The sequence below is a fragment of the Choloepus didactylus genome, chromosome 2 (genome assembly GCF_015220235.1).
Source record: "Choloepus didactylus isolate mChoDid1 chromosome 2, mChoDid1.pri, whole genome shotgun sequence".
In the NCBI taxonomy this organism is placed as follows: Eukaryota; Metazoa; Chordata; class Mammalia; order Pilosa; family Megalonychidae; genus Choloepus; species Choloepus didactylus.
The window spans coordinates 158,066,397-158,127,344 of record NC_051308.1 but is presented as its reverse complement, the minus strand read 5'-3'; the positions used below and the strand labels follow the sequence as shown (position 1 = coordinate 158,127,344).

Here is a 60,948-nt window from a genome sequence, read left to right as displayed (position 1 = left end):
AGAGTGTAGCTCCCATGCAACCTTTCTGGAGGAAAAAAAAGAATATACTTCTGCAAACAAAGAAACAAACAAACAAAAAACTAATTCAGGAAAGAATGGGATCCAAGAAAAAGTGGAACTAACACATGAGTTCAAAGAAAATACATCCCAGGGTGACAGCAAAAATCACTTTACCTGAATTTGATAAATTTTGTTAAGAAGCATAAGCTGATATGAGGGTTATAGTAAGAAGATATTTGTCTTCTATCAAAAAAAAAAAACAAAGGCAAGGATATACTTCAGAACTCTTAGAATGAGAGCTGAAAGTACTCTGAACAAATTGGTAATTCAATAGTATTATTAAAAGAAGCTTAAAATGATCTCAGGGTTAGAGGATTATAGTGAAGAAAGCATTTTTCTTCTGGCAAAAAAAAAAAAAAGCAATTACATACTCCAGGAAAAATTAAAATCTGCAAAAGCCATGGTCCAATTACGAAGCAAATAACACAAGATATGATTTTGAGAATTTGATGGCTATATAAGAATCAATTTGACCTTTATGCTTGGAATATTTTGCTGAAGTAGGCATAGATTTAAGGATATAAGACTGGATATTTAGAAGGAGTTTTAAATCACCTGGTTTACCTGTGGATACTGTTACCTAATCTAGCATGACTGCTAGTTTTTCTAAAAATCAATATATAAAGGAATAACACAAGTCAATTATAGTTTTCTCAAATAATATACATTTATAAATGTTGATTATATAAAACGATAGTATAACATACGTAAGTTAGGAGGTCAAGGGCAGTAATGAGTTGAAAGGGAAGTACAGGTACAATCATTTCCTCAATGGTAGCAAGTCAAGACATACTGTTAAAAATCGATGGGCCAAGAGCTCAAGGTTATTGAAGTTATAAAGGAAATCAAAAGAACTAAAAACATAACTAACAACAATGGGGAGAAAGAGAGATTAGCTGCTTATCACTTAGAATGGACAATGTACAGACACTGCTTAAGTGATAAAGCAAGAAACAGCAGGAATAAATATATTAGAGTGATGATATAACAAAAGTTACCTTTGAGAAGTGGAATCTGTGTGGATGACAGGGAGAAGTACTTTTACTTTTTATTTTCTATTCATCTGAATTATTTAAAATTGTTATTCAGGTACATGAATTAAAATTAAAAATTATTTTTAATCCTAAAAAACATCAGTGCTGGCAAGCTCAGAAGGGAATGACAGTTGGTAGTCTAACAGTGTAGGAAGGTTCCAGTAAATTATACAAAGCAGGTATTAAAAAAACCTCAAAAAAGATTTGCAGTAAAAAGCCAAGTAAATGGAGTAATGCAAATGCTCTAAAATTGATTTTGGTGATGCACAACTATGTGATGATACTATGAGCCACTGACTGTATGCTTTGGATGGACTGCATGGTGTATGAATATATCTCAATAAAATTGCACTAAAAAAGAAAAAAAAAGGCCAAGTAAATTCACTCAAACTCATTTAGAACTACTGACTATATAGCAGAGTCAATAAAAAGAGGTTCACAGTTAATGACTTGGTGATTTATACAACAAAAGTGTTTAGTACCCTCTATTTGAGATGACAGAGATTATCTTTAAAACTATTACCATCCAAAATATTTTAACAAAATAAGTGTGGCCCTTAAAGTATTTCAGATTCTGGAAAATTCAATTTTGGACAAATAAATGTTATTACATATATTTACAAATAATACATGATAGCCTAATACTTTAACACCATTGTTTAAAAGAATAATACTAACATAAGTGATCCTTAAAGTCAGTATGATAAATTAATAGCAAGACAACAAGGTTATAATATTTTAATAAAAATTTTTACACTTTTGGATCAACTTACTCAATTTATACAATATACCTGATATAGCAAACAAAATGAAGAAAACTGAGACAGTCTTCTTACAAACCATTTAAAAGTAACATTTCTTTGAGTGTTTACTCAATACATATACTTGTCACATATTCTTTTGGTATTCTGAATCATTATACACAAAGCTTTAAAAAAGGAAAATATCTTAAAAAAATAGTTTTTCATCTGTTTTTAAACACTAGGGCTTTCAAATTAAAAACAAGGTGTTCTGTTTACCAATGAATATTGCATAGAATATACAGTTTAATATTTAGAAAAACATCAAGAAATCAGTATTTCAAAGGCTATACTTCTAAGTTGGTAACTCAAATTTCATTTATAATTTTAAAATTACAAAATTCATAGGTATAAAAGTTTAATAAAATACTTTCTGATTTAATTTAAAAAGACTTCTAAATATACATTTCCAAACACTGATGTGATTGCTATAATGACTACTTTCTACATATACTTAGCCAAAATAAGTTAATTTTCAAAAATCAATAATGTGGTATTAATGGCAAGATTTCTTTAGAAACAAATGAGAGTAATTATAAAGTCAATGTTATAAATGTACTATTGCAAATATGCAGAATGTAAAAATGAACAGAATAGGTAAAGATGATTTTTTTAAATTGAAGTCATCATTGCTGAAATCTGGGTACTTAATCCCTTAAGAACTTAGTAGGGGGTTTTAATTTTTAACTTTAAGATGAGATTTCATGAGGATATTGAGATTTTCTGTCTATTCCCATTCTGATGCTTCTAGAGTGATAATTTCTTTTTTTGCTCAACTGTTGCTATATAGCTCCTCCTTTAACTTAAATGTTCTTTCCCTGAAAAAGACATTTCTAAGCTAATGATTTTGGCTTTGTGACATACATATATATTTTAAAGATACATGTGATTCTATAGTTACCCCTCACCATTATAATACCTCGACATATAAGCACTTATAAATATATACATATTTTCAGGATTATAAAAATATTTAATTTTTTATAAACTTAAATAATTACTGAATGTTAATAAAGAATACATTAATATTTGTATAGTTTTACTTTTATTTACAAAAGGTTTTTTATAGCAGCATTTACATTGCAAATGAAATGGGACCAAATGATGTTACAGTATACATTGACTCTTGCTGCAAATCTGACTGAGAAGTTATATTTCTCTAAAAGGAACATCTGCCTCAGCTGCAGAAGAGCAGTTCCTATAAGATACAAAAATCTTGAGGGGCCAGCCAAAAAGTTATCTGAACCTTATAAGTGCATTTAAACGTTATATCCATACAATTGGCAAGATTTATTAAAATATCCAAAAGAAATTCAAGTTATCTTTATCCCAAGGAAATTTCTAATGGGATAAGCAAAAATTAGATTAATGAATAGTTTGTAATTGTATCATATGAAATTATTAGAAATAAACTGAAGGTTTCAAGAGTAAATAAATGAAAACATCACTGTGGGAGGAATAAGAAAGTGAGAAAGAGTGATTTGAAACTGTAAGACATTATGATAAAAACAAATAAAAATAATCAATCTCAAACACTAATATTAAGCTTATTTTTGTTGAGCTCACGTTCCAGATTTCCAATCAAAGTATCAATACTTTCTTGTAGGTCTTTGAGATTGACTTTTTGATCCACTGTAGATTCAATTGTTTGCATTGTCAAATATGTCTGAAATGTGCACTCTTTAGACATGGGGATTGGCTGTTCAAGCATTATATCTGGTCCATCCATTTTTCTATAATCTTCTCCATTTTCTCTATCTTCTGAAGGGACATCACCATAATCCACATTATTCATATTTTCTTTTGTATTTAAAAAGTAGCTTTCTCCACAGCTGCTCCAGTCACCTGCATAACGATTGCTGAGTGGGCTGTCTAACCTGGTTTGCCTCGGCCTAAGTACTCCTGATGTCTCAATATCACTCAAATTTAACATATATGGCCGTTCTTTCTTCCTCCTCAAATAATTCAGGGAAGATTTCTGCTCTGGGGACAAATTTTCTGTTGATTCTTTGATGGTTAAATGTTGCACTGGAAAAGAACAATAAATTTGCTTTAGTGACAGTGATCTAGCTGGCCTTAGAAAAACAGAGCTAAAGATAAACCATTTAATAATCAACTACAAACATGCATTAAAACATGCACACTATAAAAAGAAAGCATTCCATAATTATTTTTTCTATTACCAGACATGATCAAGATTCCAGATAGAAGCTAGTAGAATGTTTAGTGGTGCTGATTCATGCTCTATCATAACGTCCCGAAACAAATCAAACTTCAAATGTTGACTAACTTTCTGTGCAAGTTAATTATCATCTAGCAGTAATTCAAACAGTAGCTAAGCTGGTAGCTTCTTCTAAATTAAAAGCTACAGCAAAAAAGCAGGCATGGCATGTTGGTGTACAAACAAAACAAAACAAAACAAAACAAAAAGGTCCTTTGTCCACAAACATCTAAATGAGCCGAAAGCATCTCAAGTGACTACTCTAAAACTTCTGACTTTTTTTTTTTTTGCAATTCTATTAGCAGCAGCAGTGTCATAATTTACTTCACTATGCAGCCCAAATTTCACTTTGATAAAATACATGAATACTAAATTTGACTGTTTGTTACCTGAGTTTGATTATACAGCATTAGTTACTAATAGTCTTCATTTATTCCCTGAAAATAGCACAAATATTTTATTTTCCCATTCTACTTAAGAATCTAACAAGGAAATAACATTCCTCATATTAAGACTCATTTCTTCTGAAAGTATGCATTGTGCTGGCCATATAGACTATTACCACAGAGACACACATTGCCTTATAATAAACAAGGTTTTACTGAATGCTCTTTAATGTATATTGAAGAAAACATGTGTCCAAGGCTCTTCTGCATACAAAACAAACTTAATTTAAAATGCAGAGACACAGCTATTAAAGATTGCCCATAATACCTTTCTCTTTCTGCTTGTTTATTCACCTTTAATAAGTGCCTCTCCATTTATATGTCTCTTCATTACCCTTCATTAAGATAAAGGGAATATTAATCAATGATAACACATCAACTTTATACCCTCTAATATACGATGAATACATGTTTGCTGTTGCACAAAATTAACGGAAATTAAAATACTATACAAACATGTATATGGTTCTAGTTTTCCAGACTTACAGTGACCTTAATAACATTTTTCAGAGACCACATTATTTTTCTACTTAGCTTTTATTAAAATACTTGATAACTGTTTTTATGTATGTTTTTACGTTTCTGTTTATCTGTAATGTTACCAGGGTTATTATATACCATTATTGATAGCTAAAAGTTATTGATCTAAAATTTTCAGAAAATAAAGGTCTGATATTTACTTTAAGTTGATCTCTGGAGTCAGTATTAATATAGAATTTCCCAAGCCATTACCTGACGTAATTAGGGAATGGATATCTAAGTTTTCCACTATTTAATTATTCATATTCCATTTTCTTCTCTGGGTGCTTTTCTCCACTAAGTCTCCTTCATTCTCCATGCTATTCCTGCTCTTAGTTCTTAACTGTCAGGCCTGTTGTTTTCACCAACCAATTACAGTAACTCAGCTGACCTTCAGGCCCGGTCTATGATCCAATCATACATCTTTGACTCTGTCTTAACCTTGTCATACTGTGCCTGCATTTTCTGGTATTCACCTGCAAAATCTAGATTCAATATGCTGCCAGTTGCTTCAAGTTGTTTATCCAAGATACTATTCAAACATTATTTTTTGTATATTTTCTTGGAAAATATTTGTAAAAAACAGTTAAACTGGTCTTTTCTTTTTATAATAAAATTTCAGTTTCTGAAAAATCAACTGCACTGACCTTTTAACTGCTGATAATGGAATAGTATCCTATTACATAAGCTGAGAAAATGGCCAATTTTAACCCCCAAAGAAAATATCCAGTTTTCACAACACTGTTGACCTTCAACAAATGGGGAAAAAATGCAATTTATGTTGATGAAAACATTTCAAAACATAATGACGAGGGCTGAGAAACACAATTTTTCCTTATCTTATTTTCCACCAATAGATTTATGTTTTCAATCACCAGTGTATTAGTCTTTTATAGTATAATTATCTTATTTAACACAATATATTGAGTGCCTAATTAGTGTCCAGTACTCTGCTAAAAGCTGGGAATATAGGGGGTGAGCAAAATACAGTCCCTGCCCTCACGATCTTTACAGCTGAGTGAGGAGAACAAAATAAAAAGGATAAGAGAAAAAACAACTTTCCCCCAAAAAACTGCCCCAAATCTACTCATCATGGAAAATGTGGCACAGCAAACAGCTGGACTAGGAGCCACAGTCCCTCTGTTTCCCAATCTGTAAAATGGAAGGGCGGCCTACCAGAAATTTTCAACGTTCTTAAAACAGCAAACCCATCCTAAAAAGCAAACTTTTTGTGAAAATCCTATACATAGAATAGATGAAAAAAACTGTTCTGGTCAAAAAAGAGGTTTGTTTCCAGTTTGTTCTACCACCTCTTACCAATCTGGCTCCACAGCCGCTTCCAAAGAACCCTGGGGCTCAGCAGAAAACAATCTGAAAAACTCTCGGCAAAATGATTTTTACACCTTCTGGTGCTGGTATGCTACGGTTCTAATTAATCACTTTGAAGACAAGATTTTTCAAATAGAAACCTCAAAGCAAATGATATTCTTGCTCAAAATTAAAAAACAAAAAAATCACACAAAACAAAAAGTTAATAGAGTAAAAAGGAAGAGGTGTGATAGGGAACACTTCTTTCTTTTACCTCTGGAGAGGGAAAATTTCCAAAAAGAAAAATAAGAAAGATATGCACCGCAAGGAGAGCCAGACTTCCTATTAACTGAATGAAGACTGGCATTCACCAAGCTAACATGCTATGGCCCACTCCTCACCACAACCTTACGCCACTACCAATTTTCTGAGGCCTAGTAGCATTTACTTGTTTTCTGCCTCTTCTTGAATCTAAGAGCAGGTAAGTGTTAGAAGACAAAACTATGTTGTTCACCATCATCCTTCTGCCCTGTTCTGTCCTTGGTCTGAGGCACTACAAGTAAAGAAAAATAACAGGTTATGGAAAAGGGGACAGTTATTCCTAAAACCAACAATAAAAATCTTCCCATTTGTTGAAGGTTGTCATTAAGATACAGTGAATATGAAGTTTGAATCTTCTTTTTCTATAACAGGATATAAACTGAGTTTTTGCTCTCAAACATACAACTAAGGTAGCTATTACAAGATAATGAACATTATCCTCTGATACAAAATTAATGACAAAGAACTCAGGTACTGATAGTAAACTAAATGATACATCCAGGGAAGCAAGTTTTCATTTGTAATTATAATATGAGATGGACCTTCTCCCAAATCCATGAAGTTTATTAGAATTAAAGCAGTTCTAGAAAATGCTAGGAATCACACAAAAAAAGAGAAAAATGAATTCCATTTCATTTAGGTTGAACTAAAGATGAAAAAAGTAAAGAAATTAATATTTCCTGCAGGCCTATTATATACCAAGAGCTGTACTCATCCCCTTAAATATATAATTTTTCACTTAATACTCATATAAGTTCTATAAATATATTTTTAAATCCATATGACAAAAGATGATACCAAGGCTCTAAGATGTTAAGAAACTTGTCCAAGGTCAGATTGCTAATAAGTGGCACAACCAGGACTCAAATCCAGATCTAACCAAATCCAAAATGTGTACATTTATCTTTATTTTTATAATATCATCAATGAAGGAGAAAATTTCAATGGAGAAATTTAAAGGACAGGTATCAATTCATGTCTATTTGAAAAAGCAAAATTTAGAAAATAATTTCTTCAATTACATGGGCATATTCAATAATTAGCTAATCCAAAAACCATTATCATTGAAACTGAAAAATACTTCTCTAGATACATTACCTGGCCAAAGTTGGAGTAAGTAATGAAGAACTTCAATATGTTTTTTAAAATCCAAAGCACTTGCAAGTTCTTCTGAATCAGTAAAGACTCTGTTGTTATGAGTGGAAGTCTCTTGTCTCTGACTTAATAATACTGGTCCAAAGCATACAGCCAAATTCTGGCAGGTCATCTTATTCACTTCGTGATAAGAAGTCACCAGTTTCAAATGATCCAACAACATCTTTAGGGTTGCCTAAATTAAATTAAATTGAATTTCACTTAATATAGTTTATAGGGGGGAATTCAAAGAAACAATTCATAGCAGAAAATACAGGTAGATAGCCTGTCACTTTTAAAAGAGTTGTTTCAAATGTTTGTTTACAAATCGGATGTCTGGCACTTGGAAAGCATTTTCTTATAGAAACATCACACAAGGTTCTTAGGTTCCAATAACATAATTCAATCTATTAAATGGTTAAAATATACACCCTTCATAAAGTGCCCATAAATGCATTCCGAACTTCATCTGGAGTCCCTCCAAAAATGCATCATCAACTCCCCTCTCTTCCTTTCCCTGATACAACAGCAAAGGCTGTGATGTAGAGGGGTTTAGGGCAGAGTCCATTTTTAAGTACATGTAAATCTTGCTATCTATCTAGAAAATAATTTCTTCAATTACATGGGCATATTCAATAATTAGCTAATCCAAAAACCATATCATTGAAACTGAATCATACTTTAATCAAGGAAGCTAACCATTTCAAAACATGGCCAGGTCTCTATCATGGCCCAGATTATGAATTACTTATTATTATAAGGCAAATGTGCCTCTTAATTAATACATATTTTAAGTAGATAAATCATGGAAAAGGGAAGAATAGTATAGTTAGAAATGAAAGAAAAATTTACTGAAGAAACTAATAAGGGGATTTGACTTGAGGTGGAATGGTTAATAGTATTTAGATTCTAGCAATTAAGAGAAGGAATGATGTTTTTGGTTTTTGAAAGTAGTGTCACACAATTAATCACTAAACAAATGAAATGTTTATTTTCTTCTTCATAACTGTAATGAAGAAATGAATGTCAAAAACTGTGAGTTTAAAATCATATAAAAAAGAAGAAATCAAAATGACCTATTAATTCTGGTTCCAAAGTGACAACTAGGTTTGGTGATTAGGAGGTCATTAGTAACCTTGGCAGGAATAGCTACAGAAAGATGAGACAGGCAGCCACGATACAATGGGTTGAATCCTAAAACAGTAGTTAAGGAAACATTCTTTCAGTGTTTGGCCATCAACAGAAGGAATGAAAAGAGAATGAAAGCTAGAAAAGGCAATAACTAGTATTCTGAAATCAAAACAAGCGAAATATGTGAATTATAAAACAATGTAAATAATAAATATTTGTTACCGTTTTTATTCACTATACATTTCCTAACACAAGTAGGACTCCACATACCTTAACCCCCTAAGGCTATTACCTACATATTATAACTGTGAACAATTCACACACACACACACACACACACACACACAACCAGTTAAATATATTAGGTTCAATCTTAATGGCAAAGAAATGCAATGTAAAATAAGATAACTTTTTTTTTGTCTACTAAGATGAGCCAAAAATGTAACTGCTGTATCCCTTTTGAAAGGTAATATGAAAGCATGTATTAAGAGTCTTAAAATAACCATTTTAATAAGCAGTTGTACTTCTAAGATTCTATCCTAAATAAATAATTGTAACTGAAAAAATATATCTAGGTACAAATATATACAAAGAGGTTCAGAACCTAAATACTACACAAAGGTAATCATCATAAATAATGCCAAATCCATCCAATGGAATATTACGCAGTCTTTTTAGAAAGGATGTTAATATCATGGGCTTTAGGGTCAGGAAGACCTAAATTCATATGGCAGACTACAATGCTCACAAGCTATATAACCTTGGGCAAGTGATCTAAACTGCATGACACTCATTTTCTATACCTGTAAAGTAGCACTTACAATTTCACCTAGTGTTGAAGAGGAAATATTTCCACCACTTCAATCTATCTTTCTGCTTCTGACCATCTCTTTGTAGCTATTCCTCTCCCCCCAACCAAAAGAGGAAAAAATGCTAACCTAACTGGACAGAGTCCAAGACATTCAGGTGACCACAGCAAACTAGTGGACAAAGTTGTTCGGCTTACTTAAAGTTTCTACCCACTCACTCTTGTACTTTCTGTCCCCATGCAGTAAACAAATCTATTCAGAGTCTGCTTCATCTGGGTAAGCCCAGCCATATCTCCTTTATTTTCCTTTTTGTTCTAAGGGACAACAGCTAAAATTAGGCAAAGGCTTATTCTGTAGACCCAACTGTACTTCTGAATCTCCTGCAGGCATACCTGAGGATGCCAGTCCCAAGATTTAGATCCTGGGGAGGAGGCAAATAGGAAGAGGCAAGGAGGTAGGAAATAGTCTGGGGAAAGCGGGTACTGCTTAAGTCTTGAGGCTAAGGCATGTGCACCAACACAGTTTTGCAACTTAGAATACTTATAACACCATGTTTTAAAAGCCAACTCCCCAAATGATTACCAAACTGTATATAAAAACTATTCACAACCATGTCATAAAATACGAAAAGAAATACATCAAAATATCAATTACAGTTGCTTTTAGGTTACAAAATTGTATATAAAAAATGTTCACAATCATATCATAAAATACTAAAAGGGAATACATCAAAATATCAATTACAGTTGCTTTTATATATTGATAATTGTTAATTCCCACTCTGTCTATATTTTTCTAACTCTTTTATAATAGTATATATTATTTTAATAAGAAGAAAAATACTCTTTAAAAATTTACAGGGAGTATTCATGCGTACGTTAAAATCATATACAGAAAAGATAAATATTATTTTCTAGATTTATTCAGTTTAAGAAGCAGTTTATGTTGATTAAGAAACAGCAAAGGTAAAATAAAAATAAATCCATGAATACCACAAATGTCAAATACCTAAAAAATTATTTGTAGCTCTGAAGCAAAGTATAATGCATTAGCTGCTTTCAGGAAAAATGTGTACCAATTATACTTACCTTCTCAACATCAGACAGACAATCCAGCAGGTCAACTGTGTACTTAGAGTCAATTGGATCATTCTCACAACAATTTGATGAGATTTTCAAAGGATTTTTTGTCATTGCATCTAATACAGCCTCATAAAGCTGCTTTGTTATCAGAGCAGAAGGAAGTTCTCTTAAATAATCCTTAAGAACGCCTTTAGAAAACAAGCAAACAAACCAGAGACAGTTGTTGATTGGTCTTCAGAGTGAAATAAAGAATTATGGTGAATTTTTAAAATGTAGGTAACATTATGGTCAGCTGTTTTAATATTCTGAAAACAATCAAAGCAACAACATAAAAAGAAAGTACAATAAAACATTAGCATTTTGTCTTCTGTTTTGAAAGCATGCTAAAAATATATACACATAATGAAAACTAATGTCAATCAAGAATTTTATATGGGGCAAGACTGTCTTTTAAAAATGAGGGAGAGATTAAGACATTCCCAGACAAACAAAAGTTGAGTAAGTTTGTACCACCAGACTTGCCCTAAAAGCAAAGCCAATGGAAGTTCTTCAGACTAAAAGGAAAGGACGCTAGACGGTGGATCAAAGTGGCATAAAGAAATAAAGACATCTGGTAAAGGTATCCAGTAATAATAAATGCTAGAACAATTGTATTTTATTTTTTTGATGTGTGTTTTCGGTATATTTTTGGTAAGCAACTCCACTTTTTTTTACTTCTTACAAGTTCTAAAATGTAACTGCAAAAAAAGTAATGATAAATCTATAGTTTGGGACATACAAAGTATAAAGATATAATTTGTAACAAGTACAACAAAAAAGTGGGGGCCAAGGGATATAGTAGCAATATATGTGTATGCTATTGAATTTAATTGGTATCAAATAAAAAATCATTGTTACATATTTAGGATGTTAAATTTAAGTCCCATGGTAATCACAGACAGTATCTGAAAAATATGTACAGAAATAAATTAGAAGGGACTCAAAATGGTACAATACAAAAAATCAAATATGAGAGTAGGCATTAACAGAAAAATTAAAGGACCAAAAAGGTATAAGACCTACAAAGACAAAAGAGCAAAATGGCAGAACACCACCTGCATGATCAGTAATTACTTTAAATGTAAATGGATTAAACTCTATAGTCAAAAAGCAGAGATTGGCAGAATGGATAAAAAAGCACACTCAACTAAATGCTATTTACATATCTGTGTTTATGTTTGTGTCCTTAAATTCAAAGACACAAGTAGTTTGAACATGAAATGATGGAAGAAATTTACCATGCAAATAGTAACCAAAAGAGAGCTAGGATAAAACAGATACCAGATGTATCAAATAAAACAGACACAGAGTGAAAAACTGTTATAAGGGACAAGGGTAATTATCTACTGATAAAAGAGTCAGTTCAACAAGAACATATAAAAATTATAAATATATATGCACCTAATAACAGAACCCCAAATATATGAAGCAAACAATGACAGACTTGAAAGGAGAAATAGATCTACATTAAAGGTTGGAAACTGCAATATACCTCTTTCGAGATAATGCTATCCATCTAGGCAGAAGATCAGTAAGGAAACAGAAGACTTGAAAAATACTGTAAACCAACTAGATCAATCAGACATATATAAAATACTTCACCTAACAGCTGCAGAAAACACATTCTTCCCTAGTGCACATGGGTCTTTCTCCAGGATAATGTTAGGTCACAAAACGAGTCTCAATAAATTCAAAAATACTGAAATCATGCAGTGTATTTCCTCTGACCATAATGGAATGATTTCTAGCTCTGACCATAACGGAACGAAGCTAGAAATCAATACTGGAAGGCACACTGGAAGATCTGCAAATATGTAAAAACTAAATGACACACTCTTAAAAAACCAATGGGTAGAAGAAGAAATCACAAGGGAAATTAGGAACTATCTTGAGGCAAATGAAAATGAAAACATAACATAGCGAAACTTATGGGATACAGCAAAGGCAGTGCTGAGAGGAAAATTTATAGCTCTAAATACTTTCATTAAAAAAGAAGACCTCAAATCAGAGTTCTAACTTTACAACTGGAGAATCTAGAAAAAGAAGAGAAAACTAAACCCAAAGTGAGCAGAAAGAAGGAGATAACAAAGATTAGAGTGGAGATAAATGAAACAGAATAAAAAATAAACAGGGAAAATCAACAAAAGCAAAAGTTGGTTCTTTGAAAAGATCAATAAAATTGATAAACCTTTAGCTAGACTGACAAAAGAGACTGAAAAAATGGGCTAAAGACTTGAATAGACATTTCTCCAAAGAGGATATACAAAGGCCAAAAAGCAAATGAAATGATCAACATCATTAGCTATTAGGGAAATACAAATCAAAACTACTAGAGATACCATTTCACACCCACTAGAATTGCTATTATTAAAAAAAACAGAAAATTACAAGTGTTGGGGAGGATGTGGAGAAATAGGAAAACTCTTTGCTGTGGGATTGTAACATGGTGCAGTCACTGTGGAAGACAGTTTGGCAGTTCCTCAAGAAGCTAAATATAGAATTACCATATGACCCAGCAATCACACTCTGGGTATACACCCAAAAGAATTGAAAGCAGGGACTCAAAGAGATATTTGCCTGCTGATGTTCACAGCAGCATTATTCACAATTGGCAAAAGATGGCAGCAACCCAAGTGTCCATCAATTGATAAATAAAGTGTGGTGTATATATATACAAGGAAATATTGTTCAGATATAAAAAGGAATGAAGTTCTGATACATGTGACAGCATGAATGAAACCTGAAGACATCATATTGAATGAAATAGGCCAGACACAAAAGGACAAATATTCTATGATCTCACTGATATGAAATAATTAGAATAAGAAAATTCATAGTCAGAAACTAGAATATAGGTTACCAAGGACAGGGGTGGAGGTAGAGAATAGGGACTTAATGTTTAATTGGTACAGAGTTTCTGTTTGGGGTAATGGAAAAGTTATGGTGATGATGGTAGCAAAACATTGTGAATGTAATTAACACCACTGAATTATATATTTGAATTTGGTAAAAGGGGGGAAATTCTAGGCTGTATGTATGTTACTAGAATAAAAATTTTAAAAAACAAGCATAAGACTGTACAATACAGTGAACTCTAAGGTAAACTATGGACTATATTTAACTGCATAATTATACTATTATTTTTTTCATCATCTGTAACAAAGGTACCACACTAATGTAAAGTGTTAATAGGGAAAATTGTGTGAGGAGGGGATATACGGGAACTTTGTATTTTTGCATGATTTTTCTGTAAACCTACAACTTCTCTAATTAAAGAAATTATTGGAGAAAAAAAAAACTCCAGTTTTGATGTGGAAAAAATAAAACAAAACAAATAATTTTTCAATACTTACTCTTTAACGCTGTAACATTAGTGATTAATGAATAATTTTTAAAAGATCTTTTTACTAAAATACATAGGAATAAAAAAAATCAGCATAGAATTATAAACACTTGCCTCAAAGAGTTATAATATCACCATCTCCTTACCTTTCAGCTCTTCTAGCTACCTGTATGTCTCAATGTGGAAATGCTATTATACAACTAGTAAAAGGAAACTGTTATCCAACTTCATGGGGAAAAAAAAAGAAAAGAAGAAAAATATTAAAAAACCATATGGTCCTCATTCTCAGTTCTGGGTTCATCTGAGAGAGAATTCTAGCTATCTCTTGCCACTTCCTGTCTGGTAGTTTGCCCTTTAGCAAATACGACACAATCACGTAGTTTCTCACCTCCAAGTTTTGCTAATAGATTGCCCTTTTCCAATCCAGAACTGCAGAATAAAACCAAATTACGTTTAGTCTACAAAGTAGAATTTCCATTCTCTTTCCTGCATATGCAGTCTTTCCAGAATGAGTACATAAAATAAAAGCTATACATTACCTGTTATTACATTTATATCTGGGTACTGATTTTCACATAGATCAACAGCTTTGCTATCCCTCTCAAAAGCCTCTCGAAGTTCTTTCTTGACTGCTGCAGAGCCACATAATCGGTACAGGCCTACCACCTGGAAATAAAATTACAGCTATATTATAGTAAATTTAATAAAGAGAAAATATAATAGTACAAGCATAAATCACATGAACTTGGCAATCAAATATGTTCTGCTGGCATGGAACTAACTAAAATACCTCAAACAGCTTTTGAAATCTCACTAAAACTATATCAATTACTGTAATAAAAAACTCTTTCATTTAAAATCAAACAATATATTATGATTTCTATAATGCTGGTTATCTTATCTTAAGAAAAGATATAATCCCTTCTTTTTAGTTTTATATGCTCAACCAACATCTCCATGCCCTAAGAACAGTGCCCTTTCACATCTTTTCTTCTAGACTGAAGTAGGAAAGCACTGAGGTTAAACAGGAGTTTTGGAGTCTTAAAGCCCCACTCTACCACTCCCTGCTTGGTGAACTTGGGTGAGTTACTCAATCTCTATAAAACTCAGTTTTTTATTCATAAAATAAGTATATAGTTGAAGTAGGAGTCCAATGTGCTATTTATGTAAAGTTATCTTTTTAAAAAAATACATTCTCAGAAAAAAATAAAACTGACCTAGGTTGGTTTTCTTTAACTTATCAAATTAGTTGATTATAAAGTTATGGGAGAAAGTTAATATAAATAATATATTAAAGGTAAAATAAATCCATCAGTTCAAAATTTATTTAAGATGTATAGACCCTCCCCCAACCTACAATGAATAGATTCGTTTTTTATTCAGTGTTAGTTCCTACAGTTTCTAAAATACTAAGTCTTAAGAAGTTCACTATAAATTAATTGATGGGAAATCAACATGGTCTCTGTAAAGAGAAAGCATGCCTGATTAATAAATCAGAGTTCTTTGAAAGATTAAACCTTCAAGAAAATTAAGGAGAATATGTCACCAATAACTTCTATATCAAAGTCTATTTAGGAAGTTCAATCATCTTAAATTGAAGAAAAAGTTATGGATAAAGAAATTATATCAAGACAGGAACAAAATAAAAACAACTAGGAATTGCTTTAAAATATTATAAATGAACTAGAGAAAGGAGTACAGATGAAATTTCCAGGTTTATTTATTGTACTAAGCTTTTCTGAGTCATTAAATAACAAACAGATAGAGTATGCCATAGAAACACTTTACAAGACTTTGTAGGAATCTAAATAAATGGGGCAAGTGGTTCTCCATATGAAAACAGGGAAATGTTATCCAAAATATTTGAGATAATTAGTGATTAAGTATTAGTTGAGAGATAATAAAGTATCTAAAACTATTTCTAAGAGACAGTAATAAAAGGTGCTGCTACATTCAAAAGGATCAACATAGTATGGGAAACCAAGGGAGGTACCGGGAAGAAAATTCAAATTTCTTACTCTTACCCAAATTCATGGTACATTCACATTGAGAATACATTGTGCTAGGCTGGTCATACGGCCTCAAGAAAGACATGGTAGAATTGTACGTGGTCCAGAATGTGAAACTAAGGTATTAAGCAGGAAGAAAGGAAATGCTCCCACATTACAAGAAAACTGTTTAGAGCCCTTCTAAAGACTGACTGATATATGCACACTTATGTGTCTCAAAAACCCATAATACTAGAATAAAGATGTATCCCCTTGATCTTGGGAAGAAGGTAAGTCTAGAACAAATGTTTAAAATTGTGACTTTGATAGTAGGTAGATCTGGTCAAAAGTTGGACTTGAAATTAAAGGCCTCAATCCCACATAAACAATGTAAACTGAATTTGATGGAATCGTGTATCTGAGTTAAAAGAAGTTTCAAAAGTTCAGGTGTCCTACCTCTTAGGATCAGGAAGCTACTGCATCTATTTTTATAGATATAAGCAAACAGACCTAGAAAGATTAAGTAACATGCCAACATTACACAGCTAATTAATAATGAAGGAGAAACCAGAATCCAGATCTTCTACACTTCAATGCAAAACTCCACTAACATGCTGTTTCTCTAGTCTCTGTGTTAAGTTCAAAGTGAGTTATTTTTTCTTCTTTTTTATATATGAAGAAATCATATTTCGGATTTTGTGATGTTAAACCTCAATATCTTTTAATTTATCTTTTTAATCAATGTTGTACATTCTGATAGTTCAGAACATGCTTTCAGGCTTAATTTGTGTCACATAACGAGTATAAACAATTACTCATGCCTCAGAATACCCTCAGAATATGCTGTTTCTCATTGCCTTAGTCCTCATGTTTTAATGAAAAAGGAAGGCAAGTTCTACTTACTGGCTAAGATTTACACATCTCGTTACAAATAACACAAGGTTTTTTTTGTTTTAATGGGTTGCCTTTATCTTATTTAAAAGGAAAAGAGAATGAGACATTCTCATTAATAGGGCCTCGCCTCATTTTCCATGCTACCCCAGAGTTAAGAAACAGGTAAGCTATGCCTTCCAAAGAGTGGGAACAATTGAAAGAGTTTTGGAATTGGATGGTGGTGATGGTTGCACAACATTGTGAATGTAATTAATGCTACTGAACTGTACACTTAAAAATGGTTAAAACGGCAAATTTTATATTATATATATATGTTACCACAATAAAATAATAATAATAAAAAAGAGTAAGACTGAGGGAGGATAGGGTATAGGTGCAGGGAGTTAACTTTAGGAGTGAAGCAGGGTTACAGGATTCACTACTGGAACTTTCTACCACTGGAATGTCAAACCATACAGGAACATTCCTTAAACGAATTAGTGTTTGCCTATGCTATCAGCTCTGGCTTTTCCTAGGAATGCCATTGTAAAGTAACCTTGATATCTAAGTATAAGACCCATGGTGCTCTACATGACGATATAAATTGTGGAGCCATCTAGCTCGCTCTCAATCACTGACAACATAGATTAAGGTATAAATTATATGCTAAACAGAAATGAATAAAAATAAAGAATAAGAATTGGAAAATGTTTGGATTAGATTTTTTTACCTTACCTTGAATTCCTTCCCCCAAGACTTATTATAATTAATTATTAATAAAGGAAGTAGTAGATACACAGTGAAATAATACCTGGCAGCCTCTCTTTTCAATTTCCATAACACATTTCTGTATCAGGAGTGGCACCATCAATCCTACATTTTCTTTCTCTACAACTTTTTGAATATCAACTCCAAATATTACTGGTTCTCGATTTATATCTAGTCCATGAAAAGAATTCTCCCACTGTTCCATAAGAGTCACTTTCACATAAATAAGACCTCTAGGTTCAAGTTTGACGGCCAATTGATGTGTCTTTGTCACTCTGAATAAGGTGGGGAGAACAACAGTTCCATGACAACACACTCGATTTTTTCTTGGAGTGGGTTCCCAACTGAATACGACTAGTTTCAAATGCTGTGCATTTTCTATTTCAATGTTGAAAGTGTGGTCCATGTCTAAAAAGGTTGTCCGACACGTGAGCAAAGCTGTCCTTGCTTTGTTTACTGAGTCTACCTGAATTGCACAAAAGACATCTTTTGAATCTATCCGGGGTGGCTTTAAATCTTCAGCACCATAGAAATGCACACTCATGAGCCCTGATATGTACTGTGAACACTTAGGTTGATCAGAAAAACTATAATGTCTAAAAGCATCAATGTCTATTTCATTTTTGGTACAACTATTTGGAATTATTTCTTTTCCTCTTCCAAATCTGTTTTCAGAGCCATGCTTGCTAGATTTAGTGATAAGTTCAGGTGAATCTCCATCACTGAGGTAACCACCTTTGCAGGAATATTTAGAACTCATAGAGGTTTTCTTCTGGTAGCCGTGCTGAGAAGATACACTGGTATCAAGATGATACCGGCTTATAACATTCCTCCGAGCAGCTGTGGTTGTATTCCCAGAAGGAAGAAGGACAGTATGATGAATTTTTTGACAGTTACATTTAGACAAAGAAGGAGTGTTATCTGAACTGTTTAGATAATTTAGGGTTCCTTTAACACTCAGCTTTCGGCTAAGTTCTGGCAACCTTTTCATTTTCATGGAAAGTTTCCTCACAGTTCGTGGAGATTTTATTTTATCCGGGAAAGACCAATTAATTGAACCACCTTTTTTCACAGGGCTAGGGCTTGGAGAAGTTGGTTCTAGAACTCCCAATTCAGTATTATTTGTAGCAATCAGGATCCCAGGACCTTTAAAGAAAAAAGATATTATAAAGTGATATGTTTTGATTCCTACTTTTACTTTGATACCACCAACTTTAAACAAGCTCTCACATGGACAGATATTCCCTTGTCTTATTTAAAGAGAAAATATGCCACGTTCAAGCAGAATACTAAGGATTTCCAAACAGCTTATAGTAGAAAGAAGATTCTCCCTGTCCATCTGCTTCTCTACTCTGAAGATTTTGAGAAGGGGTAATACAGGTTCCTTTGAAACCTTTCCCACTCCAATATACTTCAGCAAGTAAGTTATCTTTGTAAACTTAAACAGTGAATATTAGGGAAAACTAGGAAACCTGCCAATTTTAATATGGTCATTTTAACTAGAAATTTTATATGAATATAAAGGTGCTGCTTCTTTATTTATAATCCTCTAAAAACTAAATTTTATCCCATAGCAGTGATCTAAAAAAAAAAAGTTACAAGGTAAACAAATTTATCATTTTGACAGCTAATAGCCCCTCCTTGTTCTAAATTTCTGTGATAGGATATCACCAAAGATTACGCAGAATGAACTCTTAATTGATCAAAAATAAGTGAATATTGAATTCCATAAATCTAACTGAATAATTTTCAAAAGTATTAAGATATTTTCTTTCTTATATTATTGTATACAATAGTTCCCTAAGAATCTTAAAAACTAAATTAGTGCCTTTCATTTCAATTTCAATATATTAAACAATACAGAGGTATAAATAATGTTTTTTTTAAATAATTTTCAATAGTCACAGAGTAAACCATTGAAATGTTTTTGAATTTTTCTCCAAACAAAAATAGTTTTATTTTTTTCTGAGTGTCAAAATTATTCAGGCTTATTATTAAAAGTTTTTTAAAAGTATAAATTAAGTAAATAACAGACCAAACCTCACTACCCAGAGATTAACTGTTATTAATAACTTGGTGAAAATATCATTAAAAGTAGTAATAATAATGCCAGCCAACGTTTTTGAGCTGCTCAGTATGCACAGACCTTTATTTAATTCTCACAACAGCCCTATGAAATGATACACCATTAGTACTCCATTCTCCAGCTGGGGAACCACAGGCACAAAACTGTCTACTTTGTCTAAGTTCATAAAGCCAGTAAGTTGCAGAACCAGGATTCAAATCTAAGCATAGGCTTCAGAGCCCATGCTAGTAACTATTACACTTTCAGTCTCTCCATTTCTCTAAATATTTTGTGCCATGAATATACAATAAACAGATTTTTTCTCAACTCTTAGTAAAAAGTTAGTTAAAAATATTCCATTTAACCTTAAACTTTAGATTTTTTAACCAGTTAAAAAAAGGTATATGTACAAACTAATCAATTTCATTTTTAAATCTGAACTCTTTCCTAATAAGTTTTCAAACTAATAAAGTAAAACGAAATATCTTATAAAATCTAATAATACATAAATTTAAACTGTTCTCTTAAAGAAAGCAATCCAGTATTATCTCAATTATTTAAAATTAAAATAATTTTTTATACTTTGTTTATTCCTTTCAGATGATGATCCCTGCTAACGTTATTATCAGAGGTCAATCTATACAACACAACATTTCACCAATAAATGAGAAAAAAGCTTTTATTCATGTCAAAGGTCAACAGATGAAATGATCTTTCTTTAAAGTATTAATATAATATTCTCCCTCCACCCCTCTTTATGTGTCCTATGACACAGAAGTGGTTTCTTTATAAAGAAAGGACTATTTTAAGCATGCCTGCTGGGTTTTTATGGTAAGCAGTTAATAAGAAATGGGGTGACTGATAAAATGGACAAAGCATTCCTTTGTACTGCAAATCATAGTACAATTCTGCTGTTTTACTGGTCTAAAATATTGTATAGTAATAAGGATTCTACTTTAGTCTGCAAACATTAATCTATCTTTTCTGTCACTGCCTAGAAAAGCTACGCAGTATACTAAACTGCTCTAAGCTTTATTAAGTTATTAAGGAATTAATTTAACACTCTGATTTTTGTACAAATAATTTCTACTGAAGTCCTCATCTGATATTAAAGTTATATTCTGCATATGTTAGCAATTTCTACTGCAGACAAGACTGAATTAAAACAAAATGTTTTGCTTTTAAAAGATCCAAGAACTGAAATATTACCAAATTCAACAATCTCTTAAAATTAAACTACAACAATACTAATCTAATCACCAACTGGCTATAAAAACAGAGCACAAAATAAAAATCTTTAAATGATTTATGAAACAGTCTAGAACCACGGGAAACTGGTATACTCCTTCAGCACCTCAAACAGTATCTGGCATATAGCAGAAACTCAATATATACATATATTTTTTAATCCAGTTTTATTGAGATATATTCACATACTACACAATCATCCACAGTGTAGAATCAACTGTTCACAGTACCATCATATAGTTGTGCACTCATCATCCCAATCAATTTTTGAACATTTTCCTTACTCCAAAAAGAATAAAAATAAAAGTAAAAAAGAATACCCAAAGCAGTCCATCCCCCCCATCCCACCCTATTTTTCATTTAGTTTTTGTCCCCATTTTTCTACTCATGTGTCCATGCACTAGGTAAAGGGAGTGTGAGCCACAAGGTTTTCACAATCACACAGTCACTCCATGTAAGCTACATACTTATGCAGTCATCTTCAAGAATCAAGGCTACTGGGTTGCAGTTCAACAGTTTCAGGTATTTCCTTCTAGCTATTCTAATACACTGAAAACTAAAAAGAAATATCTATATATGCATAAGAATACCCTCCAGAGTGACCTCTTGACTCCATTTGAAATCTCTCAGCCACTGAAATTTTACTTTGTTTCATTTCACTTCCCCTTTTGGTCAAGAAGATTTTCTCAATCCCATTATGCCAGGTCCAGGCTCATCCCAGGGAATCATGTCCCACATTGCCAGGGAGATTTATACCCCTGGGAGTCATATCCCACATAGTGGGGAGGGCAGTGAGTTCACCTGCCAAGTGCGCTTGGGGGTGGGTGGGGCACATCTAAGCAACAAAGAGGTTCTCTTGGGGAGTCTCTTAGGCACAATTATAAGTAAGCATAGCCTTTCCTTTGCAGTAACAAGCTTTATAAGGGCAAGCCCCAAGATCGAGGGCTCAGCCTACTAAATTTTATACCTCAAGGTTTGTGAGAATATCAGTTATAACCCAGGTGGAAAAGTCCAACATTTCTGCATTTTTTCCCAGTTCCTCAAGGGGGCCCTGCAAATACATTTTTATTCTCTGCCCAAATTACTTTGGGATGTAACGGGATTTCGCACTAACCTGTACAAACCTACCAGATCTCACTTCCTATTCAAAGTTCCATGTAATTATGGTGTTTGAATAAACAAACACAAGTTAAATTATTTCATGTGCTGCAGAAAATATAGATCTTGCACCAAATAAACATCTCTTCCCTTGGTCTCACAAAGAAGTTGAAGTTTTAAAACACACTCAATATTGTCGTTTACCCTTTGGCCTTATTTGCCTTAGTCCTAACCAGATCCACTTCATTCATATCTCTAATTAAAGTCTGAACTCTTTTTCAGCTTTTTTTAATAGTTGCTATATGAGGTAATAACTGACATTCATAGCTGCCGAGCTCTAGCTCTGAATTTCAGGTGTCACACAGATACCCAAAGTTCCAGAGACCAACCAGGTTAGACAAAAGAGCTCAGCATCTCAGAATTTGGAGATAACTGTTACAACTCACGAACAGATGGGACTACTATTCAATATTTATTGAATCAGTGATTGACTGAATGAATGACTCAACCAACTGTTAATTACCCTATAATTTAGTAAACCTTTTAGAAAATACAAATAGTAACCACCTATAGGAAATACCATCCATAAAGATGCACTAATGATACTAATAATGGGTCCAAATAAAGCCTCAGTGATCTTGATTATGATCACTGAAACAGCTGTGGAAATAATCTATTAACACCCAACATTAGGGACAAGGTCAAATAAATTAAGGTACATCAACCCAATTAAGTATTATAAAGTTTGACAAACATTAAAGTTAATCTGCATGTAACAATACAAGATGAAGATCCCAGCTGAATGGCAGAAAAACCAAAAATAAAGTCTACCATAATTGCAACTAGATAAAAGATACATATACACATAGAAGTTAAGCAAAAAAGAAGTCCTAATTGTGTTAGAAGGATTAAAAAAATGTCATTAACATTAAAAATATTTATGAATTAGCTTTCAGATTCCCTGATAAAAAAATATTTTGAAATTCAACCGTTCTCTTTGCCAAGTTCTCAACAGTTTTCCGCCAATATTGCTAAAGAAAACAGATCACTTTAGGTAAACTTTCTGATCAAACTAAGAAAAAATAAGATAATATATAAATAAACTGTCTCTAAATTTTTTTTGGTTAGTTTAGGATTGTGCCTATTATATTTTAATAATATGTTTAAGACAGACATGAGAGGAAGAAAGGAGATATAAATGGCATCTACACTGTATTTCTAGTATTTTAGGTTTGTTTTCTTTTAATATCCATTAGTCTTCCCCAGTTGACAATTTGCCACAAACACAAAACAATGAAGTCCAGAACTTAAATCAGTGTGTCACTTTACAGACATTGGTCTTCTAATGTTGCTCTTATTCTTATGCCCACTTGCCTTTGCATGCCATTCCATGCCCATCACTATCTGCAATAACTCCTGCAAGCTTTCCCTATCACTCCACCCTACATTCCAAACTAGTATTTTACATCGTGTTTATTCGTCTTCCCACCAAGATTACAAAAGAAGCCCACATTCACTCTGGAAAATTAGTCTACAATTATAAGTACACAAGGGGGAAAATGTTTTTAATTACCTCTAATCCCAACACCCAGAACAACAACAACAACAACAAATTAACATTTTGGGTAGAGCTTTTCAATGTTTTTTCAAAACTGTATCATATAGTACACACTGCTTTGTAACTTGCTTTTTTCTTTTACAACATTTATTCCATGCTGCCATGTCCCTGAGATCCCGCAAAGGGAGGAAACTCAGGGAAGGGGATGCAATCAATATGAAGATCAATTGTCAAGCCGGGTACCACCATGGGCAATTGGAGATAATCTGGGAAACAATGTATAATACTTGCCTCACAATTATCCCACCCAAGGGATGAGGGAGCTGGGGTAGTCGTATCTCAACTCCTGTCAGTCTCTGGTTGAGATGCACACCCAGGCTGCCCTGCTGAGAGCCCTCCTGAGACCGAAGTTTGCAGAGATGCAGACACCGCTGGTTGGAAGAAGGCTACCCCCACTTAAGACAGCATCTGCTACACCCCACATCTTTGAATATTCTGCATCATTTGAAATTCTATGAATTACATGACTTGAAATAAAATAGAACTGCTTTCTATTTAATTTAACATTTGATGCTTGCAACTAAAGCATGCTTTATGCTCTGTTTCCTGGGTAGTTTGTCTGGAACTAAATATGAAAAGAAAGAAGCACACTAGAAAATCGAAGGCAAGTGAGGAAGAATAAAGCCATTAGGTCAAACCATATGAAATGCTGTTTTTTGCAGATCAAAAGAGTTGAATATTGGCAATTCCTAATGGTCCAAGTTCACAATGTATAAACTTCAATTATTTCCTTTTTGGGTTCTGTAACTATTGTACCACATATTTGTAAGGTCTTTACTTCTACCTCTTATTTCTTTTTCTCTTCTCCCTTTCCTTTGCCCATGAGGAAACAGACATAGAAGTTAGGCGCACTGATGACTACTGGTGCACTGAAAATATACCTTTCTCAGCTGTGGCCAGGTCAGGTATGAATGAACAAATGAATGAAGCAACATAAGATTTACATAATGAATATATCTTTTTTTTCTACACTCCATGATTCCATTTTGACTAAGAGAAAAGTAACTACTGTCTCAAAGGAATGACATACTAAAGCACAACAGATTACAAAGCCAAGTCTGTGACGGGCATAAACCACCAAGTATATAAAAATGTTCATATACCTTTTTTTTCAGTGTACCTAGTGAAAACACATTCCCTTTGTAAAGGAAAAGTATATAGATATATCTCTTCTATATTTAGTTTTAGCTACTGTCAAAGAAATGAAAAATAGGAGAAAAAAGAAACAGCTGATATGGGATCACCTTTACCTGCAAGGGGAGACTTCAACATGGGACCATCCTCCATCATTATACCTTCTTGTGTCTTGTGCCCAAGCCTCTGCTTGTACTGCTGCAAGAAATCTGTGGAACAGACAGAATCTGCAGGACTCCCTTTAGTTGACCCTGTGGTCTGAATATCACCTGTATGTTCTGAAGAGCACATCAAGTCTGCAGGGCGCTGCTCTGCTTTCCTTAGGTCACTGCCGGACAATACTCTCCAACTGGCAGCAGGAAGCTTCAAAACAGCAGAGTTTTCCTCCCCAAATCTGGAGGCACCGGATATGCCAAGATCATCATCCTCAGGAATGGGGTTGTACCATATTTCTCCTTCATCGTCTGCATCATTTTCCTCATTAAAGTCTAAAGAACACTTTCTTGATAATGAAGAGTTAATAGCATTACACATCACGTATGTACAATATACTTCAGATGATTTGGGGAAAGCTTGAGATAGCTGATGTTTAGGTAGAGAAACAGGTGAGATGGGTAAATGGCTTAAATGTTGACATTTCTTATTTTCTTCTTCCGGATCAAGAGATCTCAGAGTACTCTGATACAGCCAATTACGTTTCTTTGAAACAGTGATGCTGTTAAGTGGCTTTTGATCACTGAGTTCAATATTATCCCTCAGATCTTCAAGCTCCCTTCTCTTCATTGAAGACCCACAGACATTTTCAAATAAATCTGTTTCAAAAAGGAAAGGAAGGTAAAATATAATGCCTGGTTTACCAGGAAAGACGTATCACTTCAGACCATAATTAAAGTACTACTTTAAAAAAGAAAAAAAAGTATATTAATCACATATGAGGACTAAAATTGAACAAGAAAAATTTTGGATTTTTCATTTAAATATGATTTGTCTTTATTTATAATTCAGACAGTATAAGTATTGTAAGAATTCTAAGAAAAATACACAAATTCTGAGATTGCCTTTATAAAAACTATACTGCTAACAATGTCTTATCCTAAGCAAAACATACTTTATAAAAAGCTTATATAGAGTGCTTTGTACACAATATGACTGTAGTGATGCTTAATAATTTTCAACTATTACAAGGACCAATAAGTCTTCAGAAAATACAAGCAATATTGCAATCTCTTCACATAAAAACTAACTTTAAACAACCTTTCAAAACAGTGGGCCTTACCAATTACTGAAATTTCAATATAACATTTGTTTCCAAACCATATAGTAGGACAGCTTCTTATGGAGGGTTTAAGTTCTAAATATCTAGAGCAAAAAATAAAAAAAGAGTCAAAATTACTCTTGAAAGTTCCCTAAGAAGACCCCAGGTTGAAACCAGGTATATTGTCTCACAGTAAGCACAACAGAGATAGTTTTTCTTCCACCATTAAAACAGATGACTGTTTCTTTGCTTGAGCACCAGATGAAAGAGTTGGCTTGTCTAATATTGGGCCATAATGTACCACCCAGCCATCCATCCACCCACTCTCCCATCTACCTACCTATTCTTAAAAAGGAGAATCACATTTAGGAACTCAGGCTCATTTCAGGGCAATGCTTAATCACCTATACTGTACAAATTTGATCTTGAATTTGAATATCTTTCTCTCTCTTTGAGTGGGCACAGTTAAATTTGCATAAATTAAACATTCATATGTTGCAATGCCACTGTAATTTTAATCTAAACAAAATTACACTTACTCTTTCCCAATTTGGAGGCCTATCCTAATTCTATTCATCTTTCAAACCCAACTCAAAGGCAAACTACTAAATAAAGTCTTCATTCAATCACTACCTTATTGAGAAACTACCCCGAGAATCAATATAGCAGAGTGATTATAAATTGCGGCTTGAGAGACAAACTGCCTGGTCCTAAACCTGGGTCTGTCTCTGCTAGCTTGACTTTGGCAAGTCACTTAACTACTCCAAACCTGTTTCCTCAAACTCAAAAGGGGGAGAATAATAATGCCTCTATTTCACAAGGTGTTCAAAGAAAAAAATTAATAATGCATATCAGGATGAAATGCTTAGCACATTTCTTATCACATAATAATCACTGGGTGTTAATCATCACCATTATTAATTATGAACAATATTACTATTATTATCCAGGTACAAACTTAAGCAGCAGGGATATAAGAATGAACAAAATAGTCCATGGCCTTTAGGAATTCACAGTCCAATGGGGGATATCAAATACTTAGATAACTAATAATATGTGATAAGACTCTAAAAAATGTACATATAATATTAATCGCATCTAAAGAGGAAATTTTTTTGCACTTCCAAAGAGTTGCATAAAACAGTATCCAATGACAGTCAATACCAGTTCACTGCACATAGATAATTAAAACAAAAACACACTTGAAAAATTCTAAGACCATTATCAAGTTTTTAAATTTACGGAATTATGGTCTTACGCTACTTTGAGTGTGTATATAGTTGATTCATCTTAGTGACACAGCAAGCTCTAAATAATGGTCTAATAATTATTCAAAGAGTGCTAACACATGTTAAGCTACAGGGAGCTTAATAACAACCAAAAAAATTACATTCATACATAATCAGTAACTTCCCTTCTACTGAAAAAAAAAAAAATCCTTTCAAAAATGTAAATTTGTCTTTTGGGCTTTTTATCCTAAATACGTACCTGCCCAAACAGATTAATTAAAAAACAAACAAACAAAAAAATCACCAACTTAAGCACCAATTGAGTTTCAAGTCCAATTAGCTCCAAAGAGACAGGAATTAGACTAGGAATCTGAAGGGAAGCTCCCATGAATTCCTCCTATGCCAGGCATTTGCTTACTCAACAAAGACTTAAACTGAGTGTCTATTATATGCCAGGCATGAGAAGTGAAGTGATGGCAAGCCCCTGCTCTCATGTACCCCCTACAACAATCTTATGAGACAGGATGATTATCTCCTTGAGCTTTAAAGAATATGAGGAATATGGTTGAGATACTAGCCCTGAGATTCAAGCTTAATCTGACTAACCCTAAAACCCTTGCTCCTACCCCTCACCCCACACAATACTACCCACTAACAGTAGGTTAGTAGGTGACCCTCTCTGAACACGGGGATAATATCACTCCAGTTTACTGGGTGCTGGTTGTAAGGATTAAATGAGAAAATGTTCAAAAAGACTTTGAAAACTACAAAGTACTATTCAGATAAGACAATAACTTGCCTAGGAACACCAAGCTAGTAAATGGAAGAGGCAACATTCAAAACTAATTCTTCTGACTCCAAAGATTGTAGTTGTATGTCTGGGCTACGACTGTTGAGGGATATCCATCTCCACCCCTCAGGATTTAACTCACATACATAAAACAGAGAGTCAATAAATACCTTAAATTGGTTTAGTTTAATTTAACTGATGGAAACATGGAGATTCAGGAATCTTTGTTATGTCTCCTTTACACTTAATTAAAAGTAGAAAATCAACACATACTCAAGATTCACTGTGGCTTCTGGGTTTTCACTGACCACATCTTTCTGTCAAGTGCACTGAAATCTAGATCTATTTCACATACTATTTAATAGTATTTCAGACCTTCACAGGATATTATATATAGTTGCAACCCAATTATAAATTTGAGGCAAAAGATATGCAATTAAATAGCTTAGGATGGCTATGAGTTACATCTTATTTTATCTTTTTCTCAGAAGCTCTCTCATGACATCCAAATTTTTATACAGCTAGACGTATTACACTGATTCCTAATGGAGTCTTTTGACATACACTATAAGTGATTATTTAAACACGCTTTTACTTGTACTACATTCCAAGGAACTGCAACGAGAAAAATAAAGCTACTAGTATCTCCTATTTAAGTAAGTTGATACTTCTACTGATACAACATTAAATGAATGTATAATATTAAAATGAATAATTTTACTTGTGAGACAGACTGCAACTACTTTTAATAAAGCTACAAACTACGAAAACTTGAAACCATATAGTCTGATTGCTACTGATAAATGTTTCAAGATACATGATGCTGAAGTTTAAATTTACAGATGAAGTGAATTATAATTTCTGGTCAAAGGACAAATTTATCTAGTTATTAAAATTTATTATAAGCAACGCATTATCCAGGGCAGTAAATTTTACTTGGGCATTTATTTATAAGTAACTCAAAACATTTCATTTTTATCTCAATTAAACGGATATATGAATATAAATTACACAGAAATGAAAAGCTCTTTGCAATCTCCCTTTCCCTCTCCTTTTATGCTAAAATTAAAGTTTAACCCTATTAGCATAAATTTAAGAGTTACCTTTAGCCTCAGATTACATATACATGTTGAAGAAGGCACAAGTAAAAATATTAGAATAAATGTGCAAAGTTGCAAAGCAAAAAAATCCGTATTCTCTTATGCCTACACATTATGCTATAATTTTTAGATTTTAATTAAAGTCCTTTAAAAATCTGTGAGAGAATGCAGACATGGCAATAAAAAGTTTTTCACCATTTTAAAATTTCTACTTTATAAACAAACTGTTGCTTTTGCTTACTTATCTTTAAAAAAACTAAATAAAAGTATTTATATGAACATTGAATTAGAGTCCTGAATAAGCACAAAGAGCCCTGCTTACAGAGTCAAGCCTGACAGCCCAGATGAGACATCCGAAATAAACTTAAGCCTTAGGTTTACATATATGTGTGTTTACATATATGCTTTTATCTTTCCCAGATGAATCTAAAGGAGTATGGAGAAGAAAGGAAACGGGAAGAAGCACTTTTTCTATCCTCCATTTTTCCTCCCTTGTTACTTGCAATACAAAACCCTTTAAGAAGAAAGCTGTATACTAGCTTTTGGGACAGGAAAGTAGAGAGGGAACTTTTAGACTGTGTACAGGTCCACAAAAGTAATGGGGAGAAGCAAGGGAAAGAAGCACAAAATGAATTGGTGCCCTGAGGGGTTTCCTCTAGCTCAATTCCCAGCGCTCCTCAAGGCAGTACTCAATTCTTCTCATCATTACGCTCTTCATCCAGAATCCTAATGATCTGCGGCAAGGCAGTATTCTCACAAAGCCTACTTGCCTTGATAACATTAGCTAACTAAATGCCAGACATGGTACCAAAAGCTTTTAGTGGATTATCTTTACACATCCTTACAGCAACCTTAGGAAACAGGTACTACCGTTATCTCCGTTTTACAAGTGGGGAGCCTGAGGACTGAGGCTTGCAAGGCTGAATTACTTGTCTAAAGTCTCAAGCAAGGTAAATGGTGGTGTCTGATCAACAATCCACAGTAACCATAATATATGGCCTCCTCTCTTGAAGATTCCAAAATCTCACTGTTATTTATTGGTGCAAGATGAGGTCAATATGAAGGAACTAATTTCATTTATAAATGGTAAGTATAAATTCATTCATATAAACTGAAGCAGGAGATCACTTTGTTCAAATGGAACAAAGTAGCAAAATAAGGTAGAACTTTTTTTTCAAAGCTACAACAAACACCCATCAAGATGGGTGAGTGGGGGGACATGAGAACTCTAGAACACTCAAAGTGAGGTCCACCAAACAGCAGCATGGACATTGGAAGTTTGTTAAAATGCAGACCCCATACCTACTGAGTCTGCATTTTAGCAAGATCTCCAAGGAATTCACATGCATATTAAATTTGAAAAGCACCACTCTAGACCTATAAAATATGCTTTGAGTGGCAAAGATCTAGAAAACAGCCTTAGTGATTCTCAAAACATAATACCACACATCTCTTAGGAACCACTGACCAAGAAATGTGGGACATTTAAATCAACACAACTGTTTTCTGCTGAATTTGTAGTTCTCAAGTTTTTCAGCCACCAGCAACTCTAATGTTCTATGGCATGCTTCCAAAAAAAAAAAAAAAAGAAAGAAAGAAAAGAAAATAGCAACTGCACTTGCCACTTGCTTGTAACACCATAATGGCAGAATTTCTCAGAGATAGTTTAAATTTAGAAGAAAGTCAAAAATTACATGCTTCTTGCATAAAAGGATTTGCTTTAAAAATGCATAAAAGTAATGTAGCTCATAAAGATGAGAAATTAGAGCTCTAAACACTTGAGAAAAAGGAAGAAATAAACGGGAATCTATATCCTAGTGTCAAGCTCACTTTAAGATAAAAGCATAAGATCTTACATGGCCCCAATTTTTCCTTTCACAGATCGTGGAACAGAAAAAGTGGTCAGAGTAGGCCAATTATTTTTTAAAGCAATAAAAGGCCAAAATAGCTCAACCTGGTGCTTTTAGATTTATTTCTGAATACTATGTTAATTAAAATGTATTATAAAGACTTATAATGAAGTATAGTTGGAAAACAGATAAAGATTCTTTCATAATCCTAAAGCTTGCAGAAACTTGACAATGTTTACTATGTATAATGACTTTAGATTTCTTAAATAATTGTCTCAATTAAAAACAAATTAGCCAATCTGTGAATACTAAATACCTTAACTGCATCAAACCATTGACATTATAGCGTCTCAAAATTTTAGTGGTTCTTAGGGGCCAGAAATCAACTTGTCATATGGTCTCAAAATTTTTCAAAATACCTACATAGATTAATTATCTCTATTCTGTTATACAGTTATTCTGCATTATAAATTCTAAATATAATTTTACATTGGAAGAATATAAAAAAATATCTTCATGGATAACATTTTACAGAAAAATGTGATATAAACCTTTTAGTCTATTTAACATCTTTATATAACCAAGATTTACTGCTTTACCTGGACTGCCCAATTAATTTTTTTAGAACGCATGTCTTAAAAGCAGAATGCAAGTAATATCAATTTGAATTTCCTAAGTAAACGTTTAAAGGTAAAGGTTTAAAATGGGAACAGCTATTGATTAAAAAAAAATGCCTTAAAACATTTTCTAGAATTCCCCCATCTGCTGTGACTTTGAGCAAGTTACTTATTTCTCTAAACTTTATTGAAATTCCACCCATATCCTCAATCCAAGCAATTTAATAGAATTAATAGGATCAAACTAACCAGAAAACTTTAAAATCTCTTTGCTCTTATATAAAAGAGGCTTTGGAGTCAGAGAGACTGAAGAGACTGAGTTTGAATCCAGGCTCCACAACAAATTAGCTGAGCAACCTTGGGCAAACACACTACTTAACCTCTCTGTTGCTCCATGTTGCTGTTATTGTTAAGTGACAGTTGACATATCTCCAGTTTGGGGGTATAAAGATTATGTGAGAACCACATAAAGTATCCAGCATTGTCTAAATGAGTCTAAATAAACTTCATGAAAAATAGTTTAAAAAAATATAAACTCTTCATATCTGTACTAGACATGTCAACATCATACAAATTATTTTCATCTTTCCTAAAAAGAAATAACATGTAAGAAAGTTGTTTAGTCTGAGATTATGGTAACTTTTATTTAGATTTCTTGCAAAATATCTAAAATTCTATCACACATTTAATTCTAATGCATCATTTTAGTTCCAAGTTAGCTTAGTTAGTTCCATTAGTTTCCCAATGGAAAAACCAATACATTCTTAAATTCATTATTACTTTTTAATCATTGAATGTTTATACTACAACAGAGTACATTAAAAAATCATCAGATGGTAAATGTTTTACCTTTGTAACAAAGGGTAAAAAAATATCTGACTAGAGTTTTCTACAGATTTTTGTATTGGCTGAAATTTAACTATCTTACAAAGGGTTAACTGAACCCAGGTCAGGGGAGATGAAGATATTGTGGAAAATAAAATCTAACAAATGATTACAAATACTTTACTTCTGGAAATGCATGTTTTAATATGAATTTAGTATAAAGTATACCTCTCTTTACAAAGAATATAATTCTACTATCCTTTCATTCAAGTGAGATGGAATAATTAAATTCGAGGGAAAGGTTTGACAAGTGTGTATCTGAGATATATAGTTTCAAAAACTTTTCAAGTTTGTATGCACTTTAATTCTTTTTCTTTACATACACACAAAATGAATCATTTGATTTGTCTTCATTGTGTGATTAGAAGTTTTTTGAACTTTGTTTCTCCACACTGTTTTGTTTTTATTGGTTAAACAAAGTTAATGTGTATCAACCCAATCCTCTAAGATTTGTAATTCTTACCAGAGAAACTGCCAACTACACAGAACACTTTTTACATTACAGCATTTACTACTTAAAAAATTATTACTGATATGTTAGTTTTTATGTTCATTAAAAGTCTTTATATTTAAGTGTGTAGGTTTAAGTTTTGGCTCAGTTTAAAGGTATTATACTTGTTTCAGAAAAGTATTTTTGCTATTTACAACATAATTAAGAGATTTCTAGAACTGATAACCTAGACTTACAGTGAAAATTAAAAATTATGCATATACAAACTAGGGAGCTAAATCTTATTATAAGAAAAGATATGCTTTTTAAAATTAATTTACTTCTAATATAAACAGGGTTTCTATTAGTTTATAAGTTAAATGTCTACACTTCTTTAAAAAGTTCATGAGAGAAATCTTTCTTTTGATTAAAATACTAGAGCCCAGATGAGACTGGATTTATATTACCTGAATCCACACAAAAACAAATGCAATTTGGGAGGAAATTCTTTATTTTCCGCAATGAAAAGATGATGAAAAGATGACTCACTTTGTTGATTTTGTTTTCTTCTTTTTTTTTTTTTTTTTTGAGGGTAGAAGGTGGAAGAAGTGTGTCAAATCCTACCTGACTAAAAAGAAATGTTACTTATGAGAGCTTTGGGGTTTTATTTTAGTTTTCTTTTGGTCTTGTATGTTTGTTTTCTTCTCTCTCTCTCTCTCTCTCTCTCTCTCTCGGGGGGGGGGGTGGCGGTGCTGGGAGAGAGAGGGGAAAATGCATGGAGCAAAATGACAGTTCACGAAGCCGGCGAAGTCTTAACTTCGGATCAAATTCAAATTCGCCAACTTCACAAAAGTCTATGGATATCCCTAAGGCTACAGAAAATAAAAATCAGGGCAGCACCATCCATCTCTAAACCAACTATAGTGTGGCGAACTTAACCTTTACTCACAGTTGTGCTTGGGAGTAGACAAACTGATTCTTAGAGAACGGGGTATAAAACACACAAACCAAGTTCCTCATACCAATGTCCTAAAAAAAAAAAAAAAAAAAAAAAGGCAAAACAAGAGAATTCACTACACTAACTTCGGAATCGCTTTAAGCTACCACTCACATGACACAGTCACGTTCCTGTCTGCAAAAACACTACTATTCTTCGCTCATAAGACGGAAGCCGAATTGGTAAACATTAAGTCTCGCAGTGCCAGCATTTGGGTTAAGTACCCTACCTGTCAGTGTAATTCTTTGGTCTGGAGACACCGCGAGGGCTTGGCTTTCATGCACTTTCAAAGCGCTCAGACTTGGAGAGGCTGCCTGCGCTCCCGCGACTTTGGAAGGTGTCCCACGGGCGCGACCCTTTACTCCCAGGGACAGAAGGCGTCCTTTGTACATCCACTTCTGCAGCTTCTTGACTGTCACTGCGGGCGGCCTGAGGAAGGGAAGCCCCTCCTGGCCGTCTCCTTTGCTGCGTATCACAGAGGACCCCGCAGGATCCCCAAAAGGACTCCCAGGGGAGCGGCCGGAGCCCCTGGAGCGGGAAGGCAGGAGGCCGACCGGCACCGCGACCCGAGCGCTGCCCCCGCTCCAGCCGTCCATCCCGTCTCCACGTGGCGGGGGTGCGTCGCGATCCCCCAGCGCGCCGCACCTGATCCAGCTGTCGCTCGGCCACCGCTGGAAGGAAGGTGGCTTGGCACCCACCGGGAGGCTCTCGAGGCTTCTGCTACAGGACAGCCGCATTCGAGGAGTCCGCGGGCGGCTTCCCCCTGCCTCCCTCGGAGGCGACTCGGGCGGGGACACCTGTTGCCGAGGGCAGTCGCCGCCTCCCAGCTCCCAGACTCGGGGGCAGGCTCGGCTGTCCGTTGAGCCGCTGGGGGAAGGCGGTTGGCCCGGAGCCCCGGCTCCCGCAACGCAACAGCGATCAGGCAAACCCCCGCCGCCTCGCTGTGAGCCCGAGTCAGGGGGCAGGTCGTGCATGGCCTGGATCAGCAGATAATAGGCCTCTCGCAACTGGGTCCGCAGCCTGCCCGTCTCCTGGCGGCCGCCCTCCGCCCCAGGGGAGGAGCCCGCCGCCGGGGAAGGGGGGGGCCGCCACTCCGCCTCCGCCCCCTCAACCTCGGGCGCGGGCTGGGAACCTCCGGGCAGGTTCTCATAGTAGTCGGCAGCGTTGTCGTCGTTCTCGTTCTCCTCTCCGCTGCTCTCGGAGCCTGGCGGGGCGTTCCGAGAAGAGACGCGGGTGAGCTCGCGGCCCGGGCGAGGTCCGAGCGCCCACGACTGCTCCAGGTGCCCTCCCGGGACCTGCGCCTCGCGTCCCCACAGCTGCTCCAGGCTCGGCGCTGCTCCCCCGGCGTACTCGCGTGCAGGGGCGGCCGTGGCAACCCCGGCGTCTCCGTCGGCAGACGAGGCAGCAGCCACCGTAACTACAGCGGCCGCCCGGAGCCCGAGCCCCCCGGCGCCGCGGGGACCCCGCCTCCCCCGGAGCCTGGATAGCGTCCTCCTCAGAGGGTCCGCCATCCCTTCCACCTCAGCAACCAGGCTCGTCCCCTCCGTGTGGAGAGGTCGAAGCCCTGCTGGAGAAAATGCCGCGCTCGCGGAGGCGGCGGTAGCTCCCCATGACCGGTGTTGGTCCTCGCGGGCTGCTCACATACTTAGCATAACTCTGCCGCGGGAAGGGGTGGGGGAGGGCGGCGGCGCCGCAGCGCGCATGCCCCGGAGCCCTGGGCCGCGACGGGGCGCGCGGGCCGCAGGCAGGCGGGCTGAGTTCCCGGAGTGGGCGCGCTGCGCCTGGCTCGGCGGAGGGCGCTGGAAGAGAGGTGGGTGGGAAGTGAGGACGAGCTCACAGGGCGCGAACGGTGCCGTGGGGGTTGAGGGAGGAAAAAGAAGGTGAGTCTGGGCCAGCTGGCGGTCGCAGGGTTTTAGTTAGGAAGCCCGAGAAAGGGAAAGTGCCCTCCTGGCTGCCACCCCATCACCTTCACCACCCTCTTTGCCACCATTGCACGAGGCGTGTCTAAGATATGTCAGGTCCCAGCTTGAGAGAAAACAGACTGTTTTGACAGTCCAAGTATGATTACAGGTGTATCTCAATGCAGGGTAATCTATAAAAGTTCTGAATCATTAATTGCACGAAATTTGCAGCGATTCGTTTTCAGTAATGAAGAATCCTTCAGTCAAGAAATTCACCACCGGTTGGCTCTCTTTTTATTCTGTCTTTCTTTGTCCTTTTCAATTAATACATGCCAACGCAAAATTTATTCTTACATCACCAAAATTTGTAAGACGGAACCGCAAATGTCAGTGCTTCCCACCACCCTGCCTACACGACTACCGAATTAAAAATACAGGTGTGCAGCTCTTGAATATATTTTAAAAATTCATTTGAGTTAAAACAGTGAGTTGAGAAACAATTGGGTTGAAATTGGAAAACAATGTAATTTGGAAATACCAATTCTTTCCCAAAAACCTTAAGTCCCATGTTCCATGTAGTGGTTGTAGGCTAAAGTACCCCTTGTTGCTTCAGAGCAATTCATCTATCAATGATTGATAAGAATCATTCCTGATTTCAGAGTTATATTTTTTAGTGCTTACATTTAAAAGGGGCCTTTGAGTTGTTCATGAATGTGTACCTAACATTTAGCACATAGTAGGTACTCAATAAATATTAAATAAGTGAATGCTTGCATAACCAAATAAGAGAAAATAATTTAGCTCTTATTTTCCTTGTTTCCAATTACATTTCCCTGTTTAAGTTTCTTTTATTTTGTACCAGTCAAAAGCTCTAGTCTCTAAATGTACTTCTACTACCTAGGTGACGGGGTGGCAGCCAGGAGGGCACTATCTGTACTACCTTTAGTACTTAGTCTCTTCACCTCCTAGCATAATTTTAACTGCATCTCTACTTGCAGAAATCTTAGGCATCCTTTAAGACTCCATTCATTGGCCTTCTCCATAATGCCATCTCTGATCTCCCAGATAGACTTAATCTCAAGTTCTTCCCAACTCCAATAATACTTTATTCATACTTACTCAGAGTATATTTGTGTTTTGATTTATATGATTTGTTTGCTTGCCCATCTCCCTATTAAGAAAAATCATAAACTCATTAAGGGCAGAGATTGCTTATAATTCACCTCTGTGTTCTCCACACAACCAAGTATTGCATTTTATATATGGTTAATAAATATTTATTGAATTAATATCAATTTTAATTTAATTTGGAAGAAAAAATGACTTTAATTTCCAGTCTATTGCCCAACTCATCACTAGACCATACTGTATTAGTGTTGCTTTAAAACTTTTCAATTTATTAAATAACCATGATTTTCACCTTGGAAAAATAATGTTATGAAATGTTACAGTATAATTTACATACCTTACTGTTCATAGTTCTACAAAATTTTCATTCCATGGACTTAATGAGGAGTAGAGGCATAAAATTAAGTCTTAGGAAAATATTCCCATAGGAAATGAATGACAATAAAGCTGCCAAAAATGGTGTCTGGTGTCTATAAACACAATTTGATCTCTATCTCAAAAATTGTTTCCATTCCAACACTTGGTTGATACTATAGTTGTAGTTAAGAGAACCATAAGTTGTTCATGTTTATATTCTGAAAGATGTAAACCCTGGTATATCTAGGTTGAACTTCATCTTTAATTCAGCTTGTGGAATTCAGGAGTTATAAAACACATTGGCTAATATAAAATACTATGCATTTTTCTAGACACTACTCAAAGCTAAGTCTGATGCAGTGTAGTATAGCACAGCTGAATTTAACACTACTTTAAAGTTAAGAATGTTCTATCACATGAATTCACAATTTTAACAGTATTTTCGGTCACCACAGAAATTAATAAGGCAGTCATGACTGTAACACTACTTAAACGAACTTAAAGATGTAAACCCCACTTTTCTGTACATGCATTACACTTCAGTAAAGTTTGTACAAATGCAATTCTAAGACAGTATCCATAGAACTTACATTATGCATAATATAATTATGACAATGACAAGAGATGAACATGTTATATGTTATAAAATCCTTTTTGTGTGTTAACAACTTATACCCACTTATCCCACACTTATCCCAATTTTTGTGTCTTCCTAATTGATAGATTCCTGTGAAAATTAGGGGATGGAGATATATTTTCCAGGGTTTATACTTGTTTTCCAGTGACTTGGAAATCATTTCAATGCCCCATGAATTAACAGCTATGTCTCTCGGTGCAGTCACAAAACATGGAATGACTATGGGATAACAGGCCAGTAAGGCAGGGAACCAAATTAGGGATGGAGTTGTACTGAGTCAATCAATCTGGAAAAAGGGAAATTGGGGGGCAGGGGGAGGAGAGCAGGTTGAGGCGCAAGGCTAAGTTTAACAGTAATGGAAGGGAAATGTTTAGGTATATTATGATTATTTTCTAGTCAATTTAGAGTGCATTTCTGTCCCACTGGTGCTCAGTGTTCCATTATACCCTTAGTGGAACCAAAGGCAATTTTAACTCGGGCATTTGTCCAGGTCTCTCTCCTAAACCTGCCTTGCAGGGCTCCTCTGATGTAGACCTACTTGCCTCCCATGCAGTTCCATCAGTGTTGAATGAAAAGGACTTCAGACTTGCCATGGTAGTTAAAAATGGCAAGTTCTAAATACAGCAATTTTAGTATTTCATAATTAATAATGTCCCATAATTTGCCATGTTCCTCACCTCACCCCCACCTGAACAAAAGTAATAAATGGAGGCTTTTGCTAAATACACATGTATTTTCTAATGGTTTAGAAATGTGGTTTAGAAATGTGTAATGTTTCAGAATATTCACTATTTCAGATTCATATTCATATTCAAGTAACTTACTCAAGGTCACCGTAAGTGAGGAGGAATTCAAACTCTGTCTTTCTGATTCCAGAGCCACTACACCCTACGATTTTTCCTTGAGTAGAAAAAGAGAATAAATATTTGCTAGTACTTGCATTGACTTGAACCTTAGTTTCTATAAATATTTAGTTGATCACCTTTCAGAAAAGAGTTTAATAGTTTATGAGCTTTTCTGAAATGCAGCGGAACAGTGGAAAAACTTCTTGTTGAACATCTGAATGTTTACCAATACAGTCCTCTTCAAAGGTGTTAGAACTAAATCTTATAATATATTCCCATTTAATCATAAATCTATTCACATTAAACCACAATGTGAAACTGCATCCTGTAAACGTAGTCTAATTTTAAAAGTAGGACAAGCTATAATTAAATACTTTGAAGGCAAAGTATATGCATCCTTTAAAACCACAGGAGCTCTCAGATAAGCCCTTTTCAAAAGTGAATAGATGAATAAGTAAAGAGAAAGCATAGCCTGCTTTCCCAAATGACTTCTCCCTCAAAGCAAACAAATAGGAGATGAAGGGAAGTTGCTATGCTCCAAGGTTTCAATCTAATAAATGAAGAATAATTGAAAGGATATCACATTTTGGACCTTAATGAAATAATGGATCTAATAATAGAGCTATACAAAATTCATCAGTGGCTACTAACATGACAGAGACAGCCAGATATTATATGACCACTGATCAAGATCACACCACCACCTATGAGGTATTCTTGCCAAAAATCAGGCCTGAGTCTGATCAGCCTCAAGATCTGAAAGTCAATTTACAGGAATTATGGAGAACAGAGGAACATGTTAAAATAACACTTTGGGGATGCAATCAGCAAAATCCAGACTGAAGAAACCTACAGGACAAAGGACCCAGTTCCTTTAACATATTAAACAATTGCAATGTATGGGCTTTATTTGGATCTCAATTTGACCAAATGTCTGTAAAAAAACAAACAAAAAAAAAAAAATTATGAGCCAATTAGGGAACACTGACTATATATATGATGTTACTAAGGAATTATTATAATTTTAGGTGTGGTTTTAAAAACATAGTTCTTTATCTTTTAGGGATAAATGCTGAAAAATTATTTATAAAATGACATGCAGTTAGGGATTTGTTTCAGAATAACTGAGGAGAAAGGGGATTGGGGGATAAGGAAGATCTGCTGTGAGTTGATAATTGTCAAAACTGGGTGATGGGTACATGGAGGGTTGCTATACCAGTCTCTCTACTTCTGTACATGTTTGAAATTTTCCATAATACATTTTTTAAAAACAGGAATCAGACTTTTAAAATAGATCCTGGCAACTGTTTGGAGCAACACAACTTTGCTGAATGGTTTACACTGGAGGGATGGCAAGAAAATATCAAAATCTAGGTCCAAGACGTGAGAAAATGTAATGGAATGGGCTCAGAGTCAGCCAGAACTAGTTCAAATCCTAACTTCATCTATCATGTACTCAAGTACCACCAATCATGGAGGTCAGCTCTTGCTCATCTTGTTGATTCTAGATCATTATTCCTCCCTTCTAAAAATCTGCAACTCTTGTGAAGTACATGGCATTAAACTATACTGCCTACCACCTCTGCTTTTTACAGTCATCTGCCAACTTCCCCTGCATTCATTCTATCATCTCCATTGATGCATTTAAGGCAAAACATGAGGTGAGCTTTTCCTAGATGCATCTAGAAAAGAAGAGAACCTACAAATCAGCAAAACAGTGATGGTCAACGGAGTTTCCAATACCTTTTGGGGATGATGAAAATGTTCAGGAATTAGATATCATGATAGTTGCACAACTTTCTGTTGACTATACTAAAAACCACTGGATTGTACACTTTAAAATGGTGAATAACTGTATCTCAATTTAAAAAAAAAAGGGGGGGTGGGGAGAGAGAGAACATCGTTGCTGACCCAGTGTGGGTCTTCATGTTACTTCCCATCCTGCACCCCTGCCCAAGTCCCAGGGTACAATGGGGATTCACCTGGAGCACTATTCTGCCCTTTTCTCTTTCACTGTAATCCCAACTAACTTTAGTGGAAAATTTCAATGAAAAAGAAAATTTTTTAAGGGAATCTTTAAGAGAAGATTGGAGATGCAAATAAGAACAGCTTGAAAGCTATGTTTCATTGGATAGTCACTGTCAGAAATGCATTCGCATACCATATTCTACTTTTTCTATAGAGCCTTCAATTTTACGTAAAATTGGCTTCTTAATTAAGGGTTTACTTTTCTCTGTCAATTACCAAATGAATTCAAATCTAGACTTACAAAATTAAATAAACAAGACTTTTCTGTCCTCATCCTCTCACTACCATCACAAAAAAAAAAAAGAAAGAAAAAAGAAAAAAACTTTTTCCAGCAAAAATTGTTTCTCTTTTCATTCTCACTGGAAATTCATGGTTCTTTCCTGTAAACAGAACCAAAAAGGATTACTTACACATATAAACAAGAAACTACTGAGGAAAAACCATAATTACACTGGAGGAGATCTTTAAGATGTGTAAACCCATCTTGAGCTTTGTGTGTCCCTTTATTGCAAGTTTTACTCTAAGGTACATGGTAAGGACCTACATATTAACTAACATTTTGGAATAGCAGGGAACCAATTTAGGGGAAAACACAACCCAAAAACTGCCTGATAACTTCTTTCCTGATTAAAATCATCTTCTATTATTTAATTATCTGTAAAGAGGGAACTGTGGGTAAGCATGTATTTATTAACTATTTCAGGTACTCCAGAAGGAACACTTGAATCTTTTATTCTACAAAATCAGCTATTTTCCTCCAAAGCCCATTTTCGTAAGAGTACATGTAGCTATTAATAACTATGGTTTTACTACAGAAGAATCTCAATTTCATTTCAGTTACTATTTTAAATTGTGGTGTATGCATACAGTTACAGCACACACAAGACCAGAAATGTCCGTTCAGTGTAGATATGTAGATTCCAAGAAACACATTTCAAGTGGATACTTTCCAAACAGAAGAGTTTTTAAAGCAACATGTTTTCAAAGATAAGGAAATGGAAAAAGTAAAAGGTTTAGCATTTCTGCATATTTGGAATTTGGTAAATCACACCAAGAAGTCAGGACAATTTCTTTGCTCTCAAAAGTTCTGCCTCTAGTTATTAATCACATGACAAGGCAGTAAGCAACAAATTCTCTCCTGCATCTTACTCAATTATACTATCCTCAAACACTGGGGTCATATCTTATCGTTTGAAACTATAGGGCCCAGCATCTCATATCTTTACTCATCTTTTGAAGCCTGGATGCCAGTTTCCAGTCACATTTCTGTTCACGAACCATACCTCCTTACCATTTTTACTAAACAGTTCATCTAGGAGTTAATGAAGTTCTTTCATATACAAATAGTGAATCCTAGATGAAGACTAGGACCATGTATTTTGTCATCAGAGTAGAAAAATCATCATCTCTTGGAAGCAACCCAAGTGTCCATCAGCAGATGAATGGAAGCAACCCAAGTGTCCATCAACAGATGAATGGATAAACAAAATGTGGTCTATACATACAATTAAATATTATTCAGCATTAAAAGGAATGAAATTTTGATTCATGCGACATGGATGAACCTTGAAGACATGTTGGGTGAAATAAGCCAGACAAAAAAGGACAAATATTGTATGATCTCCCTGATATGAAATAATTAGAATAAGCAAACTCATAGAGGCAGAATCTAGAATATAGGCTACCAGAGGCTGGGTTGGGGTTAAGGAGGGGGGTGTTAATGCTTAAATTGTACAGAATTTCTATTTGGGTTGATTGTAAAGTTTTGGTAGTGGATGGTGGTGATGGTAGCATTAGGTCATATATATGTTGCTAGAATAAAAATTAACACAATGAACCCTATTGTAAATTATGGACTATAGTTAACAGTACAATTATAAAAATGTTCTTTCATGAATTATAACAAACGTACCAAAGTAATGCAAGGTGTTAATAATAGGGTGGTGTATGGTATTTTATATATTTCATGCATGATATTTCTGTAACCCTGTAACTTCTGTAACAAAAATAATTATTAATAAAAAAAAAAAAACTCACCATCTCTTTTGACTCATTTAAGATGAATACAAGGCAAGCTCTTCCTAGATGCACCCAGAGAAGATAAGAGCCTACAAGTCTTCACTGAAACTGTGATGGCCAATGGTGTGACTCGTGCCCTTATGAAAACTCAATAATTGATCTGAAAAAACTAATTAAGGACTTCAGGCAAAGGCAACTGGATCTCAAATGTCTACAACAGGGTTCCAAACTCAGGACCTACTACAGCTAGGCAGGTCATGTAAATGAGTGTGCCAGTTTAGGTAAGGCCACCAGAGAGCTATTCAAAAGAAGCAACTTCTTTCTCTACACTGAATGGACATTTCTAGTCTTGTGTGTGCTGTAACTGTATGCATACACCACAATTTAAAATAGTAACTGAAATGAAATTGAGATTTTTCTGTAGACTCCTCATCCTTGCCTCAGCGTTTTTGTTTTTGTTTTTTTTTTTACCCTTTGGTTAAGATGAGTCTCACATTTTTAAAAATGCCATATAAATGTTACCATAATAAATATATATATATACATATATATATATATATATTTTTAAGTAACCATATATATGGCTAACTGTGAGTGCCTGTGCGCTTTAGGAAATAATACATAAAATAATATGCAAAAACTTTCCAGAAAAAAGGAACGCTCAGTGCCATAATTTTAAATAATCCACTGTTAGCCCCATGACCTAAGGTCTACGATGGTGATCAAATTTCTTCTCTTGCCTTACTTTTCATCATTATAATCTCAGTATCAGCATGAGCCGCATGTTTGCACACAGTTTTATGAATAGCTTAGTGTTTTCACTTTACCTGTTAGTCTGATTCTCACCAAAAACCCTTGAGAATAGGTACAACAGAGATTACCATAACCATGTTCAGATGAAATAGCTGAAACTCAGAAAGAGAAGCCGTTTAATTATGGTTATCCAGGCCCAAGGAGCACCCAAGCCCAGTTTTCTAACTGTCTAGTACAAATCCCTTCATTTTAAAAAGCATTTTTATTTGATGAAATTGATGCTTTTTAAAATAAAAAAATTATAGATAACTTGGAAAATATAGAAAAGCAAAGATAAGAAAAAAAAAACTCATGCAAACTCCCCCATAACCAACTACTATTAAATTTGGAATTAAACTTTCGACTTCACATGAAGGGCACTTGCTGCTAGAAAACCATGTTTTTCAATATTGCAGCAACATCAATAATATTAAAATAATATTGTGATAATATAGAACAACTATTTTAGAATGCAATGTTTTATTATAAACATCAGCATGGTAATTGCTAGTGTATTTGATATAACATGTCTGAGGAAGGAAAAGGCGAAAAATGTATTTTGCAACAGGTATTTTAAATGACCCAATAGGGAATGTAATTTCTAGCAGAATTTCTGTGAAATTACATTTAAAAGTTTTTTTCTTTAAATGCAGAAACATTCACTAATCTGATTTTTTTTAACTATCTACACTAGTCGACAACCTCATAATTACATACCCAAAGATTGTTCAAATAAAAAGGGAACAAAGCTCCTAAACAAAGTTCAATGGATAAGTTAAGACTGCCTGGAGGCATGAGAAGATTTATGTCTCTGTTTACCTCAGGATTCAATTAAATACATGCATATTTAATTTATGAATCACAGTTATATTTGGTCCACATGCTATAGACAGGGAGAAACAAAAGAATTCTTTCTCAGATAAAATGTATTAATGAAAACTGAACATACACCCAAAGTTCTGGATAGTTCCCCCCAGAATACAGTCATGACAAGTGTAAGAAAATAACTGTGAAGCAAAAAAGGCTAACTAGGGCTTTAGGGGGTTCTGGTTCTGGGTAAGATGGAGCAGGCACATGCCACCCTGTTTCTCACACAGAACAGAACCCTAATACATGGACAGAATGCGTGCAACACCTATTTGAGGACTCTGAAAAGTAAATAGTAGCAGGCAGTTTGGGGAAGACTAGAATTCAAAGCTCCACCAACCCAGTGGTGAATTTACTTTTTTTTCCCCCTTCCTAGACCTGAGTGCAATGAATGCAGCCTGAATCCTGGCAGTGGGCACTGGGGCAAAGAAAGGGAGACCTCCAGGAGAAGCTCAGAGAAATTGCTGAAATCCCTGGATTTTGTTTTTTCCTTCTCTGTATTCTCTATGTTCCAGCCCCCAAGCAGTCCTGTGGTGGTGATGGCAAAGGCACAGTGGGACCTCTCAGCAGGAGAGAATCTGTCTCTCCAAATGGTAGAACTGTGATCCCAAGAGAGTGGGACAAGCTCCCATTGCCTTTTCTCTTTCTCTGTCCTCCCACCCTTGGCCTCAGTTGTGAGCACAGTCATGGAAATGCACAACGTGGTGAGGTAACTAAAGCCTCATCTCCTTGGCCAGAGGACCAAAAACGGAAGCAGCAGAGAACTGAAGAGGACCAGAAAGATGGTGGAGATTGTTTATGAACTCCTGGGCTCACCTCTGAGCTATGCATATGTGGATCTGATAATAATCAGCAAACCTTGAGAACTTTAGCATACAGAACTGAACTAAGACATACCACGACCAAGATCCCAAACTGACCACCAGATGACCCATATATGGGACAGATCTGCATAGTGTTGCAAAGGCTTAAAAAATTGACTGAACTATAGCCCATAGAAGTCTGGTTGAAACTTGCAACCTGAAACTATCCAGGTTGATTGCCTGCTAAAACAAAAATACCAACATTCTCTATAGTATTTAAACTAGACCCAGAATTCATAACATAATATTCAAAATGTCCAGGAAACAACCCAAACTTATTTTGCATACAAAGAACTAGGAAAATCTTAACTTGCATGGGAAAAGACAGTCAACAGAAAACCAACACCAACATGACACAGATGCCAGAATTATCTGTCAGGCTTTAAAGCATCTATTATAAAATGCTTCAACAAGCAATCATGAAAACTCTTAAAACAAATGGGAAAATAGAAAGTCTCAACAAAGAAATAGAAGATATAAAGAAACCCCAAATGGTAATTTTAGAATTGAAGAATAAGATAACCAAAATTTAAAAATTCACTGAATAGGTCAAAAGAAGAATGGAAACGACAGAGAAAAGAGTCAATGAACTTGAAAATATATCAGTAGAAATTTTCCAATCTAAACAAGAGAAAAGATGACTTAAAGAAAAGGTGAACAGAATCTCAGGGATATTGTGGAATAATAACAAAAGGTATAACCTTCATGCCATTAGAGTTCCAGATGGAGAGGAGAAAGAGTGAGGAGCTGGAAAAATATTGGAAGACTTAATGTTTGAAAAATTCCTAAGTTTGACAAAAGACACTAACATTGGGATTTAAGAAATTTACTGAACTCCAAACAGGATAAATCCAAAGAAATCCGTGTGCAGACATCATAATTGACCTACTGAAAACTAAAGACAAAAAAATCTTGAAAGCAGGTAGAGAAAAATGTTCCTCCTATGGAAACAATGATTCAAAACTGCAGATTTCTCTTCAGAGCCATGGAGACCAAAAGGAAGTGGCACAACATTTTAAATGCTGAAACAAACAAAAGAACTGTCAACTCAAAATTCTGTATCCACCTAAATATCCTTCAGGAATGAAGGTAAAATAAAGACATTCTCATATGAAAGAAAAATAAGATAATTTATTTCCAGCCTTCTCTAAAAGAATTGCTAAAGGAAGTTCCTCAGACAGAAGGGAAATGATACTAGAAAGAAACTTGATTATAGTGTTTAATTAATTTATATTTAATGACATTATTGATATGTTTGCATTTAGGTCTACCATTGTATTATTTGTTTTGTCTCCTTTGTTTTCTTGTTAGTTTCCCATTTTCTGCCTTTTTGGGGTTTTTAAACATTGTTTCAGTTTGCTCTAGCTGCTGAAATGCAATATACCAGAAATGGGTTGACTTTTTTTTTTTTTAATTTTATTTTGAAAGAAATTCAAACTTACAGGAACAGTTGCAAAAACAATACAAACCCCATATACAGAACTCCAGCATACCCCGACCCCACTCCCCCCATACCTTGATCCACCAACTTTAATATCCTGTCACACCACCATTTCTTTCTTTCCCTCCCTCCCTCCCTATCATCCATCATCTATTGCTCTGTCTTCTGAACATATGAGAGCTAGCTGCACACATCCTTGAACAAACAATATAATTCACATATACATTTCCCATGAACAAGAACATTCTTTTATGCAATCAGAAATGGGTTGACTTTTAACAACAGAGATTTATTAAGTTACAAGTTACAATTCTGAGGCCAAGAAAATGTCCAAATTAAGGCATCAACAAGAGGATACCATCTCTGAAGAAAGGCTGCTGGCATCTGGGGTTCTCAGATAGCAAGGCATGTGGCTGGCATCTGCTGGTCCTTCACTCCTGGGTTCCATCACTTTCAGCTTTTGATTCCAGTGGCGTTCTCTCTCCAAATATCTCTCCCTTTTTTCCTCTCATAAAGGACTTCAGTAAAAGGATTAAGACCCACCTTGAGCGGGCTGAGTCACATCTCAATTGAAACAACCTACTCAAAAGGTCCCACCCACAATAGGTCTGCCCCTACAGGGATGGATCAAAAGAACATGGCATTTTCTGGGGTATATTACAGCTCGAAACCAGCACAAATATTTTTTAGTATTCCATTTTAATTCATCTATGGTGATTTTTCACTGTATCCCTTTGTATAGTTTTTAAAAATTCATTTCTCTAGTGATTATAATATGCATACTTAATTTTTCACAGTACATTTAATCAATATTTTACATTTGAAATGGAATGTAAAACCTGTGACCAAATGGGCCCTTCTACCCTTTTTCCTTTATATTATAGTTGTCTTATCTTTTACATCTATGCACATTGAAAACCCCATCAGACAATGTTATGATTTTTGCTTTCAAAGATCAAATATATTGTCAAGAACTCAAGGAAAAGAATTTTCTATTATATTTACCCAGAAATTAACTTTCTTTTGATCCTCCATCATTCCTTCAATGAAATTATTTGATAGAATGAAGTATATGTTTTCCCCCTCAAATGGGTTATCAACTGCTGAGAGCCTAACCTGCCATCAACATAGTCTACACTGAGTCCCCATGATGGCACTTTTCCAATATGGCACCACTGTCCAGCCTCTTGGTGGCAAGTTGGTTGTGCTGGATCCCTGCCATCATGGAGGGGGAAGCAATTTGTCCACCCTGGAATAGAAGAATATTATGGATATTGTTCTAGTTTCCTAATGCTGCTGGAATGCAGAACACCAGAGATGGATCAGCTTTTATAAAGGGGGTTTATTTGGTTACAAAATTACAGTCCTAAGGCCATAAACAATCCAAGGTAAGTCATCAACAATCAGGTACCTTCACTGGAGGATGGCAATGGTGTCCAGAAAACCTCTGTTAGCTGGGAAGGCACGTGGCTGGCGTCTGCTCCAAGTGCTGGTTTCAAAATGGCTTTCTCCCAGGACGTTCCTCTCTAGGCCGCAGCTCCTCTTCAAAATGTCACTCTCAGTTGCTCTTGGGGTGTTTGTCCTCTCTTAGCTTCTCCAGAAAACTGCAGTTCCTCTCTCAGCTCCTATCCATTCTTCAGAGTGTCCCTCTTGGCTGTAGCAAGCTCGCTCCTTCTGTCTGAGCTTATATAGTGCTCCAGTAAACTAATCAAGTTCCATGCTGAATGGGAAGGGACACACTTCGTGGAAATTATCCAGAGTCATCACCCACAGTTGTGTGGGGCACATTTCCATGCAACCTAATCCAAACATTCCAACTGAATCCCCACTAATATGTCTACCCCTGCAAGACTGCATCAAAGAACATGGCTTTTTCTGGGGGACATAATATATACAAACCAGTACAGATATGAATTTGCCTTTACTTCTTATAATTCTTCTGCCAGCACCATCATTCATGGATTGACAAAATACCTTTTTCTCTGTCATAACTTTGATTCTGCACAAGGGATTCATTTCACAAGAAAAGAAATGTGGCATAAGATATGTGCTCAGAATCTATGATCTTAACCCTTAACCCACCACCCAGAAGGAGTTAACCTGCTAGAATGATAGAATGGCCTACCAAAGGCTCAGATGTAGTGCCAATTGGGAGACAATGATTTTGTGAAAGGATGATGTTCTGTCTTATAGGATGCAGTATGTGCTTTGTGTCAGCAACCAATATATGGTGCTGTTTATACAATATCAAGAATATGTGTGTTTTAGTTTTCTATCTGCTAAGACAAATACCATATGATGGGTTGGCTTAAACTATGGGAATTCATTGGCTCACAGTTTGAGCCTGGGAGAAGTCCAAAATTGAGGCTTCAATAAGGTGATGCTTTTTCCCCAAAGATTGTGATGTTCTGGGGTTGGCTGCCAGCGATCCTTCCTTGGTCCTTGACTTTTACATCACATGGAAATGCACATGGTGATATCTTCTCCTTTCTCCTCCAGGTTCCAATGACTTCCAGCTTCTTCCCATGGCTTTCTCTATGTCTGAATTTCATTCTGCTTATAAAGGACTCCAGTAATCTGCATTAAAGCCCAACCTGACTCAGTTGGGGCACACCTTAACTGAAGTAACATCTTTAAGAAATCCTATTAACAATGAGTCTGCACCCACCAGACTGCAAACCAAGACCAAGAACATATTCATACTGGGATACACAATTGAATCCACTAGAATATGAATCCCAGAATCAAAGGGTAGAAGTGTGTGTGTGTGTGTGTGTGTGTGTGTGTGTGTGTGTGTGTGTGTAGGGGGGATTCCTCTTGTTATTATATCTAGCAACTCTCACATACTTCTCGCTACCTGTCCCTGAAATATTGAGCTCTGTTAGCTTGTACATCATAGTCCCCAGGAGAAGAATCCTTCCATTAAGGGACATAGAAAAGTCCTCACTGAATTGTAATTTGAAACTAAACCTGGAAATTTGGGGCAACTTGTGCCACCAAACTGAAGAAAGAGGGCTGTATCAGTCAGTTATTGCTGCAATAATACTTCATAACAAATGACCACAAAATTCAGCATGCAACAATAAATATTTACTCTTCCCTCATGGGTCTGCAAGTCAGTTGGGGCAGCTCTGCTATCAGGCTGCAAGTCCGTTTGGTTACACATGTCTGATTCTGCTGCCTGGCTGAAGGAACAGTGGGTCCCAGGGGCTTTCCTCTTAAAGCCTAGGCTTGGACCTGGCATGTCATTTGTGCCTGCATTACATTGTCCAAAGAAAGTCAAAAGGTCAAGCACAAGGTTGTGCATATCCCACTTTTCTTATCCTTGTGCTTTGAATTTCTAATTAGATTCTATGGGCTGTCCTAATTTGTCTTCCTCAAACCCTGCTGTTCATACTTGATACTATCTGGTATTCCATTCCCTTGGACAGCTTCTGATCTGCTTCCCTCCCTGATTTACAGCTTGCAAGTGTTCTTACTTTCCTTCCATCAGCAGATCTACTTCGTTCCCAAAGCCACACACACTGGTACCTCATCTCAGTGTCTATGTGCTAGTAGGAATAGCACCAATCTTTTGCTTCTCTTCCATATAGAACTTCATGGAGGAAAACATTTGTGGAGACCTTATTCTCTGCCAAGCACTAAATCATATATCATCTCATTTATTCCTCATAACTCTGAGAAATAGGACTCATTACCTCCACTTCACAGATGGGGAACTTGAGGCCCAGGGAGGGAATCTAACTCATCCAGAGTCACAGAGCTGATCAGTGATTATTAGGCTCCACACACAGAAAAATACATCTGATTCCAAAGCCTAAGATTTCCCTCTATAACTCACTTTTCTCCAAACATCTGGCTGTGTTTCTCCCAACTCTAGTGGCAGGCTTAACCCTTAGTTTATCACATGATTTCTTGGGTTCTAGCTGTTGTCTTTGGGAAATCTGAATAGGTCATTTCACAGTCTAAGGAAAAATGCCCCGTGAGAAGTCAAATAAAGATTTCCAATTAAAGGGTTCTGAAAGGCTTGCAAAAGGAGCAAGGGACTAAATGTTGTCTGGGTAGAGATGAGTGGGAAGGCATCCATGCTAGTGGAATAGCATAGGCAAAGGAATAGAGGTGAAAAAGTACAGAGGGGAACAAGAAAGGGATCTGCTTCAAAAAGGACATGGAGATGATTGCTGGGTATGAGGTAGAGGGAGAAGAGGTTTAACATCCCATTGGGAGGCATAGCTAAGCTGAGGCTGTGCATGAAAAGAGGAGTGAACGGAGTGCTTTTGCCCCAAATGGAAATCACAAGGAAGTAGCAGTTACTGCCAAGACCTGTCAAGGCTGAAGGGAAACAAGGATTTCATTCCATAGCATTAGTGTTAACAGAAGAATGAGCCAAACTATAAACTAATTCTATGTGTAAACATTCCAAAACTGCTCTTGGAAAAACTCAGAGAGCTTGGTACGCTAAAGGAGCCAAGAAAATGCATGAATGATGTCAGTTGCAAAGACAGGCAAAGGGGAATTAGGAAGCTGAGTTATAACTGAAAAGACTGCTAATGGAAAAACCCACCAGAAATCTCCCTTTGGGAAGATATGGAACAGATATTCATTAGCATTGGCAGGATGAATAACAGCAAGGGGGAAGGCTAAAATTAAACTCGTAATCTAATGAAAGCGTGCTTTTTTTTGGGGGGGGGGGACACCATGATCTTATTTTTATTTGAGAAAATTATTATCTACATACAGGTATAAATTAAGTATTTGATTATGAGAGTTTTATATTTTACTCTAGATGTTTCCGTATTTTTAAATTTTTTGACACTGGACATGTCATTGTTTACATTGAAAGAAAAATATTTTAAGTCAGTAATATTTGCATTTATGAATAGAAAAAATATGAACGGTTATACATCATAATGGTAAGAGTAAAAAGATTTTTCTTTTTTTTTTGGCTTTTATTTGTATATTCTAAATTTCTTACAGTAAGCACATACTAATTTTGTCATCAGAAATAAAGTAAACAGAAGTTATTTCACATCTCAGATTTCAGCAAACCACTAGTTGCCTGCAGATAACTGGGCCCAGTAAAATGTATTCTTCTAACTTGAGTTGCTCAGTTCCTTATAACTCTTAGACAATGATTTAATGACCTCTTGTTAATGCCCAGTTAAATAATGACAGCTTTTCTTCCAAATATTCATCAGTTATCTCACCACACCTCTCCAACCCAGCTGAAAAATCACTTCTGATTTTATGTGAAAATGGAAGCTATCCAGCATTTCCTCAAATTTTTCCTTCTCTCCTCAAATACCTCTTTGCAAGTTAACTTTTCTCTCTTCCTTAGCTTCTGTCATCTGTCAAAAATGATTTATTTATTTTTTGAAATGTTTTGAAAATGAATTCAAGAATTTAGATTTTTTTACCTGGTGCTCTTCTTACCAAAATTAAGGAGATAATCCAGGAAGGAAATAGGGAGTGTGGTACATTAAATTATGTACCCCGATTGAATCCACATTCCCGTGGTTGTGAACCCATTGTAAATAGGACCTCTTAAAGATTTATTTTTCATTAAGGTGTGGTCTAACTGAAGGAGGTTGGATCTTAATCCTGATGACTGGTTTCCTTATAAGCAGAAGAAATTCAGATATAGAGATAGAAAGCCATGGGGAGGAACTGGAAGTAGGAATCCAACAGAACCTGACAAATGAGGCCAAGCTGCTGGGACATTCTGCAGCCAGCCTGAGGCATTGGTGTCTGTCTCTCTTCCATCCATCCTGGATGTTACTTTTAGTTTCTCAAGTTCTGAGGCCATGGAAATGTCCAAACAAGGCATCATCAAGACAGTACCTTCTTCCTGAAAACTGGCTGCCCGTGATCCTGGATCCTGGACTCCTCTGTCACATGGCAAGGCACATGGTGGTGTCTGCTAGTCTTTCCCTTCTCTTCAGGGTTTGTTGCTTTCAGCTTCTTGCTTCAGTGGCTTTCAATGAAATGGTTTTAGAAACACATAACAGATTTCTCTCCAAACACATACACATCCTAGAAATATAAAATTCTATCCTGTGAATGCAACTTTACACATTTCTATGGACACTTTCACCATAAATATTCTTCCTGGACCTTTAAGAGAGGCTGTTATTTCTGAACCAGTAAAAATGAGAAGAATCAGTAATGATTTCCTACCTGAAAAGGAAAAGGATGATATTATTCTGTACACTTTGTAAGACAAGTAATGGATCAAATTTGTTCACTTGGTTCATTTAATATGTCCGCTGAGCATGATAAATTGATTTTGAGAATATGGGTTTGATTTCATCAGCCTCATGCAATGTTCCCAAGCTTTGGACTTAAGGCGCTGCCATTTATTTTTTGACTAAAGACAGAATTTTGTGTAGAAAGCTGCTTTAGTTAGTCATCATATTCATTTCCATACAAGATTCTAAATGGGGAACTCTTTTCCTGAATTTTAACACTTTTGCCACACTTCCTTGCCTCCACATTTTTGCATGTGACCGTCCCTCAACCCTAAACACCTCTCCTCTCTGCATTCACCTGACCCTTCCCTGTTTAAACCCTTTTGGGTCTTGCGGTTGGTTCCAGGATACAGTCCAAACTCCCATCCTCAGTGTATAAGGGCCTGCTTGATGTGGCTTCTGCCTGCCTTTTGGTCCTCACCTCATACCACTCTCCCCACCATCCTCCAACCTTGCTGGTCACCTTTCTGTTTCTCAAACCTGCCAAAGCATTTCCTTTAAGGGACTTTACACAAGAATTTTTCCTTGCATTGTATCATAGCAGCAAAGAGTCTCCTGTTGTAGCACAGCACAAACTGTAATTATCTGATTTATTTATATATTTTATGTGTGTACTGTCTGTTCTCCCACTAGGATGTAAGCACCATAAGGACAATGACCAAGCACAGGTAGGTCCTATGCTTCAAGTCTCTGCTCAAATATTGTTCTCTGTATCTTCAGGGCTTGGCTTATGGTCAATAGATGGTGAATGACTGAAAGTCTAGATGGAAAAGGAGTGAGGAAAAAAGCAGATGAAAAGCAGTCAACATAGAAACATAACTCAGGCTGAGACCATTTGAAAAAAAGGATTTCTAAAGTTGAGATAATACCGCAAATCCACAAAATCCATGGATTGTGTATCATTTATAAACCTCTTAGTTATTTGTTGTGGGACAAACAGGGCATTAATTGGTCCAGGCTGTTACAAAATAAATTACTTCAAAGTTGTTCATTTAATATTAAAATCATAGCAATATTTTTTGACTGAAAATGTGGTAATACCTATCACCTCCCTCCATCACAGAACTAATGATTGGAGCAAATAATTGTAAAGTTCTCCTAACTTGAATAAAAGCCACTAAAGAATATCTTCAAGAAGACTGTCTTTAAAAAAAAAAAAAAGGGAGGGGGTAAATAAGTCATTGTTTAATACTGGATAGTTATTTTAACTATTGTCCCCCACAATGAAGCCAATTCTATAAAGTGTAACTCTGAAGAAGAGGGTACATTGCTATATATATGTATATATATATGTATATATATATGTGTATATGTATGTATATATATATAATATTTTTAAGGCAACTTGTAAATATAACATCTGCTTTGCTTTATATAAAATTAAAAATGATAAATTAATGAGCTGCACATTAAGGAATATAATGTTTTAATAGTTTAATATTCACAATAATGAGCTGTGACTTGATACTGTAGAATAGAATGATCCAGTTGTTACTGTCCCCACTTCAAAAGAAGAATGCTAAGCAAAGAGATCCAATCAGTCATCAAAAATCTTCCCACAAATAAATGCCCAGGGCCAGATGGCTTCACAGGGGAATTCTACCAAACTTTCCAGAAAGAACTGACACCAATCTTACTCAAACTCTTTCAAAACATTGAAGAAAATGGAACACTACCTAACTCATTTTATGAAGCTAACATCAATCTAATACCAAAACCAGGCAAAGATGCTACAAAAAAGGAAAACTACCGGCCAATCTCCCTAATGAATATAGAGGCAAAAATCCTCAACAAAATACTTGCAAATCGAATCCAAAGACACATTAAAAAAATCATACACCATGACCAAGTGGGGTTCATTCCAGGCATGCAAGGATGGTTCAACATAAGAAAAACAATCAATGTATTACAACACATTAAAAACTCGAAAGGGAAAAATCAATTGATCATCTCAATAGATGCTGAAAAAGCATTTGACAAAATCCGACATCCCTTTTTGATAAAAACACTTCAAAAGGTAGGAATTGAAGGAAACTTCCTCAACATGATAAAGAGCATATATGAAAAACCCACAGCCAGCATAGTACTCAATGGTGAGAGACTGAAAGCCTTCCCTCTAAGATCAGGAACAAGACAAGGATGCCCGCTGTCACCACTGTTAATTCAGCATTGTTCTGGAAGTGCTAGCCAGGGCAATCCGGCAAGACAAAGAAATAAAAGGCATCCAAATTGGAAAAGAAGAAGTAAAACTGTCATTGTTTGCAGATGATATGATCTTATATCTAGAAAACCCTGAGAAATCAACGATACACCTACTAGAGCTAATAAACAAATTTAGCAAAGTAGTGGGATACAAGATTAATGCACATAAGTCAGTAATGTTTCTATATGCTAGAAATGAACAAACTGAAGAGACACTCAAGAAAAAGATACCATTTTCAATAGCAACTAAAAAAATCAAGTACCTAGGAATAAACTTAACCAAAGATGTAAAAGACCTATACAAAGAAAACTACATAACTCTACTAAAAGAAATAGAAGGGGACCTTAAAAGATGGAAAAATATTCCATGTTCATGGATAGGAAGGCTAAATGTCATTAAGATGTCAATTCTACCCAAACTCATCTACAGATTCAATGCAATCCCAATCAAAATTCCAACAACCTACTTTGCAGACTTGGAAAAGCTAGTTATCAAATTTATTTGGAAAGGGAAGATGCCTCGAATTGCTAAAGACACTCTAAAAAAGAAAAACGAAGTGGGAGGACTTACACTCCCTGACTTTGAAGCTTATTATAAAGCCACAGTTGCCAAAACAGCATGGTACTGGCACAAAGATAGACATATAGATCAATGGAATCGAATTGAGAATTCAGAGATAGACCCTCAGATCTATGGCCGACTGATCTTTGATAAGGCCCCCAAAGTCACCGAACTGAGTCATAATGGTCTTTTCAACAAATGGGACTGGGAGAGTTGGATATCCATATCCAAAAGAATGAAAGAGGACCCCTACCTCACCCCCTACACAAAAATTAACTCAAAATGGACCAAAGATCTCAATATAAAAGAAAGTACCATAAAACTCCTAGAAGATAATGTAGGAAAACATCTTCAAGACCTTGTATTAGGAGGCCACTTCCTAGACTTTACACCCAAAGCACAAGCAACAAAAGAGAAAATAGATAAATGGGAACTCCTCAAGCTTAGAAGTTTCTGTACCTCAAAGGAATTTCTCAAAAAGGTAAAGAGGCAGCCAACTCAATGGGAAAAAATTTTTGGAAACCATGTATCTGACAAAAGACTGATATCTTGCATATACAAAGAAATCCTACAACTCAATGACAATAGTACAGACTGCCCAATTATAAAATGGGCAAAAGATATGAAAAGACAGTTCTCTGAAGAGGAAATACAAATGGCCAAGAAACACATGAAAAAATGTTCAGCTTCACTAGCTATTAGAGAGATGCAAATTAAGACCACAATGAGATACCATCTAACACCGGTTAGAATGGCTGCCATTAAACAAACAGGAAACTACAAATGCTGGAGGGGATGTGGAGAAACTGGAACTCTTATTCATTGTTGGTGGGACTGTATAATGGTTCAGCCACTCTGGAAGTCAGTCTGGCGGTTCCTTAGAAAACTAGATATAGAGCTACCATTCGATCCAGCAATTGCACTTCTCGGTATATACCCAGAAGATCGGAAAGCAGTGACACGAACAGATATCTGCACGCCAATGTTCATAGCAGCATTATTCACAATTGCCAAGAGATGGAAACAACCCAAATGTCCTTCAACAGATGAGTGGATAAATAAAATGTGGTATATACACACGATGGAATACTACGCGGCAGTAAGAAGGAACGATCTGGTGAAACATATGACAACATGGATGAACCTTGAAGACATAATGCTGAGCGAAATAAGCCAGGCACAAAAAGAGAAATATTATATGCTACCACTAATGTGAACTTTGAAAAATGTAAAACAAATGGTTTATAATGTAGAATGTAGGGGAACTAGCAGTAGAGAGCAATTAAGGAAGGGGGAACAATAATCCAAGAAGAACAGATAAGCTATTTAACGTTCTGGGGATGCCCAGAAATGACTATGGTCTGTTAATTTCTGATGGATGTAGTAGGAACAAGTTCACTGAAATGTTGCTATATTATGTAACTTTCTTGGGGTAAAATAGGAACATGTTGGAAGTTAAGCAGTTATCTTAGGTTAGTTGTCTTTTTCTTACTCCCTTGTTATGGTCTCTTTGAAATGTTCTTTTATTGTATGTTTGTTTTCTTTTTAACTTTTTTTCATACAGTTGATTTAAAAAAGAAGGGAAAGTTAAAAAAAAAAGAAAAAAAAGAAAAAAGACAAACAAGGAAAAAAAAAAAAAAGATGTAGTGCCCCCTTGAGGAGCCTGTGGAGAATGCAGGGGTATTCGCCTACCCCACCTCCATGGTTGCTAACATGACCACAGACATAGGGGACTGGTGGTTTGATGGGTTGAGCCCTCTACCATAAGTTTTACCCTTGGGAAGACGGTTGCTGCAAAGGAGAGGCTAGGCCTCCCTGTATTTGTGCCTAAGAGTCTCCTCCTGAATGCCTCTTTGTTGCTCAGATGTGGCCCTCTCTCTCTGGCTAAGCCAACTTGAAAGGTGAAATCACTGCCCTCCCCCCTACGTGGGATCAGACACCCAGGGAAGTGAATCTCCCTGGCAACGTGGAATATGACTCCCGGGGAGGAATGTAGACCCGGCATCGTGGGATGGAGAACATCTTCTTGACCAAAAGGGGGATGTGAAAGGACATGAAATAAGCTTCAGTGGCAGAGAGATTCCAAAACGAGCCGAGAGATCACTCTGGTGGGCACTCTTATGCACACTTTAGACAACCTTTTTTAGGTTCTAAAGAATTGGGGTAGCTGGTGGTGGATACCTGAAACTATTAAACTACAACCCAGAACCCATGAATCTCGAAGACAGTTGTATAAAAATGTAGCTTATGAGGGGTGACAATGGGATTGGGAAAGCCATAAGGACCACACTCCCCTTTTGTCTAGTTTATGGATGGATGTGTAGAAAAGTAGGGGAAGGAAACAAACAGACAAAGGTACCCAGTGTTCTTTTTTACTTCAATTGCTCTTTTTCACTCTAATTATTATTCTTGTTATTTTTGTGTGTGTGCTAATGAAGGTGTCAGGGATTGATTTAGGTGATGAATGTACAACTATGTAATGGTACTGTAAACAATCGAAAGTACAATTTGTTTTGTATGACTGCATGGTATGTGAATATATCTCAATAAAATGATGATTAAAAAAAAAAAAAAAAAAGAATGCTATTCTGATACGGGCTTTGTTATTAGAAAGAGCTAACTGCTAGAGATACTGAAAATATTTTCATTATTTGGTGAATGGAAGTCCTAATCTCTCTTCTAATTACTTTTTACCCCAAGCTACCTGCCAAATGATCTTCATAAAAATAACTTGCATTTTAACAGTGCTTTCCTTTTCTTTTCTTTCTTTCTTTCTTTCTTTCTTTTTTTTTTTTTTTAACCAGAACAGCAGTATTATTATCCCAATGTCTCCATTTTAGGAATAAAATAGGGCAAATCTTAGCTAGGAATTAACTTTTCAACTGTGAATGTCAAAGATCACTCCAAGTTTTCTTCACAATTCAAAATATTTCTCTGAACTATCAAGAAAAACACTAAGAATTGAAATCTGTTTTTAATTGGAAGCATTAAGATCATAAATCACAGTAGGTAGAGATGGGAAAAGTCATTTCAAATGAGTAAAACACAGTCTTCTGAGAACAGAACATATGAGCTTTGCCTAAAGGGCATCCATCAAGTGTATTTGCTATTTTAGGGCTACTCTTGAAAGCTGGGGTGTTATAGAAGGGATTGTTCCCATGGACTGCTATAAATAAAATTTGAAGCATTATATCATATCTTAAGAGGGTTTTATAGAAATACCAGACATAGCTTCAAGTATAGCAATTTATATGAGTACCTCTGTAAATATGTCTTGGAATTGTTGCTAAGCCAGGTAATAAAGGGCATTACCACTTTTACTAAGGCATATTTGTGTGACAGATCAGACCCTGTTTAGGCACCTATTTACAGGTTAAAGCCTGCAGGCCTTGAAAGGAAAAAGCAGGGAGTTCACCCAGCCTGGCCTCCAGTTCTCAGGCAGCTGTGCAATCCCACTGAACCTGTTTGGCAGCTCCCTCAGTAACTGCTGCAGCTTGCAGATAAGACCCTCTTGGAAAGCCTGATAACCCTTGTCAATAAGGAAACTGCAGAAAGTGACTGGAATTTTCCAAAACATCAAAATAAATTGTCTGATTCAAAAATGTGTTGTTACCCAGTCATTACAGAGAGCCTTTTGAATAAGATCTCTATTAAGAAAAGATGACAATTCCTTGCTTCTGTAAAAAGAAATGATATGCAAATCCCATGTTTATTTTGATCAAAAACAATAATTGTTTGTTTACCTGTTGCATCACTGAAGCAAAATGAGTCACAATTGCCATAGGAACAAGACTAATTTTGGGTTTCCTCAGCTCTGTCAGCAGTGGGTTGGAAAGTGCTGTAAAAACATAGCTTAAGTTTCAAAACTTTGTATTGGGTAAGCATACAGATCCAATTTTTTATATTAGCATAAATATTTTCTTGCCTCAGAAAAAGCAGAATTGGCCTAGGCCAAAGAGCAAATGATCACCTGACCCATGGCCCATAATAAAGTGAGACTTCTGGCCAGAGGGGAAATCAAGCTCTTGAGCACTCTGGACCACTCTGGAGCATCCAGCTGACCCGATCCCCAGCTCCATAGCAACGTGGCTCTCTGGAGAACCAGAGAAAGTTCCTGAAATTCTGAAATTCTGCCAGGTCTGTACTTTTTTGCTTTTTGAAACCCTGGTCACTGAAGAGAGAATACATTTATTAAAACTACGTGCCCTCTACTAGAATGGGCCGTTATCAAAAAAACAGAAAACTACAAGTGCTAGAGAGGATGTGGGAAAGAGGCACACATTCACTGATGGTGGGAATGTAGAATGGTGCAACCACTCTGGAAGGCAGTTTGGCGGTTCCTCAGGAAGCTAAGTTTAGAATTGCTGTATAAGCCAGCAATCCCATTGCTAGGTATATACTCAGAGGAACTGAAGGCAGGGACACCAACAGACACTTGTACTCTGATGTTTATAGCAGCATTATTTACTACTGCCGGGAAATGGCAACACCCAAATGTCCATCAATGGATGAATGGATAAACACACTGTGGTACATACATATGATGGAATATTACGCAGCTGTAAGACAGAATTAAGTCATGATACATACAACAACACGGATGAACCTTGAGGACATTGTGTTGAGTGAAATTAGCCAGAAACAAAAGGACAAATACTGTATGGTCTCACTAATATGAACTATAATTAGCAAACTCTGAGAGCTAAAGTTAAGAACACAGCTTATCAGGAGATAGAAAGAGGGTGGAAATTGGACATTTGATGCTGAAGGACTACAGAAGGTTCAACAGGATTGACTGTAGACATCCAGAAATTGATAGCACAATACTGTGAGATGGTAGCACAATATTGTAAGTATAATGAACAA

At 35.8% G+C, this 60,948-nt stretch overlaps 1 protein-coding gene across 4 annotated transcripts; it reads right to left on the bottom strand.

Annotated features, from left to right (window-relative positions):
- Positions 1–742: 742 nt before the first annotated feature.
- SYDE2 (synapse defective Rho GTPase homolog 2) lies at positions 743–35,818 on the bottom strand. 4 transcript variants are annotated; one of them, XR_005215324.1, is made up of 9 exons: positions 34,422–35,818; positions 25,156–25,851; positions 17,920–19,022; positions 14,787–14,913; positions 10,872–11,053; positions 7,808–8,039; positions 6,837–6,941; positions 5,728–5,829; positions 3,801–3,922 (listed from the first exon to the last, which is right to left on the bottom strand). XR_005215324.1 is itself a non-coding variant. In XM_037826745.1 (8 exons), the coding sequence occupies exons 1-7, from the start codon at positions 35,701–35,703 to the stop codon at positions 6,877–6,879; spliced, it is 3,687 nt and encodes a 1,228-aa protein (XP_037682673.1). In that variant the 5' UTR covers positions 35,704–35,818; the 3' UTR covers positions 3,792–3,922; positions 6,837–6,876. The 4 variants fall into 4 exon arrangements, 2 of the variants coding, with proteins under 2 accessions (XP_037682672.1, XP_037682673.1); XR_005215325.1 differs by lacking the exon at positions 5,728–5,829 and adding an exon at positions 4,505–4,552 and having other exon boundaries at positions 3,813–3,922; XM_037826745.1 differs by lacking the exon at positions 5,728–5,829 and having other exon boundaries at positions 3,792–3,922.
- Between the last annotated feature and the right edge of the window lie 25,130 nt (positions 35,819–60,948).

What these genes read in the sequence shown, in the direction of transcription:
- SYDE2 (XM_037826744.1), bottom strand. Translation starts at nt 35,703, where the DNA reads ATGGCGGACCCTCTGAGGAGGACGCTATCCAGGCTCCGGGGGAGGCGG. An exon ending in TTGAAAAGAGAGGCTGCCAG is followed by an intron (nt 14,914 to 17,919) that starts GTATTATTTCAC and finishes TTTTATTTCCAG; the next exon opens with GTGGTAGGCCTGTACCGATT. An exon ending in GTCTGTCTGATGTTGAGAAG is followed by an intron (nt 8,040 to 10,871) that starts GTAAGTATAATT and finishes AATTTAATTTAG; the next exon opens with GCAACCCTAAAGATGTTGTT.